General features: G+C 33.1%; 2 protein-coding genes and 1 long non-coding RNA gene across 3 annotated transcripts; 2 read left to right on the top strand and 1 right to left on the bottom strand.

The window, feature by feature from the left end:
* Positions 1–3,877: 3,877 nt before the first annotated feature.
* LOC110655605 (uncharacterized) lies at positions 3,878–5,549 on the top strand. Its single transcript, XR_009141336.1, has 3 exons — positions 3,878–4,067; positions 4,607–4,699; positions 5,301–5,549. It is a non-coding gene; the product is annotated as an uncharacterized LOC110655605 (long non-coding RNA).
* A 41,144-nt stretch (positions 5,550–46,693) lies between these two features.
* LOC110636815 (uncharacterized) lies at positions 46,694–48,346 on the bottom strand. The gene is made up of 2 exons (XM_021786659.2): positions 48,236–48,346; positions 46,694–47,094 (listed from the first exon to the last, which is right to left on the bottom strand). Exon 2 carries the CDS (start codon positions 47,092–47,094, stop codon positions 46,750–46,752), a length of 345 nt encoding a protein of 114 aa, XP_021642351.2. The 5' UTR covers positions 48,236–48,346; the 3' UTR covers positions 46,694–46,749.
* Positions 48,347–49,158: 812 nt separating this feature from the next.
* On the top strand, positions 49,159–51,271 carry LOC131170552 (uncharacterized). The gene is made up of 2 exons (XM_058129784.1): positions 49,159–50,167; positions 50,459–51,271. The coding sequence occupies exons 1-2, from the start codon at positions 49,445–49,447 to the stop codon at positions 50,537–50,539; spliced, it is 804 nt and encodes a 267-aa protein (XP_057985767.1). The 5' UTR covers positions 49,159–49,444; the 3' UTR covers positions 50,540–51,271.
* The last annotated feature ends 20,818 nt before the right edge of the window (positions 51,272–72,089 follow it).

The following is a 72,089-nucleotide window of genomic DNA, read 5'->3' as shown; positions in this document are numbered from 1 at the left end:
ATTAGAAACAGGATCCCAACAACGATACCCTTTGTGTTCAATGCCATAACCAAGAAAACAACATAGACGAGCACGGGGTTCTAATTTGGTATGTTCATGAGGTTGTAAAAGAACAAAAGAAACACATCCAAAAGGTTTAAGGATGGAATAGTCAGGAGGTTGTCCAAACAACTTTTCAAAAGGAGATAAATTATGAAGAACCAAGGTAGGAAGACGATTAATAATATAAACAGCATGAAGAGCTGCTTCTCCCCAAAATTTTTCTGGACATGAGGCAAAAAGAAGAAGAGTACGTATAGAATCAAGAATATGGCGATGCTTGCGTTCGGCTCGCCCATTCTGTTGAGAGGTGTGAGCACAAGAACGTTGAACAACGGTGCCTTGTTGACTAAGAAACTGAAGTAAAGAAGAATCCCGATTTTCCATGGCATTGTCTGTTCGGAGAATTTTAATGTCACAAGAGAACTGAGTTTTAATCATTTTTGCAAATGTGATGTAAATTTGTGATAACTCAGATCGATGTTTCAAAAAATATATCCAAGTAAACCGAGAATAATCATCAATAAATATTACAAAATAACGAAAACCATTTATTGAAGAAATAGGAGAAGGACCCCAAATGTCAGAATGAATTAAACCAAAAGGAGTGTCTGAAGTAGTATTATTATGAGAAAAAGATAATGCAGGTTGTTTTGCAAGCTGACAATTTAAACAATTAAATGACTCAAACTTAGTAGATCCTAATAATCCACGAGAAATTAAAGGTTGAATTTTATTGGTAGAAGCATGACCAAGACGAAGATGCCATTGGTGAATGGAGGAATTAGGGATTGTAGCTGCAGACACAAATCTCTGAGGAAGATGTAAAGATGTAAGCTCAAATAATCGACCCACTCTGCGACCCTCCCCAAGAATCTGTCCCATTTGTGGATCCTGTACCTGGACACCATGGTGAGAAAAAATAACATTTAGTCCTTTTTCACACAACTGACCATGAAATAAGATTGAGTGCCAAATTAGGGATATAAAAGGTGTCAGGGAGAAGAAGAAGTGAGGTAGACACATGACCAGTATGTGTGATGTTCATTTTAGTACCATTTGCAGTATGGATTGGTGGTAAGGAAGATACAGGTTTTGCAGAAGACAAGAATTTAAGATTAGTGGTCATATGATTACAACATGCAGAGTCAAAAAGCCAATAAGAATTACCCGGAGTGGCAGACATGGCAGCAGGAGAATTAGAAGAGATAACCTGTTTGAATAGTGCCTCAAGATCACTCATGGTGATGGCGGAGAGAGCCCTCGAGCAAAGAATGACAGAGGAAGATCCAGGCTTTGAGACATTCTTGAATTTAGAATGCCCTCCTTTTGGTCTTGGAGGACGTGTGGGACAATGTTCAAGAATATGACCGTAACCATGACAATATTTGCATTTTATAGTAGGACAATATGCAAAAGCATGACCAATTTGATTACAATTCTTACAGAGTTGATTGCCAGATTTCTGATGTGAGGATCTAGTAGTTGCAAGAGCAGCTTCAAGTTGAGGAGTTTTATCCAAACCGAGACGAGTCTCTTCAAAAATAATCTCTTGAATAGCAGTTTGCAATGATGGGAGTGGATTTCAATGTAGCAGGGACTCTCGAACGGCCTCATATTCTGATCGAAGAGCCATTAGAACTTGAATGAGATGAAGATGATCTTCACTGATTTTGGCCTGAGATATTTGATTTCAAATAGGTTGGACCTGGGCAAGAAAATCATTCACAGATTGACCTGCTTCTTGTTTCAAATTATGAAGAGTAGTCCACAACTGATAATAGTGGGCAAGTCCAGTGGTCTGATATCGATTAGTCAAAAAATCCCAGATTTCTTTTGCAGAGTCATAATTAGCAAACTGGATGTGGATGGACGAGACAGAGGTATTGCGAAACCAGGTGATGATCTGATGATTTTTACTAACCCAAATCCTCAAGACGGTCAGCAAATTTTGCATCAGTTTCATCGTTCTCTCTTGTCGGCCTAGTGATATCTCCGGTAACAATACGCCAAAGCTTGCGACCTATCAAAAAACTTTTCATTCCTTGAACCCAAAGATTATAGTTGGAACCAGTCAGAACTGTTGTAATAGGTTTTGAAATATCAGATTTCTCCATTGATAACAAGATGAGGAGAAAAAAAAAAGTATAATAATAGGTATGAAAGAATGAACTAGAACAGGTTGTAGAGAGAGCAGAGAGACCAAAAAAAAAACTAGAAATAAAAGCTTTATGGCTCTGATACCATGTTAGAAGAGAGAATACAAGTAATGAAAGAAAGGATTGTATATTTGTCTGTGTCTCATTTACAGAGATATTACATCTATTTGTACATGAGAATATGAACTAATTTGGACAAGAATAATAATTGCTATAATTATGCTATACAAATCTCCTATAATTATGCTAATTGCTGTAATTATGCTACACAAATCTCCTATAATCATGCTAATTGCTGTAATTATGCTACACAAATCTCCTATAATCATGCTAATTGCTGTAATTATGCTAACACAAAATACAATCAAGCGTGTGGATACCATAGGCCACAAAATACAAAGTATAATCCTTTTAAGGTAAGTTTATAGAATTAAATTATAATTTTTTTTACGAGAATAACTACACTTAATGACATAATGATATTTTTAATGTTATTAGGATTATATTGGAGCTATGGATGGCACTCATGTGAAAGCTCATCCACCTCAAGGTCAAGAGATACCATATTATGGATGCAAAATGTATCCCACTCAAAATATTTTGACAATGGTAGATTACAATATGTGTTTTACATTTGCTTGGACAGGTTGGAAAGGAGAAGCACATGATCAAAGGATATTTTCTGAGGCAATTCGTAAAGAGGAGCTTCAATTTCCTCGTCTAAAAGAGAAAAATACTATTTAGTTGATGCAGGATATGCACATATACCAGGTTATATGGCTCCATATAAAGGTCAAAATATCATATATGAATTGCAAGATTTTCGTCGTGTTCACATTCAACCAGCTTGATAGCCAAGGAATTTGAAGGAAAAGTTCAGTTTCCTTCATTCATCATGTAGAAATATCTTTGAACATACTTTTGATGTATGGAAAGGACGTTGGTCTATACTTAAGAGACATGCCAGCATACCATATTGACATGCAAGTGCTTGCAACAATGGCAGTATATAATTACGTTAAAAAGAAGAGCTAACCAGATGAAGCATTTGAAATAGCTTCAAGTGAATTATATACACCTCACTTAGTTGAAGAGGGAGACGAAAATAATTATGAAGGATGTTCTTCTTAAATGAATTAAAATATTGTCAATTGGTTGGCTCTACGTGAAATGATTGCAATGGTTGTAAATTTTTATTTTTTTAATTAGATTGTGAATTTTGATGGTTTACTATATTTGATATTTTCATCGACTCTATTTGCTTTAAGATTGGAAAAAATAACACTAAAAAATAATCATATATCCTTTTTTTAAAAATTATTTTAATAAATTAAATTATTTTTAAATACTTATTAATCAAACACTTAAATTATTTAAAATTAAATTTTAAATAATTTAACAGAATAATTAACTACTTATTATTAAATTAAATTTTAAATTAAAACAATACATTTTAAATAACTCAACTAATTATTTTTAAATTGAGTTATAAAAAAAAATATTTTAAATAAAAAATAAAAAATAAGTTGTAAATCCAAATATGCTCATAATTTACTCATAATTTCTAAATTATAGTAAGTAACCAATCACTAATATACTAATAACTTTATAAACTAGATTTCAACTAAAAACCAAATCCTTTCTCTGTATGTGGTTTGGCTACAATCAGCGATCCAATTCCTATAAGGATTCGCTACAGAGTGTTCTCTGCCCTTAACTATTAAAAAGGAAATTATTCTGCCGATAACAAAGAAATCCAACAACAGTCTTCAATTTCAAATCCCATAGGCAAGAGGAAAGAGCGTCGCCTCGCAGCTCTCAGCAACGCCGGCCGTCGCGTCAAGCTCGATCTCTCTGCCAAACCCTCTGGTACTCTCTTCCTCTTTTTATTTTTACATGTTAGGGTTCCCGTTCCCATTATGATGAGGTATAGGGGCAGATAATTAAAAATTCGATTTGGTGTTCGTCGATTAGAGGTCAGCGTTTTGTTTATGCTGTTTCACTCGGATTGTAGCTGGTATTCAATAGAGGAGTGCTGAAATTGAACTCATGCTCGTGAATAAGAGATTAGCTTAGTGTTTGATTGCTAAATTTAAGATTTTGATTGAGGATTGGAGATGGATTAAATATTTTGTGAGATAAAAATATTACGGAATCTTTTTAGAGAATTTCTTAATTTGTCTTTGTTGAATGGAACTCTTTTTTTTGATATTTCGGTGAGCTGGGATATCTGGGAAAACTAATTTTGTTATGATATGTGCTATAACGTTTGGAAGTTGATATCAATCATTGAAATTAATTTATGATTTATATGCCAGGGCATATATATATATGCTTTAACATTGTATGCTGTAATGTTATGCATGGACTACATGTGATAACTCTGAGCATTTTGTTAAACTTTCTAGGAGATTTGGGTGGCTGCTCTGTAAATTGTGAAGTTGGAACAGACATAGATCCAACACAACGTTCTGGATTACCCAATTCAACTTCATCTTCAGGTGGGTTCCATCAGTTTTCTTCAAGAAGGATATGTAGACAGGGCATGAGCTTTTGTGGCATGTTATGTTGTTTGCCTCCAAGTATTTGTTTTCAGATTTTAGGTTGGCTGTGGTCATGGGAATATACATATCAGATCAGGTCGGGCTCTGCCACAGTGAATTTTTGAATGACTTCTGCTCTGTAATCCGCTGTTTCGCAGCTTCAAAGCATTTTGGAGATTTTGTCTCGAATATTTTTCTATCGGTTTGTATGTTTCTGGCTTTATTTGCTTTATGCCTTCACTGACATTCTCTTTGTCTCGAATATTTTTCTATCGGTTTGTATGTTTCTGGCTTTATTTGCTTTATGCCTTCACTGACATTCTCTTTGCCATCTAACCGGTGACCCTGATCAAAGATTCCAAAAATTTCCCTTTGGATTTTTGTTAAATTATTGCAAATTAATATCTTCTTTCTTTTATATTATTTTCTGGCTTTGATTGCTGATTATGCTTGAATATTCCAGTGCATCTATTTGCTTTGTTTCCGTTATTTAGTTACTGATAAGAGGATAACATCATGGTTCTAAAACGTATCTGATATTCTTGTATCTTGTCTTCAGGTCAACAACCACAGAATCCTCTTCTGTTACTTGGACAATATAGCGATGATGAATTGGATAAGGAATCAAGTAAAAGCCCAAACCATGCTGTTGCTGAGAATTCCCCTTCAGACCATATTGATAAGGTAATTTAGCATATGCTGCTTAGTCTTTCATTGAGACTGTAATATATTTTGGATGGAAAATGTAAAGCTCAAGCTTTTTTTAAAGCCATGTTAGCCGTCAATGTAGACCCTTATTTTGTGTGATGAGTATGTGCATTGAGGCCGTGGGAAACTCGATGATGAAAAATTGTATGACTGTAAGATATAATCGAATGCATGGAACTGAATTATTAATTCTGTGGCATGATCTTGAAAATAATAATAATAATAATAATAATAATAATAATAATAATAATATGCTTTTTGAGAAATTAATTTAATTTAAATAAAATTTTATTTTGTTTACATTTAATATGAATAGTTCTTAAATGGACCTAATTGAGTTTAATTCGGGGCCATGGGCCTAAAAAAGTCTAGTTAGGAATTTTAAATAAGACCTATTTAATTTATTTTTTAAAAATTAAAATAAGAAAATATCTTTTTCTCTATTCTATTAGTTGGAACACCTCACCCATATCCCAGTCTCACCCAAATTCCTCGATCCAAGTTATTTAAGTTATCTAAACCTTATCACACTAGGACTTCAAACCCTATCACACCTCTTCCTCACTCTCTATTGGTGCCTTCCCCTTTTTTTCTCTTCCCATTGGTTGAAACACCTCATCTATATTTCAGTCTCACCCAAATTCCACAATCTTAGTTGTTTAATTTATCTGAACTTTATCCCGCTAGAACTCCAAACCCTATCACACCTCTTTCCCAAAATCCTATAAATACCCCACTGATAAAAATAAAAAAAAAGGGAGGGAGAAAAAAAAAGAAAAAGAAGGTGGAGGAGAAGACAAATTAAAAAAAAAATAATAAAGAGAGAAATAGTCAAAATTCTTTTAGTTTTTCTTTCTTTCTAGCGATATTTCTTAAAAGTTAGTTCTTTTATTTTCTTTTCAAGATCTATGCCATGTAATGTTTAATTCTATGTTCTTTGTTTTTAATATATTTTATATGTTCATATAGATCATGTAATCATGTTTAATTTGAGGGGATACGTAACTCTGCACATGTTTAGTTTCTGTCTCTCGCATTTTTATTATTTTTTGTTATTTTCTGAATCTGTAAAAAAATTTGTAAAAATTATATTCATATTTTACATAAAATTCTATTAATTTTAGGCTCAAGAATTACTAAAAAAGCTTTAATATTTTGTAAGTTATGGTTGTTTGAAGTTAGGATTTCTGTAAAATTCGATTTGCAGGATACCCGACTTGTGGAGTCCATATCTCCCTTGTTTCTTAATATTTTTATATAAATCTAGTGTCTAAAATTAATTTCAGAATTTTATGAATCTTTTCTAATTGGTTTTGCATTCGTATCTGTTGTAGTTAATGAGTTATGAATTTTACAAAAAAGTAGTACGATTCTGTCACTTAGAAAAGTTACGATTTATGTAGACTATTCGGCTAGGATTTTATTTGATTTATAAATTTTATGATCTTGTATGATATGTAGGCTGTCTTCTGTAATTTTTTTATGATTTTTAAGTATGTCTAACTATTTTTAAAAAATCGGATTTCTTGTTACCATTAATCTGCCAGAATTTGGAAATTGTATATTTATGCATGTTCTTGTATTTTTTTGGGTTTTAATTAATATTTGATCTATTTTTCTGTGTTATTTTAATTCAAGAAGTGTTATGAAGTATTTGGATCATGCTAGAAGACTTAGACCATTAGGTAGTTGTAACTAATTAGGAATCTTAACCCTTTAGGAGACTAGAGTTGGAATCCAATGTAAATTGTTATTAATATTTTCTTTATTTCTTTTATTTTCTTTAGTTTTTTTATTTTTTATTACAAACAAAATTGATAAGTAGCCCTAAGGTAAGTACCAAAGAGGGCATTTGCGTGGAGTTTATGTGGAGCTAAACGGGAGTAAGCTAGGGATATCATTGCCCTACTAGAAGAGAAGACCCTTTTTTAAGGGTAGCTTGCCCCAATGGCAACTGCATTTACCAACAGGTAAGTAGCTCTAAACTCCTAGAATAATCATTGGCATGAAATTGTAGTAATAATAGAATTTTTATTTGGTAAATTAAAATTAACTTTGTTTTTAATTTAACTGACTCTTGCATGTAATTAATTTAAATAAATACTTTATAAATTAAAATTAATCCTGTTTGTAAATTAAACTAACATTGGCATGTAAAATAAATTTAATTTAATACTTGGTAATTGTAAAATAAATTTGCATGTTAGAAATCTTTATTAGGTTGTGATTGTTTGGGCCTTATGTGATATTAGAATAAATTATACATGTACATAATTAACTTAGTTCAATTATCCTTAGGGTAATTTGGTGAAAATTAATTAATTAGGTTAAATAGAAACATAGGATTATTTGAAATTGAATTTGTTTGTAAATTAAATTCTCAATAATAAATTAATTTTAGTCATCTGGTAAATATCATTTAAACAATTAGCAACCCCATAGATAGGAATTACTTGTGCATGAAAATTGTGTGTAAACAACAACCCTTTTGTAAATTACTTGCGTGTGTAGGATTAGAATTGTATTTTTTAGGATGAAGTTTAATAAATGAATAATAAACAAGACTTTTAGAAACATTAGTAGAGGACTGACACTCGAATTAACGAGGTTAGACCAGGCGTAAGGGGTGCCTAACACCTTCTCCTTACGTATCCACTATCCCGAACCTAGACATTGGGCTATGGTAATGACGGTTGTGGAAACTCTGCAAGGAGTAAGTTGCCATCCATGACCCTCGAAAGAAACACTGAATATGTCCCGGTTATTACCCGGGTGGCGACTCCTAGCTATATATGCCTTCGTGGCATAAATCCTTAGTACCGTGGTAGTGTTATGGGAAGACGGTACTTACTAGTGGTTTGATTCTATTAGGATTGTATGAAGTGCATGTCTAGGAAATGCGAGGTGGTACTTAAGTGAGACCATTGTGACTCCACCATCTTTCCTGGGCATTACCTGGAGTATTTTATATAATTCTAATGGATGATATTTCGCCTCACGCCCTCGCCCTCGCCCCTGCAGTTTGGCGACTCCGCTGGGATTAAATGGATAGTTATTCCAACATGTTTCTATTAGTCTAATATTATTCATCTGTTAAACTTTTTGCATTGCACTACACTATCACACGGATCATCCTTACCCTTTTTAGCCCCGTTAGTACTAGCCAAGGAGACCATAGTTCTACTCGAGCTATGACGAATTGGTGAATGTTAGCAACCCATGCCTGTACCTTCGAGTATATAAAAGAGCCACAGCTCCGGCCGTTGTGCTTAATGGACAAGCTCTCGCATGGGTGACCCTTTTCCTACCCAATGAAGCCCATGAGCTATAGATTTCAACCCTAGGTACCTCGTAGGTTTTTGTTGTGCTGGATTCGTATCCTTACTGTTCAAACCATAAGTTCTAGTAGTAGTTAAGATGAACCTAGGCCTATGCATAAACCCAATGTGTGTATAGGCCCAAGTCCATTTTAAAACCCATGTTAAGCGAGAGGATGCTTACTTATGGTTAAACTTTAAGGGTACAAATCATTTGTTTATAAAGGAAAGGTCGTCTTGGACCACCCCTTGTTGGTGCGTCTAGTGTACCATAGCCTAGGATAGAATTTTTTTCTTACCCGGCACGTGAGAGTTGAAAGTATAAAAGGGTGAAGATTCAGTTCTGGAGATTTTTTTTCGGTTTTGATTCAGTCTTTAGTTTGATTTTAGTTTAGTTTATATAGTTTGGTTTTGGTTCAGTTTTGGTTATATTGGTATGGTTCGGTTTTGGTTTTGTAAAAGTAAAGGCAAAAAAAAAAAAAAGAAAAAAATGGTCCATTCATGCATTGCATTCATGTACATAGCATGCTTAGGTTAACTCTTAAATCCTATTTTTTTGAGCAAACATAGCCTCAAAACACACCAAAGAGACTTTCAATAAGGTCACTTGGGTTAGGGAAGGGAAGATACTAGTAAGGATTTCACCTGCACTACTTAAGATGGAAGAAACTATGGTCGTGCTTGATGAAATATTGAATGCCAAGATATTTGAGCTAGAAGAGACAATTGTGGTCAACTTTAGAAAGAGGCCTCGAGGTAGGCCAATTAAGTGGCATTAAAGTTATTGAGGTTCAAAATGTGTCTCACACCCTAAGGAGATTTTTTCCAATTCAGCCAATCCTTATCCGAAGTTTTGGAGCGTCTCAAAGTTCAAGACCTCTTATAACTTTTAGCACCTAGACCACTACCAAATCCACTCTCACCTAGCTATGATATCCACCAATGTTGTCGGTTCTACCAAGCCAACAGTCATGACACCGTTTGATGCTTTCAACTTAAGTGTGATATCTAAGACCTAATTGATGCCAAAAGGATAATTGACCCAGAAAATCAACCCAAAAGTCCCATACCTAGCCAAAATTTCCACCTATACCAGGTCTCTACATGATCTCCATCATCTCAAATAATCCTAACAGAATTATTGACTTTATCCAACCCATCCAAAAGCCCAATGAACTTATCCAACCCATTCAAAAGCCCAATGAACCTATCCAACCCATCTAAAAGCCCAATGAACCTCAATCTATAATGGTTGTTGACATTTGTGATAATTCTAGCTGTGATGAGGATCCTTTAGATGTTTTGACCAATTTTGATAAGGAGGTAGTTGCATTACAACTAGATAGTCCAGTTCCACTAGTGTTTGATTTTCAAGTTGTTGGGATCTATAAAAACTAGATGGATCTAAAAGTGGCTACTGTGAAGAAAGGGATGAAGTTTTTTTTTTTTTTTGGCATGGGCCTAGGAAAAAGAATAGATGGCTTGGTGACTTTTCTTGAGATAAAGGGGCAGATCACGAGTTATGATTTGGGCTATGAGCCAACTGAAGAGAAAGAAAAGCTAAAGCCTCCTAAGTTCTTGAAAGAGGGGGGCAATTATCTTGACATATGATTAGGGGTTACCACATGTGAAAGAATTAGAGCAGAAAATCAGCACCATTGATCTAAAGACTACATGAAAGCCAAGCACCTAAAGCTACACTCTTAAGTTTGAGTTTGTCTTTTGTAATGCTCACAGTAGTGATACTGATGTTTTCAATTTTGATATACTTGATAAAGATTTTGAGGCAAAGATCAATAACATGATCAGTCCTTTTACTTACTTGTTTAATGTATATTCTAATGGGCATATGCATAGCATTTATGATAATTTAGAATCAGTTTTTATTAATGCATCAAAATCAATCTCTATTAATTTGGGTACACCAAATAATCCTAAAGACATTAAGTTAGCTGAATATTTAAAAAAAAAAAAGAGATAAATTTGTAGCCTTATTAACAAAATACCAAGAAGCACATGCCTCGAGCTTAAAATCAGATAGTCAATTCCCAAGCCACGCTGATGTCCTCATAGGAAAAGGGTGATCAAAAGTTGACTTAGCTAGTTATCCTAATGAAGAGTAAAATTTCATGCTATGAAGGATTGGTAGCAGCACATGTGGACCTAGAAGGAGAAGGAAAATAGTATGAAAACATAAGGAGGTCTCTGGAAGTAAGAGAATACTAGTAATTAGCCAACAAAAAAGATAAGCAGCAATTCATAGATTAGCTACTCAACTTACTTTAGCTGGGGGGCAATTCTATAAGCTCTTATATGTGATAGAAAAATAGATTGAGCAAATAATGAAAAAAGTACATGCAGGAATATGTGGTCCCCATATGAATGGAAGGTTATATTTGGGAAAAAAAATGTTCAAAATATATAAGGATTGGCCTGAAAAACTCCTTTATGTTCTTTAAGGTTATCGTAGTACTACAAGGACATCCACGAGGGCAACTCTATTCTCTTTAGTGTATGAGACTAAAGCAATGCTATCCATTAAGTAAGAGATCAGATCCTTAAGAGTGATGTTAAAAGCTAAGATCCTAGAAAATGAGTGGGCCTAGAAGAGATATGAAGAACTAGCTTTGATTGATGAAAAGAGGATGTGAGCCTTGTATCATATGTAGGCTTATCAGAGGAAGGTGAAGCAAAAAAAGATCAAAGAGGGAGACATGATTTTGAAACAAGCTCGGCCAGTCCCTTTTGATTTAAGAGGAAAGTTTAACCCAAGCTAGGATGGTCCATACATAGTCAAAAAGATCTTGCCAGGAGGTGCTGTAAGAATATCAGACCTGGATGGGAATGAATTTCAAGAACCAGTCAACTTAGACAAGCTCAAACGGTACTTTGTGTGAGATAGGCTGGCTAGGTTGAAAACTAACAAAAGACGGTCTAGGCAAAAGTAATGGTCAAAGAAAGAAAAAAGAAAAGAAAAGAAAAGAAAAAATGCTAGATTGAAAACCTGCAAAAGACAGTCTAGGCAAAAGGAGAGATGAGAGAAGACCTGGATGGAAAACCTGAAAAGGCCATTCGGCAGGTTATAAAACTTATTTCTAACTTTGGAAGGTTAGAAATTTGGCAAAACTAAATGTAAGAGGGAGTAATGGTGTACCTGAATAAATAAAGAAGTTTGTATTGCATTGACTAGGGATGGGTTCTATTTAATTATGATCGCGAATGTTTGTGTCTTGAGGGATACATCAATTGATTAAGTAATTAAACTGCATTATTTTGATTTAATCTATGTCTTCTAAGCATGACAAGATAGGTGTTTGATATGAATGCCCTGGTAATTGTCTAATTTCAAAAAAAAAAAAAAGAGCTTGCTAGGTGGAAAACCTGAAAGGGCCACTCAGGTAAAAGTTAGAGCAAGCTCGCTGAGATGAAAATCCAAAAGGACATTTCAGGCAAAAGTTAGGGCATAGAGAATAGAGTTCATGAAAGAGAAATGAGTCAAGGCAGAAACCATGGGGGGAGAGAAGAAAAAGAAAAATCAGAGGGCAATTGTATTGTGACCCTAAGGAAGTCTTTTCGGTGAATAATTTTCCTCAAAAATTTAAAGGCTAAAAGAAAGTTTTTGCAAAAAGAGGTCCCTCAGAGGATTAAGTTTTTTTTTAAAATCTCTAGCAAAATCAGTATGCTCATGATAGGAAGCAGCATACAAGAAGCACAAAAATCATAAAAGAGTTTTGAGACCCAGTCATCTCAATTTTTTTTTAAAAATCATGAAATAGATATTTTTTGGTAAGTCCTTAAACATTGTTTAGGGCGCATGACATAGTTGTGTAAGGCATAGAAGAACATACATCAACATGTCACCTGTAGGTGTGTAAGGCGTAGAATAACATGCATCACCACAGTTTCAAGTGTCGAACTACGAGGGGGTCTGATTCTTCCTCAGGATAGCGAGGGGGATACATAGGTAGTTTAGGATTGTGGTCCTAAATACGAACCCACAACATTTCATGACAAATATTTTTTGATAAGTCCTTAGACATTGTTTAGAGCATATGGCATAGTTGTGTAAGGCGTAGAAGTACACGCATCAACATGTCACCTGTAGGTGTATAAGGCGTAGAAGAACATGCATAACCACAATTTCCAGTGTCGAACTACGAGTGGGTCTGATTCTTCCTCAGGATAGCGAGGGGGATACGTAGGTAGTTTATGACTGCAGTCCTAAATACGAATCTACAACATTTCAAATCACACAGTTGCAATTGCCAAGAGACCGTAGCTAGTCTCATGACACAGAGTGTATCGACAGAGCAAGATGCACTCAATTTTCACATGACACAGTTATCACTGTTATGAGACCGTAGCTAGTCTCATGACGCAGAGTGTATCGACAGAGCAAGATACACTCATTTTTCACATGACAAAGTTATTACTGTTATGAGACCGTAGCTAATCTCATAATATAGAGTATGTCGACCGAGCAAGATATACTTGATCTCCATAGCTAATGTTTCATAGTTATTAGAAATTTGAGTTTCACTTTGACGAAACTTGAGCAATGATTTCGCATTGATTTCAACTTTCGCCAAAGTGAGGGGCAAACTGTAGATCCTTATTTTGTGATGAGTATGTACATTGAGGCCGTGGGAAACCCGATTATAAAAAATTGTATGACTGTAAGATATAATCGAATGCATGGAACTGAATTATTAATTCTGTGGCATGATCTTGAAAATAATAATAATAATAATATGCTTTTTGGGAAATTAATTTAATTTAAATAAAATTTTGTTTTGTTTAAATTTAATATGAGTAGTTCTTAAATGGACCTAATTGAGTTTAATTGGGCGCCATGGACCTAAAAAAAGCCTAGTTAGGAATTTTAAATAAGACCTATTTAACTTAATTTTTGAAAATTAAAATAAGAAAATATTTTTTTTTCTATTCTATTGGTTGGAACACCTCACCCATATCTCAGTCTCACCCAAATTTCTCGATCCAAGTTGTTTAAGTTATCTAAACCTTATCACACTAGGACTTCAAACCCTACCACACCTCTTCCTTACTCCCTATTGGTGCCTTCCCCTTTCCTTCTCTTCCCATTGGTTGAAACACCTCATTTATATTTCAGTCTCACCCAAATTTCACAATCCTAGTTGTTTAATTTGTCTGAACTTTATCCCGCTAGGACTCCAAACCCTATCACACCTCTCTCCCAAAATCCTATAAATACCCCACTGATAAAAAATAAAAAAAAAAGTAGGGAGAAAAAAAAAGAAAAAGAAGGTGGAGGAGAAGACAAATTAAAAAAAAAAAAAATTAAAGAGGAATAGCTAAAATTCTTTTAGTTTTTCTTTCTTTCTAGCGATATTTCTTAAAGGTTAGTTCTTTTATTTTCTTTTCAAGATCTATGCCATGTAATGTTTAATTTTATGTTTCTTGTTTTTAATAAATTTTATATGTTCATATAGACCATGTAATCATGTTTAATTTGAGGGGATACACAACACTGCACATGTTTAGTTTCTGTCTCTCGTATTTTTATTATTTTTCGTTATTTTCTGAATCTATAAAAAATTTGTAAAAATTATATTCATATTTTACACGAAATTCTATTAATTTTAGGCTCAAGAATCTCTAAAAAAGTTTTAATATTTTGTAAGTTATGGCTGTTTGAAGTTAGGATTCCTGTAAAATCCGATTTGCAGGATACCCGACTTATAGAGCTCATATCTCCCTTGTTTCTGAATATTTTTATATAAATCTAGTGTCTAAAATTAATTTTAGAATCTTATGAATCTTTTCTAATTGGTTTTGCATCCATATCTGTTGTGGTTAATGAGTTATGAATTTTACAAAAAAGTAGTACGATTCTGTCACTTAGAAAAGTTACGATTTATGTAGACTATTCGGCTAGGGTTTTGTTTGATTTATAAATTTTATAATCTTGTATGATATGTAGGCTGTCTTCTGTAATTTTTTTTTATGATTTTTAGGCATGTCTAACTATTTTTAAAAAATCGGATTTCTTGCTATCATTAATCTGTCAGAATTTGGAAATTGTATATTTATGCATGTTCTTGTATTTTCTTGGGTTTTAATTGATATTTGATTTATTTTTCTGTGTTATTTTAATTCAAGAAGTGTTATGAAGTGTTTGGATCATGTTAGAAGACTTAGACCATTAGGTAGTTGTAACTAATTAGGAATCTTAACTCTTTAGGAGACTAGAGTTAAAATCCAATGTAAATTGTTATTAATATTTTCTTTATTTCTTTTATTTTCTTTAGTTTCTTTATTTTTTATTACAAACAAAATTGGTAAGTAGCACTAAGGTAAATACCAAAGAAGGCATTTGCGTGGAGCTTTTGTGGAGCTAAGCGGGAGTAAACCAGGGATATCATTGTCATATTAGAAGAGAAGACCATTTTTTAAGGGTAGCTTGCCCCAATGGCAACTGCATTTACCAACAGGTAAGTAGCTCTAAACTCCTAGAATAATCATTAGCATGAAATTGTAGTAATACTAGAATTTTTATTTGGTAAATTAAAATTAATTTTGTTTTTAATTTAACCGACTTTTGCATGTAATTAATTTAAATAAATACTTTATAAATTAAAATTAATCCTGTTTGTAAATTAAACTAATATTGGCATGTAAAATAAATTTAATTTAATACTTAGTAATTGTAAAATAAATTTGCATGTTAGAAATCTTTATTAGGTTGTGATTGTTTGGGCCTTATGTGATATTAGAATAAATTACAAATGTACATAATTAACTTAGTTCAATTATACTTAGGGTAACTTGGTGAAAATTAATTAATTAGGTTAAATAGAAACATAGGGTTATTTGAAATTGAATTTGTTTGTAAATTAAATTCTAAATAAATTAATTTTAGTCATCTGGTAAATATCATTTAAATAATTAGCAACCCCATAGATAGGAATTACTTGTGCATGAAAATTGTGTGTAAACAATAACCCTTTTGTAAATTACTTGCGTGTGTAGGATTAGAATTGTATTTTTTAGGATGAAGTTTAATAAAGGAATAATAAACAAGACTTTTAGAAACATTAGTAGAGGACTGACACTCGAATTAACGAGGTTAGACCAGGCGTAAAGGGTGCCTAACACCTTCCCCTTACGTACCCACTATCCCGAACTTAGACATTGGGCTATGGTAATGATGGTTGTGGAAATTCTGCAAGGAGTAAGTTGTCATCCATGACCCTCGAAAGAAACACTGAATATGTCCCGGTTATTACCCGGGTGGCGACTCCTAGCTATCTATGTCTTCGTGGCATAAATCCTTAGTACCGTGGTAGTATTATGGGAAGACGGTACTTACCAGTGTAATAGAAAAGATTTGATATTTGGTTAGAAATTTTATTCTTAAGTTGTTAAGAATATGAGTGACAGTATTTCCAGCACAAAGTATCATAAATTGGTTCACAATCGAGGATACTTCACAATAAGGACATGACTTATCCAGAAATATTTTAATCATGTTTGTTTCCAAGGTATTTATATGAGATATAAATAAGATGGAATGGTGAGTCTCATGCCATATAACAAACATGATAGGCACTTATACATGATAAGTAGGCCGAACCAGTGGCGCATATGACAAGCACATGGAGTTTACTCTTATTAATGTATTGTCATATATCATATCAGTGCATATAATCTTTAGACCTGAGATAATACAGTTATCTTGTATATAGGTGGTTTGAGTTTGATACTGCTTTCATACTTGTACTGTGTATGGGTATATGGGCATGTGTTAGCTTCTGTTAGTTATATATGGAGGTAGGTATTGATCAAGATGGAATCTGTTACCCTAAGTAAATAGGGATAAAGTCCTATGTTCATTTAATTGTTCTTGATGTTTCAAGTTCCTAGTTAGGACAGACAAATTTAATCAGAAAAGAGTTTTTGACAAGAAAATCTAATTAATCTAATTAATCAACATCGGTTGGTGGTTTTGGATGTCAAGTTTAGGAACAATTCAAGTAAGGTCAGAAGAAATAGTGTAGCTCGAACAAAGTGGTGGGAGCTCAAAGGAGTAAAGCAAGTGAAGTTAAAAAATGAGCTTCTCGAGTCCGAAGTCTGGAAGCTGGATATGGAGGCCAATGATATGTGGATACAGATGACATCAAAGATTAGAGAAGTAGCTAGAAAAGTACTTGGAGAGTTTAAAGGACATGGACCACCCCCAAAAGAGAGATGGTGATGGAATGAGGAAGTACAAAAGGCAGTGAAGAGAAAAAGGGAATGGTATAAGAAATTACCTAAATGTGATAATAATGAGGCATATGAACAGTACAAAATAGCAAAGAAAAAGGCAAAAAAGGCAGTTAGTCAAGCAAGAGCATAGGCCTTTGAAAAGTTATATGAGAAACTTGGAACTAAAGAAGGGGAGAAAGATATTTATAGATTAGCAAGGAGGAGAGAAAGGAAATGTCAAGATCTCAATCAAGTTAGGTGCATTAAGGATAAAGAAGGAAAAGTGTTGGTGAAAGATGAGGACATTAAAGAAAGATGGAGAAATTATTTTAATGATCTCTTTAATAATAGTCAAAATGGTAATAGCGTGAATATAGATTATAGAACAATAAAAAAGAATGTGAATTATACTAGAAGGATTAGATCTTTAGAAGTAAAGGAAGCACTTAAGAGAATGAAAGTGGGTAAAGCCTGTGGACCCGATGAAATACCAATTGAAGTGTGGAAGTGTTTGGGAGATATGGGAGTGGCATGGTTAACTAAATTATTTAATAAAATTCTAAATTCAAAGAAAATGCCTGATGAATGGAGGAGGAGTATCTTAGTACCTATTTTTAAAAATAAGGGAGACATACAGAGTTGCTCAAACTATAGGGGAATTAAGCTTATGAGCCATACTATGAAGTTGTGGGAGAGAGTTGTGGAGCATCGACTACGTTATGATACTTCTATCTCTCTCAATCAATTTGGTTTCATGCCTGGTCGTTCAACTATGGAAGCGATTTTTCTCATTAGAAGCTTGATGGAGAAATATAGAGATGTGAAGAAAGATCTGCACATGATTTTTATTGATTTGAAGAAGGCTTATGATAGTGTTCCAAGAGATGTCTTATGGAATGTGTTAGAACAAAAGAGGGTATCTATTAGGTACATACAAGTGTTGAAAGATATGTATGAAGGAGCAACTACTATTGTGCGCACGGTGGGAGGGGACACAAGAGATTTTTCGATCTCAATTGGATTACACCAAGGATCAGCCATAAGCCCTTACCTTTTTACATTAGTTTTAGATGAATTGACGAAACATATACAAGAGAGTATTTCTTGGTGCATGATGTTTGCGGATGATATTATTCTGATAGATGAGACACGAGAAGGAGTCAATAGAAAGCTAGAGCTTTGGAGAAGTGCTCTAGAGTCAAAGGGTTTTAAGTTAAGTAGAACGAAGACAGAATACATGCATTGCAAGTTCAGTGAAGGCCAAACTGGTGATAGGGAATGAGTTAGTTTGAATGGAGTGGTACTGTCCCAAAGTAATTACTTCAAGTAGATGGGGGATGTGAGGAAGATGTTAGTCATAGGATTAAAGCTGGATGGTTGAAGTGGAGACGTGCCACGGGAGTTTTATGTGATCGTAAGATTCTCAATAAGTTGAAAGGAAAATTTTACCGTACAGCCATACGACCGGCTATGTTATATGGTAGTGAGTGTTGGGCATTGAAAGAGTCGTATGCGTCTAAGATAAGAGTTGCAGAGATGAGAATGTTAAAGGTGGATGAGTGGCCATACTAGACTAGATAAATTCCGTAATGAGAGTATTAGAGAAAAGGTAAGAGTGGTGCCAATTGAAGATAAGTTGAGAGAAGGGAGATTGAGGTGGTTTAGTCATGTGAAGCGTAGAAATATGAAGGCTCCAGTTAGACAAGTAGAGCACATTAGGTTAGAGGATAGAAAGAAAAAAAGGGGTTGACCTAAATTGACTTGGAGGAGAGTAGTACAACATGACTTAGAAGCATTACACATTTCTGAGGATTTAACTCAAAATCGTTTAGAGTGGAGAAAGCGAATCCATATAACCGACCCCAAATTTTTGGGATAAAGGCTTAGTTGAGTTGAGTTGAGTATAATATTCATAGCAAATGGGGTTTGACATAAATCATAACTCCAGCTCGAATTGAGATTTTGTTGCAGAGATATTCTAGTGCATGTAACATATGATTATAGGTTCATTTAATGTATTCCTTGTTACTGATTGGGTGGCCATGGCACGCTATGCTAGATGTCAATCATGGTCTATGAGATGCCTAAAATGATTTAGAGAAATCATTTATGGTAAGAAAGAGTTCTGTTGATATTAAGAGTTAATATCATATCTCATTGCCAATTAGTGATGAGCCTAGTAAAAGATACACAAGATAATCACCAAGTAAAATGTGATTTAATTGATTAATTAAAGAGTTTAATTAATTAATTAATTAGGTTTGGTTTGCAATAAGATTGCAAAATCCCTAACATGACTTGAAATCAAATCTAGGTTATTAGGTGTATAGTATAAATTAAATTTATATTTAAAGTATTTAAATATGAATTTAATTGTGAGAAATTAATTAATGGTGATTAATTAATTAATTGACATTTGATATAAATTGATTAGAAGAGAAGAAATAATGATTTTGGGTTGAGAACTCAAAATTACAACATAGGGGTAATTTGATCATTTCATAGGTTGACATGTGACACCATGAGATGGTGACATATGGTATCGTATAAGTTTGTCATTTGTCTTCCTATCATGCAAGGTGATCAAAGTCAAGATTAAATCTAACTTTGACACTTGGCTTAATGTGATTAAGTCAATTAAAATTAAAATGCAATGTGGTGATGACATATGGCAAAGGGTTTAAGTGATGACCTAATTATAAAAGGGAAAAAAAAAAGAAGAAAAACACTCTTCTTTCTCCAAAAAGGTGGCGGCACTAATAGAGTTCTCTCTCCTCTTCTTCTTTTCTTATCAATTCAAAGAGAATTGCCCAAATTTCTTTGAATTAAAATTGCTAGAAATTATTCTAGTGTCCTATACACACATACCTCTCTAAAGGTAAGAACCCAATTTATAATTGGTTGGCAAAGGCTTGAGAAGCAAATTGAGGGTTGCCCATTGGTGATCTTGGTGTAGACAAGCTAGAGGGACAATACTTGGGGTTCTAGGTGCTTTATAAAGATGCCAATTACATCTATAGTGCATTAAAGAGGTTAGTGCTCTAACTTCTCTTTTAAAATTAGGGTTTAAATGAATTAATTTGTTAATTCACAATCTTGAATGACAAACATAGATCCTAATACATATTAAAAGTGTTTTAATATGCAATTGAGCATTGAAATTAATTAAGCACATAAAAGATGTGGTATTATGCATGTAACCCTAGAAGAAAATTTATTGAAATTCAATGCTCTAATGAATAATTTTCATGCTTCCGCTTCATCAATTGGTATCAGAGCCACTATATTTACCATTTAGATTGTTTAATGTGATATTTAATTGTGTGATTTAATCAATTTTGATTGATTCATTGCTGGTTGCATTCATATATGTGGCGGCATGGTATTGTATCCATGAAAGTGTGCGCATGGTTTGGTGGTTTTTACAACTAAAGTGTGCGCATGGTTTGGTGGTTCTTTATACAATTGTTGTATATAAATTAAGGCCCACATCTAATTAAATTGTTTAATTAAAAATTTTAATCACACAATTAAATTTTGATTCAATTGTTTGATTGGGATTCAAATATGAATTTTTAAATTTGTTTGAATGAGATTCAAATATAAATTTTTTAGTTGAATATGAGATATTCAATTTAATTTTAGTATGTATGTTTTATTTAATTGTTAAATGGTAATATGCATGATGGATGATAATGGACAATAAAAGACCAATGTGATTGGATTTATTTCTTTTATTTTTTTTTGTTGTAAAATAATTAATTTTATTTTTGGTGGCATGTATTATAAGTGTTGTAATAATTTGGGTTGTAATTTTATTTATTTAAGGATTTTAAAGTCCATATTATTGTAAATTCGCCTTGGTATTCCAAGGATTACTATGTAATTGGATTGCAAGAAGATTAAGGAGGTCAAAAGCATTGGTGGGACCAGTGGGAGGAATTCAAGATCAAGTGTTGATTATGTACTCCTTCAGCAACACTTGTAAAATGAATGAATGAAATGCACCTAAGAATGCCCTGATTCAATTCTTGGTGGCTTAGAATTGAATCCCTTAGAAAGTCCATGATCATACCATATTTATTGTTTATTCATGTGTACATGAGATGTATGGGAATATATGTAAGTATATGATATATGCATGCTAATTAGATAATGTGCAAAGTGAGACTATAATAGTAATTAAGTCGACCACTAAATCTTCCAAACAAATGATTAAGTTAGAAATTGTATAATTAAAGTAATTATATTATGGACCATCCATTAAAGCAATTATTTTAAGAAATTTTAAATACTTGCATTTGATGCATTTAATTTAAGAGATTTTTTAAAAATAATTGTTAAGCATGACATGTTGTAAATATGTAAATGAGTTGATGGCCAATAATGGATGTGCCTGGGGACATTAAAATTATTTGCATGTTTACTGGCTTAATGGGATCAACTTAACTAATGCAAGATAAATCAATAATGGATGTCCCTGAGATTTTGAGCATTAGGGGATAGATAATTGATTGAACCTCACATGAGATGTGATGAGTAAGGGGTTGCTCACTTATAGTTTATTGTAATTTCAATAATGGATGTGCCTAAATATGATCAATAAGACTATAAGAATTTAATCACTCACTAGAAATTTATCCAACTAGGATTTTCGTTTCCTACTTTGGAAGTCTAGGATTCGCCAAGTTAGTGGGAGGACCAATTTGATTGAAAAATCATAATCATTTTGGTTAATTACTTGATATATTTACTAATTAATCTAATTATTTTTTACAGTTATTTTTCTGATAATAATGAGCACACAACAACCACCACCATCAAATATACTTGCGAGCATACTTGATCACAATAGGTTGACGGGACTTAATCTTTCTGATTGAATAAGAAATTTAAAACTTGTCCTGAACTTAGAACGTATTGGATATGTTCTAGACTCAAATGTTTCTGGTCCCTTACCTCCAGAGGTCACTCAAGAGCAACATGACACTTTGGACAAGTGGAAGGAGCATGATATGAGAGCTACGTGTTACATGCTTGCTTCTATGAGTAATGAGTTACAGAAGTAGCATGAAAATATGCAAAGTGTTAGTGAGATTCCCCTTCACCTACAAGAGTTGTATAGTGAGCATAGGAGGAATGCTAGGTATGAGATATCTAGGCAGCTATTTCGAATAAGGATGTCTGAGGGACAGAATGTTGGGGATCATGTCCACAAGATGATTCGGCTTATAGAGCAGTTGGAATATCTTAACTTTAACATGGATTTCCAATTGCAGACGGATTTGATCCTTCAGTCCCTACCTGAGTCATTTGGAAATTTTGTGACAAATTTTCATATGACTAAGCAGGAATACACCTTGGTTAGTTTACTTAATATGCTGGTTATTGCTAAAAAAAAAAGTTGGGCAATAAAGGAAAAGTGGTAGCTTTGATTGTATCTTCTTCTGCTGGAAAGTTTAACAAGAAGAAGGGCAATAAGAATAAGAAACCTCAAGTTCCAAGACCTTCTAAGAAGATAGCCAAACAGAAAGGAAAGACCAAAGCTGATGGAGGCAAAGGAATTGTTTTCACTATCAGAAGGATGAGCACTGGAATAGGAACTGCCCAAAGTATAGCAAGTAGTAGCGGCTTGCAGTAATGAGATATTAGACTCCGAGTTGGCAATGGTTCAACTGTTGAAGCTTTAGCCATACGATCTAAAATTTTTATACATGTGTGGACATGTTTTGTATTTAAATAAGGTTTTGCATGTACCTAATGTATTCAAAAACATCATTTTTATATTTAGTTTGACTAGAGATGATTATGAATTTCAGTTCATAAATGATGTTTGCAATATTTATTTTGGAAATAAATATGTTGGTTCTGGTTATATGCATGATGGACTTTATTATTTAGATAATAATGTTAAATACAAATTTAATGCAAGCAATCTAAATGAATGTAATGCTGTGATGAAAATCAACTCAAGTTCAAAATATATTTGACGCTTAAGATTAGGTCATGTTGCAGAAGATAGGATTACAAAGCTGGAGAAAATTGAGATTTTATCCTCATTAGGTTCTGAACCTACTCCAATTTGTAAATCCTGCCTTCAAGGTAAAATGACTAGATCACCCTTTGTTGGACAAGGACTAAGAGCTGAAAATATTTTGAAGCCAATACATAGTGATGTATGTGATTCATTTAAGGAAGTGCTAGAGGTGATTTTCATTACTTTATTACCTTTACTGATGATAAATCAAGGTTTGGGTATTTGTATTTGATGAAATACAAACATGAATCCTTTGAAAAGTTCAAAGAATTTAAATCTGAAATAGAAAATCAAACAGGAAAAATTATTAAAACTCTTCGATCAGATCGTGGAGGTGAATACTTAAGTACTGAATTTGATGAATACTTGAAAGAGCATGGCATTGTTTCCCTGCTGACTCCTCCAGGAATGCCACAGCTGAATGGTGTATCTGAAAGGAGAAATCGTGCCATATTAAATATGGTACATAGTATGATGAGCTATATTGATATGTCAATCTCCTTTTGGAGATTTGCATTAGCTTTGCATATTCTGAATAGGATTCCATCAAAATCAGTTTCTTCCACACCTTATGAGATATGGCATGGAAGAAAATCAAGCCTTTGGCATGGAAGAAAATCAAGCCTTAAGCATGTTAAGATTTGGAGTTATCCAGCTTATATCAAAAAGCTGAACGCTAATAAATTGGAAATCATATTAGAAAAAGATTGATTTGTTGGATATCCAAAATAAAGTTTTGGATATTATTTTTATTTGCCTACATCACAAAAGGTTGTGGTAAGTAGAGATGTCATATTTCTTGAACAACAGTTCATTGAAGAAGGTGGCAAAGGAAGGCAAATAGAGTTAGAATTGGAGAATTCTGACCAACCAACAGGTCAAATGGATATAGATCCATCTAGTCAACCTACACCTATTGATGAAATATCTACTGTAATTCCTCGCAGATCAACCAGGATATCTCACCCACCAGTGAGATATGGTTTTCTTCATGAAGATGAACAAGAGTTGTTTACTTATGAAGAAGTAGATCATGGAGATGATCCACTTACCTATGAAGAAGCTATATCAGATATAGACTCTTCAAAATGGATTGAAGTTATGAAATTCGAAATCGATTCCATGTATAAGAACCAAGTTTGGGACCTTGTTGACCCACCTGAAGGTATTGTACCTATAGGGAATAAATGAGTTTTTAAGAAGAAAATTGGTTTTGATGGAAAGGTAGAGACCTATAAAGCAAGGCTAGTAGCGAAAGGGTTTCGCCAAAGGCAAGGAATCGACTATGATGAGACTTTTTTGCCTGTTGCCATGCTTAAATCAATCAAGATTCTATTAGCAATAGCTGCATACTATGATTATGAGATTTGGCAGATGGATGTCAAAACAGCTTCTCTCAATGGATACATTAAAGAAAACATTTTCATGGAATAACCTAGGAATTTTGAATCCCAAGATGGTTCCAAGGTATGCAAGCTAAAGTGATTCATTTATGGGTTAAACCAAACTTCGAGGAGTTGGAATATCCGTTTTGATGAAGCCATTAAGTCATTTGATTTTATAAAAAATGTGGATGAACCATGTGTATATAAGAAGGTTAGTGATAGTGCTATCACTTTCCTTGTCTTATATGTGGATGACATTCTGTTGATAGGTAATGACATAGGTATGTTAACAACTGTCAATGTATGGTTGTCAAATACATTCTCCATGAAAGACTTAGGGGAGACAACCTATATTCTTGGAATTCACATCTATAGAGATAGAGCGAAAAGAATAATTGGTTTATCCCAAAGTCTATACTTGAAAAAGGTGTTAAAGAAGTTTAACATGTTTGATTTCAAGAGAGGATTATTACCAGTAAGACATGGTATCCACCTTTCTAAAGAGATGTCTCCAGAGACAACTGAAGAAAGAGATAAAATGGCCAGGATTTCATATGCTTCGGCTATTGGAAGTTTGATGTATGCAATGATGTATACTAGGCCGGATATTTCACATGCTGTTAGTTTGACTAGCAGGTTTCAATCCAATCCAAGTTTGGAACACTGGATAGCTGTCAAGAATATCCTTCAGTACTTAAGAAGAACTAAGGATTTATTCTTGATTTATGGAGGTGGTGACTTACAATTGGATAGTTATACTGATTCTAATTTCCAATCAGATATCCATGATAGAAAGTCTACCTCTGGGTTTGTGTTCATTTGTAATGGAGGTGCAGTCAGTTGGAAGAGTTCCAAACAGAGTACGACTGTTAATTCCACTATAGAGGCCGAGTACATTGCTGCAAAAGAGGCTGTTTGGATAAGGAACCCCGGTCTCACTAGAAATCCAAATACATAGAAATGCGCTACCAAATTATCAGAGAGATAGTTAAGCGAGGTGATGTAGCCATGCAGAAAATAGTATCAGCTGAAAATCCAGCTGATCGATTCATAAAGCCTTTGTCACAAGCTTAGTTAGACCGACATCTTGAGAATATGGGTTTAAGATATTGTAATGAATGACTCTAGTGCTAGTAAGAGATTGTTAGTAGTATGCCCTAGAGCATATCATTTAGTATGTATCTTGTACATATTTTATTAATAAAAGGCAATTTCACTTTTCCGTTTACATAATGTATTTATGTGTAATAGAAAAGTCCATTGATATTTTGTTAGAAATTCTATTCTTAAGGTGTTAAGAATATGAGTGACAGTATTTCTAGCACAAAGTATCATAAATTGGTTTACAATCGATGATACTTCATAATCGATGATACTTCACAATAAGGACATGACTTATCCAGAAATATTATAATCATGTTTGTTCCCAAGGTATTTATATGAGATATAAATAAGATGGAATGGTGAGTCTCATGCCATATAACAAACATGATAAGCACTTATACATGATAAGTAGGCCGAACCAGTGACGCATATGATAAGCACATGGAGTTTACTCTTGTTAATGCATTGCCATATATCATATCAGTGCATATAATCTTTAGACCTGAGATAACACGGTTATCTTGTATATAGGTGGTTTGAGTTTGATACTGCTTTCATACTTGCACTGTGTATGGGTATATGGGCATGTGTTGGCTCCTACTAGTTATATATGGAGGTAGGTGTTGATCAAGATGGAATCTGTTACCCTAAGTAAATAGGGATAAAGTCCTATATTCATTTAATTGTTCTTGATTTTTCAAGTTCCTAACCAGGACAGACAGATTTAGTCAGAAAAGAGTTTCTGACAAGAAAATCTAATTAATCAAGAACTGAAATTAAAAGAGAACATAATATTCATAGCAAATGGGGTTTGACATAAATCATGACTCCAACTCGAATTGAGATTTTGTAACAGAGAGATTTTAGTGCATGGTAACATATGATTATAGCTTCATTTAAGGTATTCCTTATTACTGATTGGGTGGCCATGGCACTCTATGCTAGGTGTTAACCATGGTCTATGAGATGCCTAAACAATTTAGAGAAATCATTTATGGTAAGAAAGAATTCTGATGATATTAAGAGTTAATATCATATCTCATTGCTAATTAGAGATGAGCCTGGTAAGTCACACACATACACAAGATAATCGCCAAGTAAAATGTGATTTAATTTATTAATTAAAGAGTTTAATTAATTAATTAAATATGTTTAGTTTGCAATAAGATTGCAAAGTCACTAGCATGACTTGAAATCAAATCTAGGTTATTCGATGTATAGTATAAGTTAAATTTATATTTAAAGTGTTTAAATATGAATTTAATTGTGAGAAATTAATTAATGGAGATTAATTAATTAATTTATATTTGATATAAATTGATTAGAAGAGAAGAAATAATGATTTTGGGTTGAGAACTCAAAATTACAACATAGGGGTAATTTGTCATTTCGCAGGGTTACATGTAGCACCATGAGATGGTGACACATGGCATCGTATAAGTTTGCCATTTGTCTTCCTATCATACAAGGTGATCAAAGTCAAGACTAAATCTAGCTTTGACACTTGGCTTAATATGATTAAGTCAATTAAAATTAAGATGCAATGTGGTGATGACATGTGGCAAAGGGTTTAAGTGATGACCTAATTATAAAAGGGAAAAGAAAAGAAGAAACACACTCTCTTCTTTCTCCAAAAAGGTGGCGGCACCAATAGAGTTCTCTCTCCTCTTCTTCTTTTCTTATCAATTCAAAGAGAAATGCCCAAATTTCTTTGAATTGAAATTGCTAGAAATTGTTTCTAGTATCCTATACACGCATACAACCTCTCTAAAGGTAAGAACCCAATTTATAATTGGTTGGCAAAGGCTTGAGAAGCAAATTGGGAGCTGCCCATTGGTGATCTTAGTGTAGACAAGCTAGAGGGACAACACTTGGGGTCCTAGGTGCTTCCTAAAGGTGCCAATTACATTCATAGTGCATCAAAGAGGTTAGTGCTCTAACTTCTCTTTTAAAACTAGGGTTTAAATGAATTAATTTGTTAATTCACAATCTTGAATGGCAAACATAGATCCTAATGCATATTAAAAGTGTTTTAATATGCAATTATGTATTGAAATTAATTAGGCACATAAAAGATGTGGTATGATGCATGTAACTCTAGAATAAAATTTATTGAAATTCAATGCTCTAATGAACAATTTTCATGCTTTCGTTCCTTCAGATGAACCTAAAAATGCTTATGAGATGTTAGAGAAAAAAAAGACAAAGGGAAATTGAGGTCTGTAAATGGACTTTCTTTTCTTACAATCAACATAGTCTTGGCTGCTTTTGGTGCCTGATGCCTGACGTTTCTTTAATTTCAGGAATGGCATGCTAAACAAATTGCCAGTGGAGAGGCCAACGATAATGCCAATTTTCAGCCTTTAGGCAGAGATTGGTATGTTATTCAGATCTTACACTAAATTTTGTCTAGGAGTCTACCTAAGATAATCCAGTTCAGGTTCCTGGGAAGGAAAAAGAACCAAAAAAAAAAAAAAAGGGTGCTTTTGTCATATGTATCTAAGTAGAACTACAAATTCTTCTCTTTGGTGTATCCTACTTTTTTTTTAATGGTTCTAAATTTCTTGGAATTTGGTTAAAGCTATCTACTTACAAAATCATGGGAAAGAAAAGTAGCTTGAATAAGCATGCATTGTTTTTTCTTTACATAAATATAACTTGTTCTTTTGTTGTCTTCAGTTGCTTCTTTATTCTCTTTCTCTCTCTCATATGCATACTCAAGCCTGCACACAGTAGCACACACATGCATACAAACACTTGCTGGGTACTGTGAGAAAATAGAATAGAAGAAGAATAGTGAGAATGATTAAAGAGTTTGATTATTCCTTCAAACCAATGGTGTTAATTTATAATATGTACAGGACAACTAAATAGGAAATATAATCCTAATTAAATATGTAATTATAGCCACGATTCAAGCACCTAAATATATTCACACAATCACTACAGATACACATATCCTAGCTATTTATGGTACATATCTTAACACTCCCCCTTAAGCTGGAGCGTACAAATCATATGCTCAAAGCTTGTTACAAATATATTTAATCCGAGAGCCTCTGAGAGATTTTGTCAGGATATTTGCTAATTGGTCATTTGAGCTAACAAAGCTAGTGGCAATACACCTAAATTCAATCTTTTGTCTGATGAAATGACAGTCCACCTCTATATGTTTCGTTCTCTTATGAAACACTGGATTAGAGGCAAAGTGAAGTGCAGCTTGATTGTTACAGATTAGCTGTATTTGTTTAAGTACCCCATACTTTAACTCTTGGAGGAGTTGTTTTAACCATATAAGTTCACAAGTTGTCAAAGCCATAGCTCAATATTCTGCTTCTGCTTTTGCACTTGACCTCGCAATCACATTTTGCTTCTTACTTTTCCAAGAAATCAAATTTACCTCCAATCATAATGTAATATCCTGAAGTAGATCATCTGTTTGAAGGAGAACCTGCCCAATCTGCATCTGAGCAACCAATAATCTGTGAATGACCCGTCTTCATATAATAGGCCTTGTCCTAGAGCTCCTTTAATACATCTGAGTATTCGAATAACTACATCCCAACGACTACTACATGGTGCTTGAAGGAACTGACTGACCACACTTACAGCAAATGAGATGTTTGGGCGTGTAATTGCAAGATAATTGAGTTTTCCAACCAATCTCTGGTATCTACTAGGATCCTCCAATGGCTCCCCCTGTTAAGGAACAAGTTTGACATTTGGATCCATAGGAGTATCTGCGTGTCTACAATCTAACATGCCCGTCTTTGTCAGTATATCCAAAGCATATTTCCTTTGAGAAATGACGATACCTGTCTTGGATTGTGCCACTTCAATCCTCAAAAAATACTTTAGCTTCCTAAGATCCTTAGTCTGAAAATGATTGATGTTGTTTGAGTTTTGAGATCCCAATATGATCATTTCCTGTAATAACAATGTCATCAACATAAACAACGAGATAAATGCACTTATCACGGCCATTATGGTGGAAAAATACTCAATGGTTAGCTTCACTCTGAGACATTCCAAATTGTTGGACAACAGTACTGAACCATCCAAACCATGCTCTCGGAGATTGTTTCAAGCCATATAAAGAACACCGTAGGTGACACACCAAACCAGATTCTCCCTGAGCAACAAACCCTGGTTGTTGCTCCATATAAACTTCCTCAATTAGCTTGCCATGTAAAAAGGCATTTTTGATATCCAGTTGATGAAGTGGCCAGTGATGGCTGGCAGCTAAGGAAATAAGAAGGCGAATCGAGGCAATCTTAGCCACAGGAGAGAAGGTATCACTGTAATCGAGGCCAAAGATCTGAATATAGCCATGTGCAACAAGGCGAGCTTTAAGTTTATCAATCTGGCCATCAGGCCCCACCTTGACTGTATAAACCCATCGACAACCAACAGTAGATTTGCCCTTTGGTAGTGGCGCTAAATCCCAAGTGTCATTGTTATGAAGTGCAATCATCTCTTCAACCATTGCATTACACCATCCTGTATGTTCCAAAGCTTCTCTAACAGTCTTAGGTACAGATACATTAGACAAAGTGGTGACAAAAGCATAGTAGGAAGGAGACAAACGATGAAAACTCACAAAATTATAAATAGGATGAGGATTTCGAGATGAACGAATACCTTTTTAGACGGCAATGGGAGGAGTAGCATCGTCTGTTGAAGGCGAGACCGGAATAAGTGAAGATGAAGGAGGGCAAGAGTCACCAGGAGCTGGTGTTGTACTTGTATCAAGCAAAGGAGTATCAATGATGTTGGTGGGAGGATGAGGATGACGTGAGTAGACGTGTAGAGGTGGTGGACTGATTGGTGGTGGAGGAAGAGTATGAACTGGTAAGGCGGTGGGAATAAAAATCTTGGATGCGGTGTTGGAGGAAAAATAGGGAGATGTTTCAAAGAAGGTTACATCAGCTGACACAAAGTATTTATTTGTAAGTGGATTATAGCATTTGTAACCTTTTTGAAGAATATCCTAAAAAAACATATTTTATTAATTTGGGCTAAAGTTTGTCTTTGCCAGGAGTGTGATCATGAACAAACAAATACAACCAAATACACACAGGGACAACTGATGGGCATCTTGGTCGGGAAACAAAATGGAATGAGGACTCTGATTCTGCAAAACATAAGAAGGCATTCGGTTAATTAAGTAACAAGCAGTAAGAATAGCATCTCCCCAAAAATGAAAAGGAACATTATGGTGAATGAGTAAAGTGCAGTCAGTCTCAACTAGATGACGATTCTTTCATTCGGCAACCCCATTTTATTGAGGGGTATAAGCACATGAAGTTTGGTGAGTAATACCCTGAGAAGATAAGAAATGAGTAAAGGGAGTAGACAAATATTCTTTTGCATTGTCACTATGAAGTATTTTAATAGAAACACCAAATTGATTACGTATTTCAGTAGAGAATTTTTGAAATATAGAGAATAATTCAGAACAAGTCTTCATTAAAAATAACTAAGTGCAACGAGAATAATCATCAACAAAAGTAACAAAATAATAAAATCCCAAAGTTGTACTGACACGACTTGGACCCCAAATGTCTAAATGGACAATTTCAAACATGTACTTAGCCCTATTATTGACTCGCTTGGGAAAGGAAACACGACTTTGTTTCCCAAGTTGACAGAACTCACATTCAAAAGAAGATAAACTAGAAAGACTATGAACTAATTTTTACAATTTGGCAAGACTCGGATGACCCAGACGATTGTGAAGAAATTAGCGGAAGTGGTAGAGGCAAGAGCAACGAGAATTTGAAGTAGAAAGATGGTACAACCCTTGTGACTCACATCCTACTCCAATCATCTCCCCCGTACTACGGTCCTGCACAACAACAGAGTTTACAGGTGACAGAACAATTGAGATTTTTAGTCAATTTACTAATAGAGATTAAATTATATGGGCATTCTGGAGTGAATAAAATTGTGGTTAAAGGAATAGATGAAAAGATTTTTACTTATCCTATGCCCTTAACTAAAGTTTGTGAACCATTAGCCAAAGTAACTTTAGACAAAATCGGAGGAGAAACTAGAGATGAGAAAAGACTTTTGTCACCAGATATATGATCAGAAGCACCAGAGTCTAGGATCCATGGACTAGTGAACAAAGACTGTGTTAGACAAGCAAAGGAATTACCAGACTAAGCACTGCTAAAAGATTGTTGTTTGGCTGTTTGATATTGCAAATACTCCTTGTAATCAGCTCCAATTAATAGGATAGAATTTGACACCTGATCCTTTCCATCAGGTAATGGAAGAATACCATTTTCACTAGATTGAGCCATATGCGCAGTTGATCAGCCCACATTATTTGACTGAATGGGGTGTGGTGGTCGATCATGAAGGGCCCAACAAGTGTCTCGCGTGTGATTACTCTTATCACAATAAGTGCAATGGAGCATTTTACCCTTGCCTATCTGATAAGTACCCTGTCTCGGTTGGTTTCCACTTTGTGCAGTTAAAACTGAAGATTCAATTCTGGAGAAATTATTCTTATTGAGTGAGATGTGTAAAACCTGGCAGACACATCCTCTAGAGTGGGAATAACTGGACTAGTTAATATCTGATCTCTAGCAGAATCAAGGTCAGGTCTTAGCCCAATCAATGCCAAAACCATGAAGAACCTATCGCGCTGTTGCTCAGAAATATTAGCGGTATATGGCATGATAGAATTAAATTCATCTTTTAGTGATTCTACTTGTCCCAAATAACTAGACATATCTTGTTGATTGTGCTGCAGATGAACCATATCTAATACTACCTTATTGATATGCTACATATCATTTGTATATAAGGTTTTCACCTTAGTCCAGACTTTGCAACAGGTTTTACAAGACTGAAAAATATTAAGTAATTTTGGGTTTAGAGAATGCCACAAGAGACTACATAATTAAGCATCAATCTTACTCTAATTAGCTTTATTTATTAAAGCTATATCTATGGCATTTTTAACTAAGTGGTCATCATACCCCTGCCCCATAAATAATAATTCCACTGATGCAGCCCAGGACATATAATTTTGACTTCCTACTAATTTAACAGTAGTAATAGCTGATGAATTACCAATGAAAGAAAATATGGGTTTGAGAATCTCAGAACCTGTGTTGGATATGGGTGTGAGAATCTCAGAACCTATGTTGGAGGCTGTATTGGAGGACTCCTCAATCTCAGACATGTTGGCAAGAGAAGCACACTGAAATGTTGCTTAGAAATACTTCAGAAAAACCTACTGTATGAAGAGGTAGTGACAAAAAAGTGAGAAACAGGTGACAGGACCATCGTGGTTGAGGCTGATCCTGGGCTGGGTAATCCACTAGGCTAGGCCGTGACAGCCACGGACTCCTAGAAAGTGATCGGAAAAAGAGGGAAAGTTCCTCCCTATGAGGACTTTGTTTTAGATTTTAAATCAGACCCATCGAGAGCTCTGATACTATGTGAGAAAATAGAATAGAAGAAGAATATTTAGAATGATTGAAGAGCTTGATTATTCCCTCAAGCCAATGGTGTTAATTTATAATCTGTACAGGACAACTAAATAGGAAATACAATCCTAATTAAACACGTAATTAGAGCCACAATTCTAGCACCTAAATATATTCACACAATCACTACAGATACACATATCCTAGCTATTTATGGTATATATCTTAACAGGTAACATACTTGCATTCCTTTTCCTACATGTTTTCGTTTCATTTTGGATTATTATAGAATGCATTTTCCTCTCTTATCACATTGGTGTGTGTGAGCGAGTGAAGTACAGGATAGCTGTTTCCTCTCTGTAATACATGTTACCCTTTTGCATTTCGTAGTCCACAGTCCTCTGCCTAAAACATTCTATTGCCTATGCATATACTACTTCACTCGCATTTCTGATCCATTTCTTAACAATTTATTTCTTCAGTACTCTCTCTCTCTCTCTCTCTCTCTATCTGCCACAAACACACATGCATATACTCAGCCAATTGTATGCAAGTGCACATACACATACACATTTACATGCAAGTTCATGATTTCTATATTCTTTTCATCTCACTGATATTTTATAATTTCGTTTCCCCCTTTATACAATATAGGCGTGAACGAGTGAAGCGCAGAAGAGCTCAAGCAGCCAAGGAAGCTGCAAAGACACCATTGGAAGCACCTATCATTGAAAACCAACAACCTGATTTAGCAGAACTCTCAAAGGGACTTCCATCTGGTTGGCAGGTATATATTGGCATTCTGTGACATGCAGAATCTCCTGGGGGTTATTGTGTATAAACTAATTAGTTTTCTAGATGGTCTCTGAATTTAGTTATTTATTATGCTTTCCAAGTCCTGGGAAGAGACACCTGTCATGAATATAAGTATGTTGGCAGATAAGATCATCTCTGTGCTTTCTTTCCTAGTGTTTTACTTGGTTGGTGCCATAAATAGGTAATGGATTATATTTTGCATTTTGATAGTGGGGAACTAAGGACATGTAAGACCACATGCCATTTCCCTATGCTAGCATAAAAACATGACTCAAGAGATGGGGAATGAACTGCTTTAATCTAAAGGCAGTCAGCTCTGATCATTGAATGAGACTCAGAACTCAACTCAACTCAACTAAGCCTTTATCCCAAAAATTTGGGGTCGGCTATATGGATTCGCTTTTTCCACTCTGAACGATTTTGGGTTAAATCCTCAGAAATGTGTAATGCTTCTAAGTCATGTTGTACTACTCTCCTCCAAGTTAATTTAGGTCTACCCCTTTTTTTCTTTCTATCCTCTAACCTAATGTGCTCTACTTGTCTAACTGGAGCCTCCGTATATCTACGCTTCACATGACCAAACCACCTCAATCTCCCTTCTCTCAACTTATCTTCAATTGGCACCACTCCTACCTTTTCTCTGATACTCTCATTACGGACTTTATCTAGTCTAGTATGGCCACTCATTCACCTTAACATTCTCATCTCTGCAACTCTTATCTTAGATGCATACGACTCTTTCAGTGCCCAACACTCACTACCATATAACATAGCCGGTCGTATGGCTGTACGGTAAAATTTTCCTTTTAATTTATTGGGAATCTTACGATCACATAAAACTTCCGTGGCACGTCTCCACTTCAATCATCCGGCTTTAATCCTATGACTAACATCCTCCTCACATCCCCCATCTACTTGAAGGACTGAGCCTAGATATTTAAAGTGATTACTTTGGGACAGTACCACCCCATTCAAACTAACTCCTTCCCTATCACCAGTTTGGCCTTCACTGAGCTTGCAATGCATGTATTCTGTCTTCGTTCTACTTAACTTAAAACCTTTTGACTCTAGAGTACTTCTCCAAAGTTCTAACTTCCTATTGACTCCTTCTCGTGTCTCATCTATCAGAACAATATCATCCGCAAACATCATGCACCAAGGAATACTCTCTTGTATATGTTTCGTCAGTTCATCTAAAACTAATGTAAAAAGGTAAGGGCTTATGGCTGATCCTTGGTGTAATCCAATTGAGATCGGAAAATCACTTGTGTCCCCTCCCACTGTGCGCACAATAGTAGTTGCTCCTTCATACATATCTTTCAATACTTGTATGTACCTAATAGATACCCTCTTTTGTTCTAACACATTCCATAAGATCTCTCTTGGAACACTATCATAAGCCTTCTCCAAATCAATAAAAACCATGTGTAGATCTTTCTTCACATCTCTATATTTCTCCATCAAGCTTCTAATGAGAAAGATCGCTTCCATAGTTGAACGACCGGGCATGAAACCAAATTGATTGAGAGAGATAGAAGTATCATGACGTAGTCGATGCTCCACAACTCTCCCACAACTTCATAGTATGGCTCATGAGTTTAATTAACCTATAGTTTGAGCAACTCAGATGTCTCCCTTATTTTTAAAAATAGATACTAAAATACTCTTCCTCCATTCATCAGGCATTTTCTTTGAGTTTAGAATCTTATTAAATAATTTAGTTAACCATGCCACTCCCATATCTCCCAAATACTTCCACACTTCAATTGGTATTTCATCGGGTCCACAGGCTTTACCCACTTTCATTCTCTTAAGTGCTTCCTTTACTTCTAAAGATCGAATCCTTCTAGTATAATTTACATTCTTTTCTATTGTTCTATAATCTATATTCACGCTATTACCATTTTGACTATTATTAAAGAGATCATTAAAATAATTTTTCCATCTTTCTTTAATGTCCTCATCTTTCACCAACACTTTTCCTTCTTTATCCTTAATGCACCTAACTTGATTGAGATCTTGACATTTCCTTTCTCTACTCCTTGCTAATCTATAAATATCTTTCTCCCCTTCTTTAGTTCCAAGCTTCTCATATAACTTTTCAAAGGCCTGTGCTCTTGCTTGACTAACTGCCTTTTTTGCCTCTTTCTTTGCTATCTTGTACTGTTCATATGCCTCATTATTATCACATTTAGGTAATTTCTTATACCATTCCCTTTTTCTCTTCACTGCCTTTTGTACTTCCTCATTCCACCACCATCTCTCTTTTGAGGGTGGTCCATGTCCTTTAGACTCTCCAAGTACTTTTCTAGCTATTTCTCTAATCTTTGATGCCATCTGTATCCACATATCATTGGCCTCCATATCTAGCTTCCATACTTCGGACTCGAGAAGCTCATTTTTGAACTTCACTTGCTTTACTCCTTTGAACTCCCACCACTTTGTTCGAGCTACACTATTTCTTCTAACCTTACTTGAATTGTTCCTAAACTTGACATCCAAGACCACCAACCTATGTTGACTTGTTAAAGCCTCTCCTGGAATGACCTTGCAATCCTTGCATAGAGCTCTATTTGTCTTCCTAGTTAAGAGGAAGTCGATTTGGCTTCTATGTTGCCCACTTTTGAAAGTCACTAAATGTGACTCTCTTTTTATAAAGTAGGTATTTGCTAGTATTAGGTCGTATGCCATAGCAAAATCCAGGATGTTTTTTCCCTCCTCATTTCGACTGCCAAAACCAAAACCTCCATGAACATTCTCATAACCTTGCCTATCACTTCCTACATGTCCATTCAAATCTCCACCAATGAAAACATTCTCTTCATTCGGTATGCTTTGCATTAAATCATCCATATCTTCCCAAAACCTTTGTTTACTCTCACTGTCTAGTCCTATTTGTGGGGCATAAGCACTAACTATATTTATTGTTTCTCCTTCTAGTACTAGCTTTACTAGTATAATTCTATCTCCTACTCTTTTCACAGCTATTACTGCGTCTTTCAATGTCCTGTCTATGATTATGCCCACTGCTCTTGTTTTCACATTTCCTGTAAACCACGCTTTGTACTCGAATTACCCACTTCCTTACTTTTCTCTCCTACCCATTTAGTCTCCTGAATGCAAGCAATATTCACCCTTCTCCTTTCCAAGGTATCCACAAGCTCCATTAATTTTCCTGTAAGTGATCCAACATTCCAAGTACCAACCCTGATCCTCCTCCTATCCTGCTCCTTCCTAATTGGTCTCCTTCTATGATATCTTCTATTGTTTTCTATATCTATCTTGTGTTCTGTTCCACTATTTGTTCTACTATCTGTCCTATGGACTAACTTCTTTACCCACACCCGTCCATGATGTGGGAACCCTTGCTCACTTAACACCACACCCGGGCGCCGGCATAGCGCGTCGCTTTCGGTGAACGCCTTACACTCTTGCATATTTATCACTACACCCGGGCTCCAATGTAGTGCGTCGTTAGTAGAGGACGCCCCAACGTTTATATCATTTGAATCCATATCATAGGGTGTGACGAAATTTTTACGCTGGTTGTCACCTACCGCAACCCTCCTCCTTTACCCGGGCTTGGGACCGGCTAAGCGCAAACTACTTAGGCGGAGTTTGAATGAGACTCAGAAAAGAAACGAAATTCAATTCATATAGATAATTAAATAATTAGAGTGTCCCAACTATACAGAACATTGTGTGTGTGGGTTTATAGTTGGTTGAGTTAGTTTGATTGTATGTTAATTTCGTTATCCCCCTTGTTAGCTGCGTAGTATTGCATTTCAAATTCTGCATCGTTGGCATTTTTTTTTTTTGGAAATTTTTTAATTTTAATTGTTTATTTTTGTTTTATCCCTAGGCATATTTGGATGAAGCATCGAAGCAGGTCTATTATGGAAATGTTACGTGGAGCAAACCAACAAAATAGCCATCATTGAATTTTAGAGATGCAGAGTCTCATTTGTAATTAAATGCATTTTTGGTTGTAACAGTGGGGGCTCATATGATAATTATTATTATTATTTGTTAGGATTTTTTTTGTCTAGACTCGGTCTACTATAAATTTAAAATACAAAATGTAAAATGTTTAATGAAATTTACTTATTAAATATATAAATCTCATATAATTGTGTCTTGAATCCATGATGAATCAATTCTAGCTAAGAATTTTCCTGTTTGCCATATCATCTTTTTGGAGGCAGAGTAGAAAACTTGCTTACTCAAAGGGTGGAGTAGTGATTCCTATAATCAATAGAAAAGAATGCATGTTTGTCTTTCCTTGAAAAGCTTGCATAATTTATGGTTTTAGATATATACAACCACAGCTGCTAATCATGCAGGTGTATAAATTTTTTTTAATTTATTTATTAATGATATATAATTAATAAAAATTATTTTGTAAATATTTGTAAAATCATGTGCTATCATTTTTAATATGATGAAATTAGTTCTACAATATAATGTCATTGTATGGTTTGTACCACTAAATTTAAAAATGATATTGTTGATTTATTTTTAATTTTATTTTAATTAAAATATATTATAATTTTTAAATCTTATTACTTTAAGTGTCCATTTATGAAAGATTTAATAGGCGCGTTTCACGGTAAAATTAATGATTTCTTTATATCATTTAAATTTTTTATTAAAATATTTAAATTATAGTTTCTATATAAATATTAAATAAATCAAATTCCAAGAACTAAAATTGCAAAAAATATCAAAACAAAATTAAAATCAATAAAAGTATATTGATATGATAATTTTTATATATTATATAAAATGCTACTATAATTTAATAGCTTGATATTAAAAAAATATATATATAAATCACACAAAATAATGGTAGCAATTATGTTAATTATAAAATTGAAGTGTTTAAAGTTTCAATTTTATATATTGAAAAAAAAAGTATTGTTTAATTCAAATGAACCACCTTTTAGAAATTCTATTTCCCTAGAAGTAATTTACCCAATTTAGGGCAGGTAAATCACTTTTTTTAAGGGTAATTAACTTATTTTTTGTGAAACGAAGAAAAAATTGACTTACTCCCAACTAATTGAGTCAATTTAAGTCAATTTTTTCGCACTTCCTCGGAACTTATGTTCCTAATAACCCACTTACTCCCAACTAAACAAGACATCACTTATTAGTTAATAAATCTTACTATAACTTAATTAAAAAAGTGTATACGTGTTTTTTATTTATTAAAAAGAATTAAAGAAAAAAAAGTTAATATATCATTTATCTATCAATAAAATCTTATTTTAATCTCTTAAATTGAATCAAATAGTAAATAGCTTCAATACTAAAAGGTAAATAAATTTTGAAAAATAAAAAAAAATCATTTCTAAAATTGAAGTGTTTGAAAATTGAATTCTATATAAGGTGTCCATAGGCTTTTGACTCAATAAATAAGAAATGACCAAAATATTAGATTTTTTGCCATCTCGATGTGATAGACCAGTTCTCATCATTGGATTTCTTGACACTGGTGCTCATAAGAGTATGATGAATCTAACTTCTTTCATTGATTCAGAAACAGAAATGCTTTGAGTAGGTTGAGCCGGTGATACAAAAGGATAAGTTTTTGATTTTGGTTTTTGTGGAAATGGATTATGGGTCGGACTTTGTGTAAAAATGATTGGTTGGTAAAAAAGTTTATAAATAGTGGGTGAATAGAAGAAAGAGAATTAATTATAATTTGATAGAGGAACAAAAGAATTATCATTAGATCAGATAGTGTTTATTTATTTTATTGTGATTTAAATTAAATGAGCTGATGAGTGTAAAAAGACTAAATAATTTAAAAAAAATGATGAAACTATTATGGCTTAATGTTAAATGGAATAAGTTGATGAGTAGATTAGCATTTTTGTAAAAAAAAAGTAATAATAATTAAAAAAAAAAAACAATGCTCCGCTGTTAAATGAAAAAGATTAAAAAAAAAAAAGGCCAAAATGAAAATGGTGTTTGAGAACGGGTGAAGTTTGTGCTTAGTCATGGAGGGAAGTAAGGATGGGAAGGGTATTTTTAGCTACTCACCAGATTGAATTTTATTAGAATAAATTTGGGTCTTATGTCCCATATAATCAAGTTTGAATTTGAAAAATAATATCTGTGTATGTTGAAATCTAGTTAGATTTTATATATTGATACTTATTATTTATATTTGTGTATAAAAATAATTAATTAAATATAAAACACACATTTTATAATAATATTTAGAAATATATATATATATATATATATATATATATATATATATATATATTATATTTTAAATAAATTGAATATAAATATTTTATAATATTATTAAATGTTTAAAATATAAATTGTCAAAAAATAATTATATAGATTATTAATTAAATAGTGTAAAGTTAATGGCTTCAATATTATTCGAATAATAATAATTGAATTTGAAATAGATGAGTAACTTAGCATAAATTTTAATTAGTTATGAGATGAATTTAAATATTAAAAATAATAATTAGATTTAGATATAATAATTTTTGTGAGTATTTTATTCATTGCTAACTTTAGAGAGGAAGGTACTAAGTTGACACTCTTATGGAAAAAGAATAAATAATATTTTAAAAAATTAGTAAAAAAAAATAAAAAGAAGCAAAGTAAAATAAAAAAAAAACGAGTGGATACTGTTACCGCGAAAAAAATAAAGTAGGTAATGAATTTAGGTAATTTCAACAAATTTTAATTAATTTTAAGATAAATTTAGATATGATAATTTTCATAATTATTTTATTATCGCCATCTTTAGAGTGGAGAAAGTACTAAATAAGTTGACACTCTTATGTAAAAAAAAATTAAAAAAAAATTTGTTGAAAAGAAATTAAAAAAAGCAAGAGAAATAAAATAAAAAAAATTAGTTATTGTTACAACAACTTCTTGCTTACAATCTTAAATTTATAAAAAATTTTTTTTACAAATTTTTATTTCCTGAAAGTATTATTATCGCTTACGATGTTATTAAATATATCTTTATTAATAATCTTTAAATAATTTAATTGACCTCAATTTGATTTAACATTTGAGTTTTCATAATTTCCATTAAAAAAAATTATCAAATATCATAAGCTTTATTAATGAATTAGCATAATACTCATGCTATGCATAAGTCATTTATAATTTTTATTTTTGAATTTGTTTTTTAATTATATTTTAAATAAAATAAATTATTATTATTAAATTAATTTTAAATTAAAATTTCTTTTTTATTTAATTTAATTTGAATAAATTTTTACTTATTACAATAACAGATTTTTAATTAATTTATGATATAATTAATTAAAATATTTATTTAATTCTTTTATACATATATTAATATTAATAATAGTTTTCATAATTATTTCATTTAAAATATAATGAAAATATTTTATTCAAAAAATAATTTAAATTTTATATATATATATATAGCATGTAAGTTTTTTCTTACTATTGTCACTTAGTATTTTAAATTTTAATGCTGTTACATGACATTATAAAGTAAGAAAATTTTTTCTTGCAATTGCCATATGGCAATCTAAATTTTAGTGCTGTCACGTGACATTTACTATATAGAAATTATTATATTTAATAATTATAATAATTAATATAAGTAATTATTACCATTACTATTACTATTAAGTATTTTTACTTTTATAATTGTTACCAACATTTTATGGCTAAGTAATTAAAAATATTAGATATATTTCAATAATTTTATAAATTTCTCATTTAATGATTTTTAAATTTTTAATTATTTCATTTAATTATAAAAATTTAAAAATTATATATCTTAAGATTTATAAAATAATTTAAAATTATACTATAAAAGTAATTACATGAAATTAAATACTTTGCCTTCTCTCTTCTTTTTATATATTTAATAAATTTTAATTTACTTTAATATTATTTTATTTTTTATTTATCTTATTTTATTACATATTTAGTAAAAACATATTTTCAATGATATATATATGAATTATGAAAAAATGAAATAAAATTTTATTTTTATATTTATGATAAATAAGAAACTTATATTAATATTTAATTTTCATTATTTAATATTTTTTATAGTACAATTAATATTTTTTAAATTATATATATCCATCAAGTAATTTCATTAAATTCTCTCTATTTTTTATTAATTAATTATATAAATTTTTTAAATTATGATTAAGTTATTAATTCTCTAATTATGTGTATATAAGTTATAAAATATTTAATTATTATACTTTAATATTATAATAAGTTATTATTATTATTATTTAATTATTAAAAATGCCTAGAAAGCTCTATTTGATTAGAGATAGATAAAAATTAAGAGTTAATTAGATTAATTTATTAATTATACCCAATAAAAATAAATACTAATTTTATATATGTTCCATTTACTTTCCGATGACGAGGCGGTCTAGATTTTTATAAAATAAATTTAAGAGGAAATATGATTATAAGTCTATCAAATTTATACTAAGTAGCAATTTTAAAGTGAATTTAATGATGATAATTTTTTTTTTTATATTTCTTAAATAGTTGTAATATACAATTATTATATAATTTAATTTTCTAAATACAATCTTTAATTATTTTGATATTTCAAATTTAAATAATAGAAAAATATTGATTACTAAATATAATCATCATTCATTATAAGGTTTCCTAATTTTTAATTTAAAAACGTCAATAATAGTTACTTTAAAGGAAAATGAAATATTTTTAAGCACATTTACTATAGTTGAATTTAGTGTTTAATTATTGATGATTTAGTATTTAAATTTGGCAAATTAAGACATTTAATTTTAAAATTCAACGAATAATATCATGACTATCTAATTATTACTATAACTAAAAGTTTAATTTCCTTTAAAATATATATTCCAAATTAAAACTAAGCATATTTAAATTTTTATGAAAAATTAATCATTGAATTTTCTTTTAAACATGTCTAATTATTAAAGATACTACTTATCCATTAATTTTTAATTTTTTTAAAGAGAGAAAAGTTAATATTATTATTATTATGAAAAAAATAATAAATAGCAATTATATATTACAATTATATAGGATATTACATTAACATTAAAGGTTAAAATTATGAAAAATTAATATTCCACAAATACTATATGAAATTTAATAAATATTAATAAATTCAATTCAGCTTGCTTTTTTAAAAAAATTGATATAAATGAAATTGGCATATGTGACAAGGGAAAAAATTTCTAGCAATAAATTCAATTTAATATTGCCACTTGTAGCATAAATATAACAGTTTTAAAATCTTACGTGACAACACTGAAGAAAACTTAATTGCTTTAAATATTACCACGTGGCATAAATGTAATAGTTTTAGAATCCTAAGTGGTAAAGGAAAACTTATTTGCTTTATATATATATATAGATATAGATGTCACATGGGTAGCATTCCCAATATAAATTATTTTCTTTATCAAAAATGAAAATGAATCATTTGAATTTAAATATACTCTATAAAGAAGCAATTTGATATTCATCCAAATGAAATAACTGTTAAGGTCTTAAATGACATATCATTTATATTCAAAACAATTATATTACGTTTCTTACATAGAAAAAAAAAAAAAGACAAATCCAACTAATAGAAAATAAAAAAAATTAAAAAAAAAGAGGGATGAGAGAGGGTAAAAACTATGATTCTTGTAAACATGAAAAAGAGAAGGAAACAAAAAATAACATTGAAGAAAATAGTTAAGGCTTTCTTAGAATACAATATTAAGAAGAATTTTCTTTTTTCTTTTAATTTTAATTGACGTTAAAGTTTTACACAAATATATGAAGAAAATCTTTTTAATTTAATTTTTTTAATTTATCTTTATTTTATTTTATTCGTACTTTTAACTTTGTATAATTATTTTTTAGAAAAGGAAAAATTAGCTCAATCATTATTTTTTATTAGGCCAATTGGAAAAAAAACATTAAAACTTTTCATCAATTTATAATTTTATTTTCACGTTTCAATTTTAGTTTTGATATCATAACATTTGATATTGGGTACAATTGTATTCAATTTTTAAAATCAAATTTATAACTGGACATAAAAGCTAAATATTTGTTATAATTTACAGTTATATTCAATTTCTAAAATCAAATTTGCAATTAGACATAAAAGCCAAATCTTAAAGATTTGACTATAATTATAGATTACTGCAAACGTTTGGCTTTTATGTCTAGCTACAATTTTAATTTTAGAAATTAAATACAATTGCATTCAATGTCAAATGTTAAGATAACAAAATCAAAATTGAAATATAAGGATAAATTATAAATTAATGAATTTTTTTCCAATTGTCCTTTTTATCATTAATTTTGAGTGGGGTCATTAATAATTTTTGGATTATATATATATATATATATATATATATATATATATATATATATATATATATATAAAACTTTTATAGTGGAGCTCCATGTTTGAGGTTGTGGAAGTCTTGCAGCTTTATGCTAAGCTAAACAAACCAAGGTTCCTCCTGTGTGAAGCATTACGACTTCTGTAGCTCATTTGTTTCCTCCTTGCTAAGTTGAGTTGCCATTTCCAGCTTAGAGCTATAAGAAAAATCCTTGGGATGGAAATTAACAAGACAGGAGTAACAAAGGGCTATGGCTCTTGTAGAAGAATTACACTAAGAAGGTGTTGGAGAGGTTTGGTATGAAAAAAGTTAAACTAGTCACTACGCCATTAATTATCTACTCAGTTCAAGCTGTGTAGTTTACAATGATTCAAACAAACAGATAATGAAGTGGAATTCATTCCAAAGGTTGTTTGCCATGGTTTGCACCAGGCCAGATTTAGCATACATTGTTAGTGTGATAGCAGATTCATGGCTAATCCAGAGAAGGAAAATTAGCAAGCAGTAAAATGAGTTTTTTGATACTTGAAAGGTACGATTGGTTATGAGATTTGTTTTTGTACGGCTATGATTTTGTTTTTGCTATTGGATACATAGATGCAAATTATGCAGGGACTTAAATGATAGAAAGTCTACTAAAGCTTATGTATTTACACTAGTAAGTGGACCCATTGGTTGGAGATCAACTTTATTAAGTGTAATTGCCCTGTCCAGAACAGAGGCGAAGTATATGGCTACACTAGAAGCTTATCAAGAAGCATTGTGGTTGAAAGTGTTTATAGTAAAAATTGATTTTGCAAGGCAAGCTCTTTATCTATATTGTGAAAATCAAAGTGCCATTGACTTATCCAAAAATCAAGTCTACCATACTCGTACTAAGCATATTACAGTGAGGAATCACAAGATTAGAGAATTTATTTCTTCGGATGATGAGATGTTGAAGAACGTACATACCCCATAAAATGTAGTAGATATGTTGACAAAGGTGGTACCAATGAAGAAGCTCAAATATTGTCTGCACTTGCTCCATGTTACTCATAGTTGATTATGATGATGGTAAGGGCTTTAGGTGGAGGAATGGATCCCCAAAGTTGATCTTCAAAGGGTGTGGATATTCACCAAGATAGAGATTATAGAGTTAGAGTGGCTCATATTAGGAGAATTACTAGACACTTAACTTAAAATGGAAAGGACGTTGTGCGTTGAGGGGTGAGTGAAGTGGAGCGAAATAGAGGGAAGCGAACCCCTATGCACACAATGTCTCTCATCATGATGTGTTTACTGTTCATATTGTCAATGAAATGCTCTTGCGGTACAATACCGTATTGTTTTGAGTCTGGGTATTTTTATTATAGGCATGGGCATTATTATATTTTGAGTTCCTTTGATACTAGCTGTGTAAAGATTAACTTTAATATGATGTATTTGAGGATTTTTCCAGTAGTAAAAGAAAGCAAGCAGCTCTGTGAATATAGAAATATTGTCAAATCACATAAATCTATGGATTCTCTCTGTTTGATCATCTCTTTTTCACTTATTCTTGAATATGTGCATGTTTAGTTTGCAACATAATCAACCCATTTTATACTAATTTATTGAGGAGCCTCCTCAAGGTTGAGGAGAATTTGTTTTGTATGGCTTCTGAGGAGTATCGTGTACTAGAAAATGTAATATAATTTAGAAAGTCTCTTTCTTTGGCATTGCCTTCCATTATAATACATTAAAAAAAAAAAGTAAAAGGCAAAGACTGTTAATTGGGAGAGAGTGCTGGTCAAATTAATTTTAATTCATTTTAATTCGAGCTTATACAAGTGATTAATTTGCTTTACACATCAAAATGACTAGTCAAGTCAATGTTGTAATTTAACTACTTATATTTACCCTTTTATGTTTATATTTTCCTCATATGAGATTTATAACCCAACACCTCCCCCTCAAGTGCAACTATATGGTTGTCACTTGACAATTAGTTTGTATTTTTAACTCAATATAGGCTCAATTATATAGTTTTATGGGCGGCTGAAATACACAATTCAGTTCGGACTCTGATACCATATTAAATTTGAAAAGAGTACTGGTCAAATTATAATTTAATTTATTTTAATTTTATGCTTATATAAGTGATTAAATTGCTTTATACTTCAAAATGACTAGTCAAGTTAATGTTTATAATGTAGGATTTATAATCCCAACAAAGACTTACATGATGACCATCGACTACTAGTCCAATGTGATGATCGACCCCATGAAAAACAAGCACTTAGAGCAAAATCAGAACAATTAAAATAGTTGTCATGAATAAAAGAGCCAGTAATACATTCTTGACATATAATCCCAAGCAATTAATACATACATTTGTTATGTGCCATGGATGTTAACGTGGACTTAGGGGAAACTGGTCTATTATAAATTCAAAACATAAATATGTAGATCTCATTTATTTAGTATTTGAATCCCACCAGGCATATTCTATATTGGATTTATGATGAATCAAGTGTAGGCAATAATTTTATGTGGAAATACATACAATTATTAGGACATCAAAAGAAAGTTTGTTTTCCACTAATCACATTATTCTAAACCAGGTCACTAAGGGAACTTGATGATTTAGCAGCTAACTCTGAGAGATTTGAGCCAACAGAATGTCCACGAACCATGCCAGGGGTTCTGTGGAATCTGCACCTAAATGAGCCTGCATGTGTGGTAGGAGCGCAAAGGCAATTCCACCTTTCTCTTGATGGTTTTGTCCATGCACTTTGTAGCCTTGGTGAACTATTTAAGGATGATGAAGTATTTTTCTTGTCTATTGCTTCCAAGTCTGTTTCCAGCACAGATATCTTTGAAGGTTTCTTCAGGTGAAGGTGCATGTGCTTCTCATCAATCTTTGAGGGTTTCTCATATCCTATGTTAGACATTTTCATCTGTGAAAAATATTCAAAATTCATCATACAAAAATATTTCACATTAAATTGAGATAATAAATTAGTGAAACATGTAGCATCTCAAAATACTAAGATGAAAAACATTTTTCATTTTAATGTTTATAATACTCTATATGACAAAAGAGTATTGTAAATTATATAAAACAGTTTTGGTATTTGCCATTATTTCAATTTATTTTCTCCCCCTTAAAAGCACAAAACACAAAAAAAGGGGATTTTTAACACCATGTTGATTTTTTCTACTAAATAAATAAATAAATAAAACTTGATTTCGAAAAAAATTCCCTGTAAGTTTGACCTAATATAAAAAAAATTTACCGAGACTTGTTCTATTATATATCCAAAATATAAATATATGAGTTTCACTTCTTTTACATTTAGGTCTCACTATACATGTTGTATCTTGAATCCACAATAGATCGAGTATAAGTAAGAATTTTCTCACATAATATTAGCGTATAAACTCTAACTAAAAGTTTGCAACAACACTAACACAACCATTTGATAATATGCAGATGCTATTGACAATTACATTCAATATCAAATTTCTAATGATATTTCTATTGACAATTACTTTCAATAAAGGGGATTTTTAACACCATGTTGATTTTTTCTACTAAATAAATAAATAAATAAAACTTGATTTCGAAAAAAATTCCCTGTAAGTTTGACCTAATATAAAAAAAATTTACCGAGACTTGTTCTATTATATATCCAAAATATAAATATATGAGTTTCACTTCTTTTACATTTAGGTCTCACTATACATGTTGTATCTTGAATCCACAATAGATCGAGTATAAGTAAGAATTTTCTCACATAATATTAGCGTATAAACTCTAACTAAAAGTTTGCAACAACACTAACACAACCATTTGATAATATGCAGATGCTATTGACAATTACATTCAATATCAAATTTCTAATGATATTTCTATTGACAATTACTTTCAATATGCAGATGCTATTTATTGTGATCTTATATGGTTATGATTATAATCACTGATCAGGGTGTATTTATGACATATACAATAATTGCATTGAATAAATTCTCAATAATGAAACATTTCATGCAAATGTTGGGGATTGCTTATAATAATTAATGTGCAGCTATATATACCTGACAATGGGATTCGAGGGCAAGAATTCTTTCCAGTGGAGGCCAAATGTGTAGCAGGAGAAGGATGCACGAGATGGCCCAAGAGATATGACTTCTTCTAAGGGGAATAAAGAAAACACTCAAATGGGCAAATGTGAGACTGAGAACAACACATGTTATTAAATAAAATTTTGGGTTCCCAATTCTGTTTGCAGTTGCAAATATGTGGTAATTCCTATTCAATTCATTTCCAACCACTATTTTCTCTTCTTCCTTGAGAAAAATTAGGGTTCCTACCTTTTTCTTTCCCTCAATTAACTAACCTCTGCTAAATGCATGCTAAACTTTGTTTTTATTATATAGGAATTAGAAGGTTGATATATAATTTTTTAAAAAAATAAGTTTTTGATTTATGTGAGTACGTTTATACGAATTAATATGTCTTGATAAAATTATCATGGTTATATAAAGGGTGTGTCCTAAGCTCTATGCGTGCGAATATTTAACTGTCTCTAATATAAAAAAGAAAAATCTCTCTATCCTAATATGGTCAGAGGAGAACGTAAACATTGAAGCTAGAATTCATAGCAAGAAAGTAATATGCATTTCTTATAATCAATATATAATTAATCCGTGAAGAAGAAATTCACTTGTTGGCTAGATATAAATATGCTAGACCACAAATTTTTTATTTTGGTAAAATTCAGATGTGAAGTGATATGAAATAGTATATTCAGTCTTTTACTTGCAATCACAAAATAAAAACCACTGCAATTTTCTACTAGAAAAAAGAAGATAAAAAGAATTTTCTAATCATTCTTGCAAGATAGATTGACGAATGGAGCAGTTCAAGTAGTTGTCTTATTGTACCACTGAAACTATCTTGCTTACACCAAAGGCATCGGTTTCAACCGTTTTCTTTATATATATGAAATTTGCTTTTGATTCTGTGCTAGCTGCTGATCTCTTGCATGTTGATTTTTGTAATAGCATCTTTGCCACTCGTCAATCCTCCCTTTCCCTCTCCTCTGCAACCTTACCAAATTTGCTTACATCTTCTTTTTCATTTTCTGCCCAGAAACTGTCCTCTTCTTCTATTCTCTTTCCACACACTAGCTGCTTGTTTCCTCTCTTTGATGGTTTTCAATCTCACTTTCTCTTGAAATCCCTCTTCAAGATCACAGAACAGAAAGCCCTTCTGTACCATCTTCTTCAATCCACATATATAACATGTTCTCTCCTCACCTAAATATTGATGAAGAACCAAAGGCGAGTTTTCCATTAACTGATTTATCTTTAAGCACTGGTGTAGTCGTCCAGAGAGCCCAACAATGCAAAATTCTTTCTAATGTTGGAGACAAGATTCAGCCCAAAAGCATCTCCTACACCAGAAATTATCAACACCCATTTGAATCACAAGAAAGTCTGATTCGATTTAAGAAGCAAAGAAGCCTGGATGGTGCAGCATTAACTATAGGAACTGGTTCTAGTTCAGACCAGTTTAAAATAAGTGGGCTTGATCAAACTGACGAAAGACTCAGGTCAGCTGCTAGTTTTAGTGCTGGAAGTGGAGTATATGGAGGCGAATATGCAAGGAACGAGCCAACCCAAGTTACGAATCTATTCGGTGCATGTAATGCAAGTGAAGTGAGAGGTATTGATAAGGCAAGAAACGTACCCTACCATCAATTTGTTGATGGGTTGATTATGAGGAATGAAAATGGCAACAGAATGAGTGGTTATGGTGGACCTGAAGTGAATGTTGTTAACAAAGGAAGCCCATATCAACAATCAGTATTGTGTGGGGGGCTCAACACTAGTGAAAATAGCAAAAGAATGAGTTCTTATGGCAGAGCTGGTGCAACTTTTATTCATACCCCAGCATCTGAGAAAATCCGCCACAGAATGATAAAAAATCGAGAATCAGCTGCCAGATCTAGAGCAAGAAATCAGGTAAGCTTTCTCCCTCTCCACCCCAAACATTTCTTTTTTCATATATTTGACTTTCTATTAGAACTCGAATTCAAGACCTTATAACTTTAGAGATAGACTCCAACACCGTGAGCTACAGTTCATTGGTTGTTTTTTTTTTGCTTTCTTTATTTCTTTCTTTCCCCTTTCTCAAAAAATCATATATGGAAGACATAGGATAGGGTATAGTAGATATTTTGTCATTGTTTTTGTGTTTCTTTTTACTGGTTTGTTTATTCGTTTCTATCTCCTATTCTCTTTAATGCTTGACAGGCTCTGGAAGCTCAACAACAATTGGAAAATACAGCACTCAAGAAAGAGAATGATCTCCTAAAAAGGATTGTAAGGGTATAATTTAAGTAGCAATTTGATTTTGTTGAAAGTATTTGACCATTTAGTTACCATTTGAGATCCCCCCATGTTGGTTAAACCAGATGGAACATATTAAATTCATTCACATCATTGAATTTGAAAATGATGGCTAGTCAGAATTTCAGAATATAAAAAGTTCAGGATATGTATTGTTATTTGAAAACCAGCATAAGAGGATTCAAATGATGTTGAACTTAGTTTCTAAATTTATATCGACTCTTTAACTATAGGAAAGTAAGATATTGTCAATGGGTTTTGATGCTTTGCAGTTTCTCTTAGCAATTGTGAGGACAAAACGCACGAAGTTGCCAAAACTTTCAAGGAGTTTCTCAGCGCCATTCTAAATGACACAACAGAAACGAATCAATAGGAACAAATAGCGTGTGTGTAAATGGATGAAAGTGTTGCTAGGCTTGTGACTTTTGAGTCATCAATATGAAGCACCTGCCAGTTTAGCCCTGGTAGTAAGTACACCTCTTAACATGGACAAGGTCCAAGTCTCCTTAATTTTCCCAGTTTTAATGTAAATAAGAATACTAAAACTGTTGATACTGTTTGTATATGTCATGCGTCTAACAGTAGCAAGTCTTGAAGCTGTATGAATCTAGTATCAAGCACTGTCACTGCTGGATCAATCATATCTTCTGTATGTTAGAAGCAACATATGTAAGCTAGCATATGACCTGAATATATGAACCCCCCACTGCCTGCAAATGCTTCTCTATAAAAGTCAGGATAAATTCCTTTTAAAGTCCATTTGGATGAACAAATATTTCACTACCACATAAAAGGGTTATGGGAAACTCTTGTTATAGACGTCAAGACTGTTGCCATAAGTCTATGGAAGAAATTTCACGGTTACTATATTTACCTCCACTGTTGTTATATATTATTGCAACGGTTTACTTTATATTTGATGACCATTTAAAAAAAAATACTACAATAAGATGTGCAATTAGTGATGGAGCCCAATTAAAATATATGATTTATTAATAAATTACTTACGTATATATTGATTGAAGGGATTGATTAACTAACGATGATAACCATTTCATAACTATAAAACAAAAACATTTAATAAATATAATAATAAAAATAAACGCTTTAATTTTTTTAAACAAGTTGATTGGCTAAAAATTAAATGAAATTGCTATTAGTTTAAAAATATAATGAATGATTAAAATTGTGAATTGCTAAAGTTAAAATATATTGATAGCTTAATATTAAAAAAATTATCCAATTTATCTCAAATATATTTCTTTAAAAAATTATAAAAAGTAAATTCAGTTAAAATTATAAATTAAACAAAATAAAAAATTATGAAAAATAAATTCAGTTAAAATTATAAATTAAATAAAATAAATAACAAGGTTTAACTTTTAATATTATGAAAGAAAAATTTTTTTCCTAACTTGAGTATGAAGATATTTGAGCAAGAAAAAAAAATTTAAAATAGTAATGAGATTACAAGAAGAAAGCCACTAATATTTAAAATTGATAAAAAAATATGAGAGAATTATGTTAGACTTTTTTTTAATGATATTATCCAATAATTTAAATTTTAAAGACTAAAAATAAGTGATTATAAATTTATTAGATGAGAAAATGATAAAATAAAATTGATGAAAAATATAGTGTCAAGAAACAATAATGATTTAGATTTTTTTTTAGTACGAGGATTTATATTTCATTCTATCATTCTTTTAATAAAGCATTTGAAGTTTTTTATATATAAAATTACTATTAAACTCACTTAAAACTTTTAAAGCATTCAAGTTCTTATGCTCATCAAAATTTAATATAATATAAGAATTGAATTTTTTTTTTAAATTACCATTAAATCTTTAAAAATTTTCAAAATTTCAGGGGGTCCAATGCCCTCCTTGTCCCTATATGGCTCTGTCTATGTATGCAATGACAGCAAGTTTCTTCATATTTTAGTCTGCAGTTTAATTTATATATGGCAATTATTCTCTTTTTTTAAAAAGGGTAATAATTTTTTAGAGAAATTTTTATTTAGATTCAGTCGATCATAATTTGAGATATACATATATTTTGAGTTCATATTAGATTAGATTTAAGTAAGAAAAATGTAGTTTTATAAAAAAAATAATGATAATAAAATGAATTGATTATGAATAGTAGCAATTTGAAAGAATTTATTCCAATATTTAATTATAATAAAATGACAACACTTTTAAATAAAACTATTACAACTTTTAATTCTATAATATGATAATATTTAAAAAAATACACAAATAAATTAAAATATTTTAAACAATTAAATTAACAAAAAAAGTTTTCAAAAGTAAATCACAAAGAAACGAAATTTCATTGAGGATCCAAAAGATGGATTAACCGTATGGAAATGCTCCATTTGTAATTGATACTTGGGTTGTTTTAGCTTTTGAATTGGCCGAGGCGGATCTGAATATAACAATAACATAAAATATTATAATTTTAAAAATTTATACTTTTCCTCGTGATAATATAAAGATAAAAAATTTTTAATTAAAATAATAAAGACTATAATATATTTCAAAATATCAAATCGATATTATATAATTAATTTTTAGTATTTTAATTAAATAAATAAGTCATGATATATAAAAATTAATCATTATATTACAAAATAATAAATAAAACTATAGTCTCTTCAGACGCTTTGTATATCCTTTCAGACACAGAATTTACTCCACAATTGTTCATATTCTGCGATAACGGAATGGCTGATCAACTATGAAAAGCTCCACAACAATTTCCATCCAGTACAGGCCACATAGGGGTGTAAATGAATTAAGTTGCTCATGAGCTGCTCGAGATTCGGTTCGAAAAAAGCTCGGTTTGGTTCAGCTCGTTTTCTAAACGAACTAAGCTCGAGCTCGAATTTTAGGCTTGTTTACCTAGAGCTCGAGCTCGAACTAAATACTACTGAGCTCGAGCTCGAGCTCGAGCTCAGCTCATTAATAGGCTTGCGATCTAGCTTGTTGAACGGGCTCGCGATCTAGTTCATTGAACAGGCTTGCGAACTAATTCATTAATTAAGCTCGTAAACAGGCTAATGAATAAGTTCGTGAACAGACTCGTTTATAAACTCATGAATAAGTTCGTGAATAGGCTCATTTATATGCTCATGAATGAGCTCGCTTATCTTCTTTGAATATAAAATAATATATTATTAAATATTATATTATTATATAAATTTATGATATAATTAAAATAAAAAAAATGCATTTATAAAATATAATTATTTTTATGTGCTCTAGAAGATTATTATAACTTTTATTCATAAAAATTATTTTAAACTAATTTATTCATATTAAATTACTAAATATGAATTCATGTGTAACACCCTCCCGGTAACCACTCCGTACATTCTACTGTTCCGGTGACCGGTGTCGGTCTGGACAGCTAGAACGTCCGGAAAAATAATTAAACTTAAGTGAGGGACCATAATTAACTCAAATATTAATAAGAAACACTTAGTAAAAATTTTAGAAATAAAATACAACCAAGTCAAACGAGCCGGTGCCTAAGCGATGGGTAACCGGAGGGAAGTTGCGGTTCTCGCAACTAGGAGCCCTAGACCCGGGGGAAAAATTGTAAAATAATTTTTGGGACTCCAGAGAAGGGTTACTGAGGTTCCCATGGCATTAGAATGCCAAGAAAATACCTAGGAAAAATTTTCAATCGGTACAAACAATTTTGACCCGTTAAGCCAAACGGAGGGCATTTTGGTCATTTCGCCTTCAGAGGTGATTTTTGGCCGACTTGACCAGTTGAGTAAATAATTAATATAATATAAAATATGAAGAAATATTACTAGAAATTAAATTGAACTTGAGTAGTGGAGGAAAGAAAAGAAAATGAGGAAAATGGGCATTTATGACATCATGGTGATGTCATTAAGAAAATTTTGACCAATCACACTTAAGCCATTATTTGACTAACTATTAAAAGAGATAAGAGAAGACCAAATTAACAAAATGCAGCAGCCATCTCCCTTTCAAGGAAACCAGCCGAAACACACCTAGAACCCCCTCCATTGATGAACAATCCAAACCTTCAATTTCCTCTTCATTTTACCCTAAAACCCTAGAGACCTTTCACTAAACTTTGCCCTAGCACCTTGCTAAACCTTTTGGCAGCCAAGAAGGAGAAAGAAAGTGAGGTTTAGAGGCTTGGAAAATTCTGCCACTTGAGGTTGGTGCACCTATATCCATTAAACTCTTTATTTTCATGGTTTGGGACTTGAAACTAGTAAGGATTGTGATTTAAATTAACAAAAACTTATGTGTATAACATCTTGAATTTCGGCTGCCCTAGCTATGGAATAGGGGGAAGTGTATTTGATGAGCTTAGAGTGAAATAGAAACCATGTTCAAGTTATAAACATATAAGCAATGCATTGGTAGTTACTAAGATACATGGCATAAACCATGAATTTGAATTAGGGTTTGGAAAGGTGAAAATGTGACTTGGCTTAGGAAATGGTTAGAGAACATTTTAATGGTCAAGTAGTGACCATTTTAGGTAAATTGACCAACAAATGGACTGAAAAATGAGATTGCAAAGTGAGGTTGCAGGCTGCCCTAGGACAGCAGCATAGGGACTGAAAATTCAGTCCATTTGCACTGCCATAACTTGGGCTGTGTTAGTCCAATTGGTGTTTGGCCAATTGGACATGAAACTAGGCTTATAATGGCACATTTTTGCTGAAGAAACCATGCCCAAAAGACCAAAGCAAGAGGACCAAAACTTTGCCCCAATCCGGATACCCTGCACTGATTCTGCAGAATTAACCAAATGAACAGTAACTGTTCATTTGGCCATAACTCACTTTAGATTTGGTCAATTGACCTGAAATTTTTCCAGAAACAAGTTAAGACATAGAAAAACAACTTTCATGAAGGAACCTACCCCAAATTATGGCCAGAACCTAACCCAAATGGCAATGGCAGTCACTGTTCATGCTACTATAGATATGGTAATTTCTGCAGAATGGTAATCCGGCCTGCTGTGGTTTTTGGACCATATCTGGAGCTACAAAACTCCAAATGGAGTGATTCAAAAAAAGAAATTCAACTAGAAAAAATAAGGAACAACTTTCATGTTTTACATTTCTTCAAATTCCCACAGTAACAATGTCCAATGGAATAGTGAAGTTGACTCACCAAAACTGAAAATTCTGCTTGTGTTGGTTTACACTTTGAAATGGTATTAACACTTAATGCCAACAAGTTTTAAACACCAAATGTGGTATGTTGGGAGTGCCAAAGTCAATGTACATATTTATATTCTAAAAGTCAACATTTTTGTTGACCAATAAGATGAATAGTGACACTAAAAATGTGAAATTCACAAATTGAAGAATTTAAGAGTTTCAAATGCCCTAGTATACCTAACAAGATTGGTTTGGATAGTTTGGCATGCCAATAGGGTTCAGTTAGCAGTACTGCACATGGCAATATGCCATTCCGTGATTTCATGGCTTTTAGCCATTCTGACTTTGTATTGAGACTTGGCCTTGTGCCTGATATTATTCTGACTTTTAGCTGCATTACATTGCCGGAGATGCATATGTGACCGATGGTGTGGCGGCGAGGTACTAGGTACCCGGTGCGATTTACCGTTATCGATCCGATCGTCTAGTGTAGGTTTACTTGGGGCAACCAAATGAATAAAAGTGAACAAAGTTAATGAAATAAGGAATATACCAACACCAAACAAAGAAAGCATACACATTCTATACACATTTATTTTCTTGCTATTTTCTTTTATTATATTATTGCACCACTAAGCATTATTGCTTAGCACGTTGCTTCTGCCACGCGTAGGTACTGGAGATCCCGATCGTGAGCCCAGTAGACCACACACTGGGTGAGTCCATCCTGCAGTTCTGCACAGTGTCCGTGTCACCTCGTCACCTGCAGTGCATTGGTAGGACACTAGATGTCATTTTGTCATTTTGTAATTAACTTTTTATTTTCTCATATGTATTTGGGATTTATGTAATGTATTTTGAGGTTCATGTAAATAATAAAGATTTATGGTTATGTATGGAAGTAATTTGAGTATTTAATTGTTGTTTATATTTGAGAACCCTGAGAAAGGGATGTTTGAGAAATGAAAAGGTTGTTGAGAACTGAAATTGAGAAATATTGTTGAGTTTTTATATTGAGACTCTGTTGATAACTTGAAGTTGGGTTTGTTTGAAAATTATTTGGAAGTGTTTTCACAGGTTCCGAAGAACGGTTTTCTCCATTTTTAGCCGGTACTCCGCCGGATTTTCTTTAAAATTTTCGGAACCTTAAATGAATAGTACTTTTGATAAATGGCTTAAATAAATTGTATTTCATAAATTATATGCAAAAGCATGATATAAATTAATTGAGGAATATTAGAGTGTGCCGGTACACCGTGTGGCATTACTTACTCGGGTATACTGTACACGGGTAAGGGGTGTCACATTTAGTGGTATCAGAGCACGGTTTAGGCGTTTCTGGGCCTAGATTGAGTCCATACCATGCATTGCATTTGTAAGAGTCGAGGTGACACTAACGCAGATCTGTTTATCTTTCTGATTTTGAATAAGATATGGATCCTTCATCTCAGAGAGCCGTTGAGGAGGAAGTGGAGAGTCATGCTCCACCTGCAGCAGCTGAGACTGGGGGCATGAGAGAATCTGCTCCGCCAGCTCAAGTAGAGCCTGCTCAGCCTCCACAGGCCATGTTCCAACAAATGGCCGACTTCTTTAGACAAATGGCTGGAGTAATGCCAGCACCACCACCACCACCACCAGCTCCACAGCAGAAATCACACCTGGAAAGGTTAAGAAAGTTTGGGGCAGTGGATTTCTATGGCAAGAGAGAAGATGACTCTGTTGCAGCCGAGAATTGGTTGAACAGAACGGGCAGAGTTCTAAAACAACTCCACTGCACTCCAGAGCAAAACCTGGAAGCTGCCATATCTCTGTTGCAAGATGATGCTTATGAGTGGTGGGACACGGTGTCCAGTGAAGTGCAGCCAGAAGCTGTAACTTGGGACTTCTTTCTTTCAGAATTTAAGAAGAAATATGTGGGTACTGTATATCTGGAAGAGAGAAGAAGAGAGTTTATTAACCTGAGGCAGAGACAGTTGTCAGTGGTCGAATATGAGAAGGAATTCGTAAGATTGAGCCGCTATGGAAGGGAGATAGTCCCTAATGAAGTTGAAAGGTGCAAGAGATTTGAAGAGGGACTAAATGACAACATCAAGATCCAGCTCACTGCCTTGGGAATCACAGAATTTACCAAGTTAGTGGAAGCTGCAATAAAGGTGGAAAAAGTAAGAATCAGTGAGCAGACTTGTCACACCCTACCCCTCTGTAAGGCATAACATGATCCCGTAGTATACCTAATGAATTACCAACTCCGTCTACTGATAACCCATTAAGTACACTACAAGGGATTTTAAAAACTTTTCTTACTTCTTTTACAGTGGTGAGCACTATTTACAGGTGTTAAAGACTTTGGTGAACTGAAGTGAAACAATTAACTCATTTGATTTATTTGGAATTTCTGTAAAAATTTTGGCAGAGTGCCATCTGTATTTTGGATAAAACAGTTCTTCAGAAAATCTGTAAAAAGCACTTCAATATGTATTTGCAAATCTCAACTCCAACATATTTCTCAACACAACATTTTTCTCAACTCAAATACGCAGTGATTTTTCAAAGACTGAGATACAAGAAATATAATATAAAAGTATTCAAGTAAAGGAAATCTCAAATTTACATTTACAATAATTTACATTTAATTATATACCAAAATAGTTTACAAGAGTTTTTATACAACTGCTCAAATAATTTACATACATATTATTACATGCATACATCAAAACCTATGTACATGGGTATACCTATGATATACCTGGAGCTTATCTGAAAGTGTCCTCAAAGCAACTTAATCACTGCTCTATGCTCTTCTTACCTGCGACAGCATGCAAAGCTATCGCTGAGTGGTGAACTCAGTGGTGCACAACTATAATTTAAAACATAGTACAATATACATTGACAAATTTCTGATAAATAATTTGAGAATCGAATCGATCAAATTTCACAACTCAAAATATTCATTGCCAATAATGTAAATCATTTGTATAAATGACTTGGAGCACAAAATTCAATTTATCAAATCATGACTATCCATTTAAGTAATTCCAACAAAATCAATTATACATAAACCATAATTGAAATCACCATTCCTTACCATTCAAAAGCCATTATGTATCTCAAAAATCAATCTTTATCTCACTAATATGCAAGACTAATCCGAAAGGGCCATATTCGATGTGATTCTAACTCCCTATGGTCGGGGAGGTCGAATCAGATTCTAACTCCCTATGGTCGGGGAGGTCGAATCATCGTGCACAGTACCATCACAATAATGAATCTTCCGCAAGGGCCATAACGATAAAATAAACTTAGATCTAACCTCAAATCAGAGGAAAATCTAAGCCTGTGCACGTACCATGGTAATCAAAACACAACTAACTCCACTGTCTTCTCAACAAATGAGAGAGACGGGTAATAACCTAGTCAAGCATCTATAGTGAGATATAAAACAATATCACAATCCTTTTAGTGAGCATAAATCACAATATAATTCGATTCAAAGTCAATTCTAATATCCAATAATTTTTATGCTCATCACAATTCAAATCATGAATTTGCATTTTTCCATGAAAATTACCTTCACAATTCAAAACATGTTCTATCATAGTTTTCCAAAACATAATTTGTTCAATCCATAACAATGCTTAATACTTGTGGAAATACCATTTCACAAAGCTGAATTCATACATACTATAACAATTTTCAATAATCATTGAATTAAATCCAATACTTGATAAACATAATTCATAAGGAAAATAAGTCATTTAATCATATAAAATATTCAGAACAAAATCAATTAAAAACTAGTTGTGCACAAACCTCTGATATTTGTCTCCTGGTCTTGACTCAGTATTTCTTTCCCTGTTGCTGAGTCCTTGTTAACTGAGAAACACAATTTGAAGTGTTTCAGTACTAAATTAAACTGTCTCTATCGATGGTGTTTGGTAAATAATGCACTGAACTCAATTATTCACTTAATCACCCAATATACCGACCCTCGTTGCGTTTTAGGTAAATTAGATTTTAGTGTCGTTAATATTTCACATTCGATAGGGTTTTAGGTTTGGTACGTTTTACCAAAGTCATTTCCTTGTTTAGTGCATTTCAATGCAAATTGCTGGATTCCGGGACACTGGTTTGACCTAGCCGGACGGCCTAGTTCCCTCGATTTTCAGGCTTTGGTCAAAACTACAAACTTGTAGATCTAGGTCTTATGGACCGCGGTGCAAAATTTTAGGTCAATCCGAGTTAAGTAGACCAAGTTAAGGTCATTACACTATTGCTGGTCAAATGGTATCAATTTAGGTAAATTTTAGGTCAATTTGGTCAACTCTGGTTCGGCCAGTTTTTGGACCCAAAATTGTGCAAGTTGTTTGACTTGCTTATGGTCATTTCTGGGCTTTGGTGTCTTCATAAGACTTGTAGGTATGGGTCTTAACTATTCATGGTTAAAATTTCAGGTCAATTGGACCTATTTTGAGTGAGTTATGGCCTAAACATTAACTGCTGCCCAATTGGTCAGTTTTCAGGTTTCAATTGCACTTAATCCGAATTGGTCATTTTTTTATGTCACCTTGCAAGCAGAATTTTGGTATGCTTTCTCAATGAAAGTTGGCACATTTTGTGCCTAGTTTCACCTCCAATTGGTCTCATACCAATTGAGGTTACACATTTAAACTTATTGGTCTATTTGCACACTGCCCTCTATATGCCTTTCAAACCCCAATTCAAACACACATTTAACTTGCTCTACTTTAAATCCCCATACCTAATTCTGATTTTATACCATTCCATATTCATTTATCACTTCTTACTATGGTCAATTTGGACAGAATACAAACATTCTCAATACATCAAATACAACCCTAAACCACAAAGTCCAAATTTAGCAATATATGCACATAAATACACCTAATCATTACATATAATTTCCACTACTAATTTACATACACATTCATCAATCCTTGGTACCATAATTCATCCAATAATTTCATCAAATTAAGTACTCTTCATTGAACTTCAAGGCTGCCAAAGATTTCCATTAGCTACGGTCTTCAATATCTCTTACCAAGTTCCAAATTCAAATGCACTAATTTCACACATACACATGAATTAGCTTGACTACTCATATAATACCTTTAATTTCTTTAATTAACTTCAATCCCATCATATATATGTGAAAACAATTCAAAGTTCTTTAATCACCATGGCTGCCAAAAATAGTACATAATAATAACCCATCAAAACCACAAAATTTCTTCATCAATTCACTTATCTCAAGCTTCCTACAAACTTTACTTAAGAAGGAAAGGAATTTGAACACTTACCTATTGTTGGAGCTTGATCAAACCTCAACTAATCTCCTTCAAATTACCATCAATCTCTTCCTTGTGATGTGGGGAGCAAAGTTAATAAAGCAAGCTTTGGGTTTGAGTTGAAAATGGTGGACTTTAGGAAGCTTTCAAAATTCGGCCATGGAGGAAGCTTTAAGAAAAACAATTCGGCTAAGGGGTTGATGAAGGTTGAAGATGGGTCTTAGTGGATATACACATGTCCCAAACAGCTTTTATACCTCCACTAATTAATATTAAATTATTTTAATACTTAAACTTTCCAATATTCTAAATTACACCCCTTTATTTCATCCAATTCCAATATTTTATTCCAATTTCATTTTTTTTTTGAATTTTCAAAATTTAATACTATTTATTTTTAATGGAAAATTAGATCAAAATTCAAGTCTAGGGGTCAAATGATCAAAATGCCATATTCGGGTTATATTCTCGATTTTTCGGTAACACCGAGTTTTACCGTTTTCTCGATTTTTCACTTTTCTTTGTACTAATTATTTAATTTTTATTTGATATTTCTAATGATATTTATTCTTCTATAAGGGTCTATTTAAGTCATAAAAATGTTTTCCAGGGTTTCCCGCAGTCCAGGGCTAGTCAACGGTCCACGCCGTGACTTCCCGGTGCGGTCACCCATCGCTAGGTTTCCCGGCTCGCTTAACTTGATCACATTTCTTTGCTATTATTTTTCCTTTGTTTTTCTTGTATTTTCTTTTCTTGTATTTCATTATTTTATGTCTCCTCACTCATATTGAAGTGTAGTTCTAGGCATCCTAGCTGTCCGACAAAGATCGTCACCGAATGCAGTAACGCACTACCGAACTTAGGGGTGTTACAATTCTCCCCCCCCTTAAATAAATATCGTCTCGAAATTTTACCTGGCATTAGTCTCTGAACAGCTGTGGGTGCTGTCTCCTCATATCCTCTTCACGTTCCTAAGTAGCTTCCTGGCCTGAATGATGGTTCCACAACACTTTAACCAGGTGTATCTGTTTGTTTCTCAGCTGTTTCACCTCATAAGCCAGAATTTTTATGGGTTCTTCCTCATATGAGAGGTCTGGATTTACTTCAATCTCTTCAACTGGTAGTACATGAGATGGGTCTGATCTGTATCTCCTTAACATGGACACATGGAAGACACTGTGTATCCTTGCTAGCTCTGGAGGTAATGCCAACCGATATACCAAAGGACCCACTCTTTCCAGAACCTCATATGGTCCGATGAAATGAGGACTCAGTTTCCCCTTTCTGCCAAATCTCATAATCCTCTTCTAAGGAGAAACTTTGAGGAATACTTTATCACCCACTGCATATCCAATATCTCTTCTCTTCAGATCAACATAAGACTTCTGACGGTCTGACGCAGCCTTTAGTCTATCTCTGATCAATTTGATCTTTTCCTATGTCTGCTAGACAATTTCTGGCCCAATCATCTTTCTTTCACCAATTTCATCCCAACATAGGGGAGTTCTGCACTTTCTACCATACAAAGCTTCATATGGAGGCATCCCAATGCTTGATTGGTAGCTGTTGTTATAAGCAAACTCAATCAAAGGCAAGTGTGTATCCCAACTACCTTCAAATTCAATCACACAAGCCCGTAGCATATCCTCCAGTATCTGAATAACCCTCTCAGACTGGCCATCTGTCTGTGGTGGAATGCCGTGCTAAAGTTCAATCTAGTTCTTAGGGCTCTCTGAAGACTACCCCAGAATCCAGAAGTGAACCTAGGATCTCTGTCAGACACAATCGATACTAGCACTCCATGCAATTTTACAATTTCATATATGTACAATCTGGCCAATCTTTTTAGGCTAGAGTCCATCCGGACTGGCAAAAAGTGAGCAGACTTGGTTAGTCTGTCAATTATGACCTATACTGCATCTTGACTATTCTGTGTCCTCGGGAGTCTCATCACAACATCCATAGTTATCTGTTCCCTTACAATGTTTCATAGGGTGCCACTCGTATGCTAGCTTGACACTTATTAATGTATACAAATTCTGTTAGTGGGATGTATCTGTCCCATCTCCTCTCGGATTCAATGACACAAGTTCTCGATATATTCTTGAGGGCTTATCACATTTTACAGGTTATTTTTATCATTTCATTTCATTATTTATAGGAACTCAATGAGTTTCCGAATTTACCTGAATTACTTGTTTCAATTGTCCATCTGTCTGAGGATGATACGTTGTACTGATATCTCTAAGCTTATAGCAATTACTGTGGTACTGGTAGTTCACATTATTGTAACCGAGTTACTGACTCCAGCTACCTTACAAGTGTAGTAGTTTTAAATTTCTGACTAAAATTTTCACATTTATTTCCAGTAATAGTACCCTATTCGGGTGCAACTGTATCAATTTATAGATTACTTACAAATATTCTTAATTTATTATACCACGAGGAAGCACGTAGCTCTACACAATAATCCCGTGTCGGTACTATAATCTGCAGCTTACAATACAAACATCGAGAACATTATATAGTCACTACGTTATAACCTCATGGACTAGGTTTTCTAACATCTTATCCTTCTCGAATCCACTAATATCCCAAACCGATTCTGATTACAATTTCCTTTGACAATTACTAACAGTAACATTTTTGCCCTCATCTAGAGCAATTCTATTACTGTAACTTACTTTTAGGTCCTCTTGCCATACATTAGTAGGCTCGCCAATTAGCTTTATAATTTACGGTATGTTAGAAAATACTTTTAGCTAACAATTCTTCCAAAATTAATGTCAACCATACTTGTTATTGTAGTTATTATCCTAAAGGACTAGTCACTAATACATCAAAATTTATTCCCCTGTAAAGGAATAGCAACAAAACATAGAATTCTAACACTAACATATAAGTAAGTAGTGCTGGGATCAAATAATAACTAATTGTTTCTTTCAAAAATTAAGAACTTACCAGCAGCTACATCTGAAGTTTCTGCTCTTTCTCCTTGGTGCATAGTGGACGCTCTGACTGGTGTGCTACCATATTCGGGTTGATTCACTGTGTTATAGTGGTGAGGAGTACTAACTCTATTTCTATCTTGACTCTGACTGACGGTCTGTGAAATCCGGAGAGCAGATCGAGGTGGTTTAGTACAATCTTTAGCAAAGTGACCAAGTTTTCCACAATTGTAGCAGGCTCCAGAGGTCTTATAGCATATCCCACCATGATATCTTCTACAAGTTTCACATTGGCGGGAAGGGTAGGAACTTCTAGTTGTTCGACGACTGGACCTTGGTGGTCTCTGTCTTAATGATCCACCTCTATCGTATCCCTGAGCTTGGGGTTCCTCAAATTCTTTTCTTTTTCTCAAATTACTGTTCGAGCTCTGACCCATAGGTTTCTCCCTCTTCTCTATTTCACACTACCCTTGTGGGGGTTGGGTCTGTACTTGGGCTTGGGCTGACAGATTATCAGCCATTTGTTGAAAGAAAGTGGCCATTTGCTGGGCCATTTGTGCAGTAATTTGTACCGGTAAAACTGGTACAGTCAGGCTTTCGACATTTTGTGGAGCTGGGGCTTCAACTTGTTCTTCTGCCATCACAGACTGTTCTATTATCTCATTATTCTCTTCCATATCTTTTCACAAGATTTTCTATTCCTGTACAACCAACATAAGGAGATTCCTCTCCATTAGTTCATATTTATGATGTAAATGTACTATATGTATGAAACATTTGAGCAGTTGTAGTTACCGACAAAAAGATTTCAAATCCACAGTTCGAAATTTACTTTAAAACCATTGCTCTGATACCACTAAAACATGTCACACCCTACCCCTCTGTAAGGCATAACATGATCCCGTAGTATACCTAATGAATTACCAACTCCGTCTACTGATAACCCATTAAGTACACTACAAGGGATTTTAAAAACTTTTCTTACTTCTTTTACAGTGGTGAGCACTATTTACAGGTGTTAAAGACTTTGGTGAACTGAAGTGAAACAATTAACTCATTTGATTTATTTGGAATTTCTGTAAAAATTTTGGCAGAGTGCCATCTGTATTTTGGATAAAACAGTTCTTCAGAAAATCTGTAAAAAGCACTTCAATATGTATTTGCAAATCTCAACTCCAACATATTTCTCAACACAACATTTTTCTCAACTCAAATACGCAGTGATTTTTCAAAGACTGAGATACAAGAAATATAATATAAAAGTATTCAAGTAAAGGAAATCTCAAATTTACATTTACAATAATTTACATTTAATTACATACCAAAATAGTTTACAAGAGTTTTTATACAACTGCTCAAATAATTTACATACATATTATTACATGCATACATCAAAACCTATGTACATGGGTATACCTATGATATACCTGGAGCTTATCTGAAAGTGTCCTCAAAGCAACTTAATCACTGCTCTATGCTCTTCTTACCTGCGACAGCATGCAAAGCTATCGCTGAGTGGTGAACTCAGTGGTGCACAACTATAATTTAAAACATAGTACAATATACATTGACTAATTTCTGATAAATAATTTGAGAATCTGAATACTGATCAAATTTCACAACTCAAAATATTCATTGCCAATAATGTAAATCATTTGTATAAATGACTTGGAGCACAAAATTCAATTTATCAAATCATGACTATCCATTTAAGTAATTCCAACAAAATCAATTATACATAAACCATAATTGAAATCACCATTCCTTACCATTCAAAAGCCATTATGTATCTCAAAAATCAATCTTTATCTCATTAATATGCAAGACTAATCCGAAAGGGCCATATTCGATGTGATTCTAACTCCCTATGGTCGGGGAGGTCGAATCAGATTCTAACTCCCTATGGTCGGGGAGGTCGAATCATCGTGTACAGTACCATCACAATAATGAATCTTCCGCAAGGGCCATAACGATAAAATAAACTTAGATCTAACCTCAAATCAGAGGAAAATCTAAGCCTATGCACGTACCATGGTAATCAAAACACAACTAACTCCACTGTCTTCTCAACAAATGAGAGAGACGGGTAATAACCTAGTCAAGCATCTATAGTGAGATATAAAACAATATCACAATCCTTTTAGTGAGCATAAATCACAATATAATTCGATTCAAAGTCAATTCTAATATCCAATAATTTTTATGCTCATCACAATTCAAATCATGAATTTGCATTTTTCCATGAAAATTACCTTCACAATTCAAAACATGTTCTATCACAGTTTTCCAAAACATAATTTGTTCAATCCATAACAATGCTTAATACTTGTGGAAATACCATTTCACAAAGCTGAATTCATACATACTATAACAATTTTCAATAATCATTGAATTAAATCCAATACTTGATAAACATAATTCATAAGGAAAATAAGTCATTTAATCATATAAAATATTCAGAACAAAATCAATTAAAAACTAGTTGTGCACAAACCTCTGATATTTGTCTCCTGGTCTTGACTCAGTATTTCTTTCCCTTTTGCTGAGTCCTTGTTAACTGAGAAACACAATTTGAAGTGTTTCAGTACTAAATTAAACTGTCTCTATCGATGGTGTTTGGTAAATAATGCACTGAACTCAATTATTCACTTAATCACCCAATATACCGACCCTCGTTGCGTTTTAGGTAAATTAGATTTTAGTGTCGTTAATATTTCACATTCGATAGGGTTTTAGGTTTGGTACGTTTTACCAAAGTCATTTCCTTGTTTAGTGCATTTCAATGCAAATTGCTGGATTCCGGGACACTGGTTTGACCTAGCCGGACGGCCTAGTTCCCTCGGTTTTCGGGCTTCGGTCAAAACTAAAAACTTGTAGATCTAGGTCTTATGGACCGCGGTGCAAAATTTTAGGTCAATCCGAGTTAAGTAGACCAAGTTATGGTCATTACACTATTGCTGGTCAAATGGTATCAATTTAGGTAAATTTTAGGTAAATTTGGTCAGTTTTTGGACCCGAACTTGTGCAAGTTGTTTGACTTGCTTATGGTCATTTCTGGGCTTTGGTGTCTTCATAAGACTTGTAGGTATGGGTCTTAACTATTCATGGTTAAAATTTCAGGTCAATTGGACCTATTTTGAGTGAGTTATGGCCTAAACATTAACTGCTGCCCAATTGGTCAGTTTTCAGGTTTCAATTGCACTTAATCCGAATTTGTCATTTTTTTATGTCACCTTGCAAGCAGAATTTTGGTATGCTTTCTTAGTAAAAGTTGGCATATTTTGTGCCTAGTTTCACCTCCAATTGGTCTTATACCAATTGAGGTTACACATTCAAACTTATTGGTCTATTTGCACACTGCCCTCTATATGCCTTTCAAACCCCAATTCAAACACACATTTAACTTGCTCTACTTTAAATCCCCATACCTAATTCTGATTTTATACCATTCCATATTCATTTATCACTTCTTACTATGGTCAATTTGGACAGAATACAAACATTCTCAATACATCAAATACAACCCTAAACCACAAAGTCCAAATTTAGCAATATATGCACATAAATACACCTAATCATTACATATAATTTCCACTACTAATTTACATACACATTCATCAATCCTTGGTACCATAATTCATCCAATAATTTCATCAAATTAAGTACTCTTCATTGAACTTCAAGGCTGCCAAAGATTTCCATTAGCTACGGTCTTCAATATCTCTTACCAAGTTCCAAATTCAAATGCACTAATTTCACACATACACATGAATTAGCTTGACTACTCATATAATACCTTTAATTTCTTTAATTAACTTCAATCCCCATCATATATATGTGAAAACAATTCAAAGTTCTTTAATCACCATGGTTGCCAAAAATAGTACATAATAATAACCCATCAAAACCACAAAATTTCTTCATCAATTCACTTATCTCAAGCTTCCTACAAACTTTACTTAAGAAGGAAAGGAATTTGAACACTTACCTATTGTTGGAGCTTGATCAAACCTCAACTAATCTCCTTCAAATTACCATCAATCTCTTCCTTGTGATGTGGGGAGCAAAGTTAATAAAGCAAGCTTTGGGTTTGAGTTGAAAATGGTGGACTTTAGGAAGCTTTCAAAATTCGGCCATGGAGGAAGCTTTAAGAAAAACAATTCGGCTAAGGGATTGATGAAGGTTGAAGATGGGTCTTAGTGGATATACACATGTCCCAAACAGCTTTTATACCTCCACTAATTAATATTAAATTATTTTAATACTTAAACTTTCCAATATTCTAAATTACACCCCTTTATTTCATCCAATTCCAATATTTTATTCCAATTTCATTTTTTTTTTGAATTTTCAAAATTTAATACTATTTATTTTTAATGGAAAATTAGATCAAAATTCAAGTCTAGGGGTCAAATGATCAAAATGCCCATATTCGGGTTATATTCTCGATTTTTCGGTAACACCGAGTTTTACCGTTTTCTCGATTTTTCACTTTTCTTTGTACTAATTATTTAATTTTTATTTGATATTTCTAATGATATTTATTCTTCTATAAGGGTCTATTTAATTCATAAAAATGTTTTCCAGGGTTCTCCGCAGTCCAGGGCTAGTCAACGGTCCATGCCGTGACTTCCCGGTGCGGTCACCTATCGCTAGGTTTCCCTGCTCGCTTAACTTGATCACATTTTTTTGCTATTATTTTTCCTTTGTTTTTCTTGTATTTTATTTTCTTGTATTTCATTATTTTATGTCTCCTCACTCATATTGAAGTGTAGTTCTAGGCATCCTAGCTGTCTGGACAGCATTGGTCACCGGAACAGCAGAACGCACTACCGAACTTAGGGGTGTTACAAGATTAGAAGAGAGAGACAGCAGAAGAGGGGACCGGGTCAGTCTAGTTTAGCTCCTGCATTTGGGAAGAATGTAACACCCTCCCGGTAACCACTCCGTACATTCTCATCGGTGACCTGGGTGTCGGTGCAGACACTAGAACGTCGGAAAAATATTTAAACTAAAGTTAGGAACCCTAATTAACTCAAATATTAATAAGAAAAATTTAGTAAAAATTTTAGAAATAAAATACAATCGAGTCAAACGTAGGTGCCCAAGCGATGGGTAATCGGAGGGAAGTTGCTTCTGCAACGAGGAGCCCTAGACGGGGAAAAATTATAAAATAATTTTTGGGACTCCAGAGAAGGGTAATTGAGGTTCCCATGGAATTAGAAAGACAATAAAATAAATAGAAAAATTTTTCATTAGAGAAAGACAATTTTGACCCGTTAAGCCAAACGGAGGGCATTTTGGTCATTTCGCCTCCGAGGTGATTTTTGGCCAACTTGCCCAGTTGAGTAAATAATTAATATGACATCAAATATGAAGAAATATTACTAGAAATGAAAATTGAAATGAGTAGTGGAAGAAAAGAAAAGAAAATGCAAAAATAAGGCAAAAATGACATCATTTAAAAAGTTGGACCAATCACACTTAAGCCATTGTTTGACTAACCATTAAAAGAGATAAGAGAAGACCAAATTCAACAAAATTTCAGCAGCCATCCTTCTCTCCTTAGTTCAGCAAAAAAGAGAACCTCTCTACCTCTATCAAAATCCATTAAACCTCACTTCTCAAGCTTAATTTCTCCCTTGTTTCACCACAAAACCCTAACCTCTCTTCATTAAAATTTTACTCCACACCTTAAACAACCTTTTGGCAGCCTTGAAAGTGAAGGAAAGTGAAGTTTAGAGGATCGAAAAATCTGACCTAAGTGAGGTTAGTGCTACAAACTTCATTCTCCTTCTTTTAATCTTAGTTAGAATATCATTTGAGCTAAGAAATTTTAAAGAATTGAAGTAAATTACATGAGTTATGGTACTTTAAATTTTCAGCAGCCCTATGGAAGTATGAGGTTGATTGTTTTGATAAATTTAAAGTGGCTAGAAATGATGGTTAAAGTATTAAAACACATGGACATTAAACTAAGTATGTTAATTAAGTTCATGAGTAAATTTAGTTGGATATTAGGGTTTGGAAGGGTGAAAATGTGAATTGGCTTAGGAAATTGTTAGGGCACATTGTAATGGTCAATTAGTGACCATTTTAGATATGTTGACCATAAATGGGACTGAAAAATGCTATGGCAAAGTGAGGTGAAATCTGCCCTATGGACAGCAGCATAGGGACTGAAATTTCAGTCCCTTTGCACAGCCATAACTTGGGCTGTGTAAGTCCAATTGAATTTTGGCCAATTGGACATGAAACTAGGCTTATAATGGCACATTTTTGCTGAAGAAACCATGCCCAAAAGACCAAAGCAAGAGGACCAAAACTTGGCCCCAATCCGGAACCCTGAAACTGCCTCTGCAGAATTTGACCAAATGAACAGTAACTGTTCATTTGGCCATAACTCACTGTAGATTTGGTCAATTAGTCTGAAATTTTTACAGCAACAAGTTAAGACATAGACAAACAACTTTCATGAAGGAACCTACCCCAAATTATGGCCAGAACCCAGTCAACCAAGTGACTCAAGTCACTGTTCATGTTACTGTAGATATGGTAAATCTGCAGAATTTGAAATCCGGCCAGCTTAGGTTTTTGAGCCATATCTGGAGCTACAAAACTCCAAATGGAGTGATTCAAAAAAGGAAATTCAACTAGACAAAATAAGGAACAACTTTCATGTTTTACATTTCTTCAAATTCCAACAGTAACAGTGTCCAATGGAACAGTGAAGTTAGGGCATCAAAACTGAAATTTTCTGCTAGTGTGGGTTACACTTTGAAATTGCATTAACACTTAATGCCAACAAGTTTTAAACACCAAATGTGGTATGTTGGGAGTGCCAAAGGCAATGTACACATTTTTATTCTAAAAGTCAACATTTTTGTTGACCAATGATGAATAGTGACACCAAAAAAGTTGAAATTCACAAATTGACAAATTTAAGAGTTTCAAATGCCCTAGTATACCTAACAAGATTGGTTTGGATAGTTTGGCATGCCAATAGGGTTCCGTTAGCGATCGCACATGGCAACAATGCCATTCTGTGATTTCATGGCTTTTAGCCATTCGACTTTACATTGAGACTTGGCCTTGTGCACGACATTATTTACAAATTGTTAGTCGCTGTTGCACAATCGAGATGTATATGCAAGCATTGGTGTGACGGCCCGAGGTACTAGGTACCAAGTGCCAGTTTACCCGTTATCCAGTCGTGACGTCTAGTGTAGGTTACTTGGGGCAACCAAATGAATAAAAGTGAACAAAGTTAATGAATTAATGAATATACCAAAATCAGACAAAGAAAGCATACACTTTGCATACACATTTATTTTTTTGCTATTTTCTTCTATTATATTATTGCACCACTAAGCATTATTACTTAGCGTTGCTTTTGCCACGCGTAGGTACCGGAGATCCCGATCGTGAGCCCTGAGACCACGATCGGGTGAGTCCATCCGGCGATTCGCTCGATTCTGTGTCACCTCACTACTGCAGTGCATCGGTAGGGCACTAGGTGTCGCTTGTCATTTTGATATTTTGTAGTAGATTTGTATTTTCTCATATGTATTTGATCTCATGTAATATATTTTGATGTATATGTAAATTATGAAAATTGTATTTGTTAATGGAAAAGTAGATGTTTACTTGTGATTTACATGCGAACATCACATGTGAATGATGAATGAAAATGGAAATTGAAATGTGGAAATCATGATATTGAATTTGGTGTTGATAATGAATGTTTGAGAAATATTGTTGAGATTTTGGGATATTGGAGTTTGAGATGATGAAATAAAAGTATTGGAAGTGTTTTTAACAGTTCAAGAACGGTTTTCTCCATTTTTAGCCAGACTCACGGATTTTCTTAAAATTTTTGAACCTTAAATGCATGATACTTTTGATAAATGGTTTAAATAATTTGTATTTCATAAATTATGTGCAAAAGCATTTTCTAAATTAATTGAGAAATATTAGAGTGTGCGGTACACGGTGGCATTACTTACTCGGGTATACTGTACGGGTAAGGGTGTCACATTTAGTGGTATCGAGCACGGTTTAGGCGTTTCGGGCCTAGATTGAGTCCATACCATGCATTGCATTTGTAAGAGTCG

The sequence above is a fragment of the Hevea brasiliensis genome, chromosome 2, assembly GCF_030052815.1.
Source record: "Hevea brasiliensis isolate MT/VB/25A 57/8 chromosome 2, ASM3005281v1, whole genome shotgun sequence".
NCBI classification, from domain to species: domain Eukaryota; kingdom Viridiplantae; phylum Streptophyta; class Magnoliopsida; order Malpighiales; family Euphorbiaceae; genus Hevea; species Hevea brasiliensis.
This window is presented reverse-complemented; position numbering and strand designations above follow the sequence as displayed.

Excerpts from the sequence above, each read along its gene's own strand:
- LOC131170552 (XM_058129784.1), top strand. The coding sequence starts at position 49,445 with ATGTTCTCTCCTCACCTAAATATTGATGAAGAACCAAAGGCGAGTTTT. Across the intron at positions 50,168-50,458 it reads GATCTAGAGCAAGAAATCAG|GCTCTGGAAGCTCAACAACA; the intron begins GTAAGCTTTCTC and ends AATGCTTGACAG.
- LOC110636815 (XM_021786659.2), bottom strand. The coding sequence starts at position 47,094 with ATGAAAATGTCTAACATAGGATATGAGAAACCCTCAAAGATTGATGAG.